Here is a 72,089-nt window from a genome sequence, read left to right on the forward strand (position 1 = left end):
GTTTCAATGAGGCTCCCAAAATCTACTGCAATCCTGCTGGTAGAAGTGCAGAGGCACTGGATCTTACGTTGTGTGATTACACAGGGATGTCACTTGGTGGCATCTAAATAGGACTGCATTACCTGTAAGGTTTTTATGGGGGTATGGTGTTATATGGTGACTCATGTGTTTTCTTGCAATAATCAAACTTCTGCATTTCATGCTCTGATGTTATTATATATTTTATTTTGCTTTGCATTGTCAGGATTATGAGTATTAGCTGCGGATTTGGATAGTGTGCACAGTATTTATGATTTGGACTGTGTTTTATGTACAATAGGTACTATGGGCACGATTCACAGAACTAACTTAACCCCTTCAGTGCCCGCCCCTTTCCCCGCCCTGTGCCGGCAGTTGCATTAGCGGGCGGGGTTTATGACGAGCTGGTCTCGTCATGGGCACAGCGCAACCGCGGCCCATGACGAGACCAGCTCGTCATGGGCATTGAAGAGGTTAAAACAAAATCCTAAACTTACTACCATTTTGGTATTCACAGAAGGCACTTACTCATTTCAGTATTCACAGAAGGCATTTAGGAGTCCTACCTTTACTACTCCTAAACTGAGAAAATCCTAACTTTAAGACTTTCGGTATTCGCAGAAGGCATTTAGGAGTCCTAAAGTTAGGAGTCCTAACTTTACTACTCCTAAACTGAGAAAATCCTAACTTTAAGACTTTCGGTATTCACAGAAGGCATTTAGGAGTCCTAAAGTTAGGAGTCCTAACTTTACTACTCCTAAACTGAGAAAATCCTAACTTTAAGACTTTCGGTATTCACAGAAGGCATTTAGGAGTCCTAAAATTAGGACTCCTAACTTCTGTGAATACCGGATTGAGTAAGTGCCTTCTGTGAATACCAAAATGAGTAAGTGTCTTCTGTGAATACAAAATGGTAGCAAGCATAGGATTTTGTCTTAAGTTAGTTCTGTGAGTAAGTAAGTACATTTTATTGTATCAATTACCAAAAATTGTTACAAAAGTATCTCCAATATAATATACAAGAGCTTATTTGCTACAATAGACACAATTAAATACTGCAAATCTGATCAATAAGTTCTAAAAGAAAAAATAAAATCGTCAATTTATAAAAAGATAGTGTAACTCGTGTATCAAGTTAAAAAGCTCAGGACATCTGTCCACCTGAGCAGGAGCATCACGATACAGAGAAAACCATGTGAATAAAACATTTGAGGACCTATTTAAGAAGTGAGGTATAGATTCAATAAGTATTAAATGCGTCTTATCACAACATGCAAGTCAAGTCTAGACATGCCCAAGATGCAGTCTTAAAGTTCTAGATTGCAAGATGCGTTATTTAAGCAGTCTTTTACTTTGTGCACACATTTAGCAAACCTAGCCAGTTCCATAGGTAACTCCAGACTAAACAAGAGAGTCATAGCATCCTTTCAGTTACGTATCCCATATTTAAAAAACAATGGTCTTAAAAAAGTACGACGTGCATGTGTTAGGCAGTTGCATGTACAGACCAGATGTACTATGGATTCTACATATTGGTTACATAGTCTGCAGTTGGCAATCGTCTCTAGTGTTTTCCATTGCCTGTTGATATCTTTTATCGGCAATACCATGAGCCTTGCTGTTAGAATTTGCCTTAAAATTGACTTATTTAGTGCAGCATCGAGGTATGCTTGCCATTGCCGATCTTCATAGGAGGTGATGAGAAACCCGATGTTGCTTTTAGATCTAGTCAGCTCTTTCATGTCTTCTTCCTTCAAGAGTGCCCTGACCTGCTTCTTTAGGATAGATTTTAATATGCCTGGCAGGTGGGTTAAGTTCTGCAGTTTAGTCATGTCAAGATGAAGTACAGTGCAGGCAATTTTCAGACCATTGCTCCATAAGTTGTTAGGTTGCATGAAGATCACTTTCAGAGTTGACTTCAGAGTATTGGGGGTAGCCGCACAAACTCCTCGATAATACCGCACAAACGTTGCCCAGTGCTCGTAGTTTTGCTTATTCAGCCCGAATTCCAGTCGCACCAGGACGTTACGTGTATGTGCTGGGATCTGGAAGATTTGCTTGTACGCTCGGCAATTGATGTGTTCAAGGCTATTGGCAAAAGCAGTTGGGAATGCTAACTGGCCATATGTAATTGAGGGCAGCAGTTTTTCCCGTATAACTTTTCTGATGGATTTTGTTGTCGGGCTGTTTAGTTTAGCATTAAGCTTACACAAGGCAAACGTCACTGCCTTGGCCTTTGTTTTGGCTGAGGCAAGGTGAATGGTTGGTTTCCCATTGCTCATCATAAGTTAGTTCTGTGAATTGGGCCCTATATTTTCATATAGTCCTTTGTGGATTCTCTTTTGCAGTGTATTCATTGTATTTCTGTGTGAGTGTATAGTGCAAACACTTTACACATTGCCTCTGAAGATGAGCCTGATTGCTCTGCACTAAGCTACCAGAGGGTGAGCACAGGATATCTTTGGAGTGTAACTTAGTTGCCCTGACTAGTGTGGTGGGTTCTGCCTAGCTTAGGTGTATACCCTAGCCAACCAGAAACCCCATTTCTAACAGTTTAATTAACCCATGAATAGCATGGCTTACATGCCGAGACAAGATGGCAGCGGTCCGCTAAGCTCCGTCTATTCACGGAGCTTTGGAAATAATTTTCAGGCACACTGAGACCATGCCCAGTGCTCTCAAAGCTGGTCTCCTGCATCGCATTGCTGTGGCACACAAATGAGTTAACGGGAGACTCTTTAAACCCGTTCTACATTAAATTTTGCCACGGCGACGTTTTTCCTCACTTGCGAGCGGCCGTCATTTTGACAGCGTGTCGCTTGTGGTATTTCTCCTCAGATTCCTCATGCAGCCAACAACACCTGGGTGAGCTTCCTCTCATTTCTCACCATTCTCCATGCACTTTTGGTACAACTGTCATGGTTCAACTTTAAACCAGTGCAAATGGCGCTTTTTTTATTTGGTCTCTTTAAGCCTTTAAACCTAATGGTCCTATATAAATATTTATATATACCGCCATGTCGAAAGGAATACATTTGTTGGATTAAGCACATGCCACTGGATTCTGCGTCTTTGTGGTGCATGCAGAACACCTGATCTGGGACTGGTTTTTGGTATTTCTATACATCTCTACATATCCCTACTGTGCTTATGTGGCATAAATCGTAGTTGGATTAATTATACTTGCCCCTTCTCCTGCCTGAGCCTGAGGGCAAGTGTATCTGATTACACATGCTGTGAAGTGTTTCTTCAAGAATCCTTTTTTTTACTTTTTTCCTTGCACACAATACTGTCAGTGGGACTTTTCATATCTCCTCACAGCATAGCCTCTTATGTGGTGCATGAATCATTGCACACCTACATTGAGCTATCACAAATTTTATGGGCAGACTCTCTACTACTATAAAGCTTCCTCAATGTCAGGCACGCACCATCAAAATGTCTAGTGACTCTCTTAGCCTGGCCAAAGCATCCTCCTCTGGCACTAAACCTAAAAGACCCTCCATCTCCGATCCAGTCATCTTCAAACCCGGTCCTGGATACAAATATGGACGAACTATGTGCACTCAAACCAATATGAACACCACCAATGAAAAACTGCAGTTGATTGAGGACCGATGGATCAATATGGAAGGCAAAATAACTGAAATGCAACAACGTGTGGGCCGTCTTTAGGACACAGCAACTAAAATTCCTCTGCTGGAACAAGAAATTGAAAATCTGTGACTCTATGGTTTACCTGAGAATATTGAAGGCCCTGATCTTCTCTCCTTCTTAAAGAAAATGTAGCCTGACCCTTTAAGTCTTCCATCTTCCGCTCCTCTAAACATCCAGCGAGCATATCATCTTGTTCATCCTCATCTTCATATTACCAGACCACGTGGTATTATAATGCTCTTTGTGGAATCCACGTACCTGATGCGTGTATTAAAAAGTGCCAAAGAGAAGCGTTGTTTTGTTTGGTCCCACATAACATCTTTATCTCTCAGGATCTTTCTAATGCAACCAATGCCAGATGTAAGGAATTTCTAGCGCTTCGCCCTCAACTGAGATCTCTGGACATCCGATATGGCATATTACACCCTTGTCTCTGTAAAATTACTTACAAAGGTGTTTCTCGCTCATTTGAAGATCCGACCAAATTAAAACTGTTCTTGCAAACCATCACCAAAATACCTATGGATACAAATGCACAATGTCCCTAAATTGTTAAATTGTTATTAGCACATGACTTCTTGTTCCTAGTTTTATTCCCTAGTTTTGCTCTTCAAGTACGAGTTACTTAGCCTGAATCTTTCTATTTTATCACTGTCTTTTTTCTCTCCGTTGTTGTTCTTGTCTCTGGGTGTTGGCATGTCTGGTCTTCATCTCAGCCTCTTTTTACTTCAGATCTGGCTTTATGTCCTTGATCTGTCTTTTCATTTTCCTATTTTCCTTATTCCACTCTCATTCCCTCTTTCTCTATCCTCTACTCTCCATTGCCTTTTTCCTCTTCTATTCTCCTTTTCCTCTCTTTATAATTACATGAGGATCTTTTTGTTTCACCTTTACATGTTTTTTGCAATCCTTTCATTTTACCCTATTTTTGAAGAACGGTGTCTTTTTGTTTCCATTGTTGTCTTTGCACTGTGTCTTCAGTGTTCCTGCATCCTTGTTTTTAAGATGCAACATGTTTAATGTTGTGTCGTGGCACGTCAGTGGTCTGGGTCATCCAACTAAGCATCAAAAGGTACTCTCTCATTTATCGAAACTCAATTCTCAAATTGCTTTTCTACAAGAAACTCATTGTAATGACACTGAATCACTCAAGCTCAAATGCCGATGGGTGTGCCAAGTTGTTTTCTCTTCTGCTGTCAAGTGTAAGGGCGATGTTGCCATCCTGCGTCGCAAGTCTCAAAAGATTCAAATTCTATCAACTGAATGTGACACAGGTGAACTATGGGTAATAATTAACACCAAGATCTATAATAAACAGATCACCTTTTTTAATATTCATGGACAGGTTAAGACTGATCTTGATTTTTGGCGTAATATCAAACTAAAATTGCCTTCTATTACTAATCCCAATATCATTGTTATTGGAGATTTTAATAATTGGCTATACCCTTTTTCTGACAGAAATCAAATTCTAAATTCAAACCAGATAAGTCACATAAAAACATTTCAGCCTGCTATTGCCTATCCTCCACTCTATGTTGTATGGAAGACTAGTAATCCTGATAAACATGAGTTTACATTTTTTTCAAATGTTCACCACACCATTTTTTGTATTCCCCTCTATCCAGTCTTCCGAGATTGGGTCAATTTTTATTTCTGACCATACCCCTGTTTTGGCATCATTTGATTTGTCCCTTGCTACCTCCAAAGATGCCTGATGGTTATTCAACAACTCCCTATTATCTGAACAAACTTACATTTCAGAGGCTACCTCCTTTATAAGAGAATTTTTCAGTTTAATAAGCCCAGTGACACCTCTGTCCACAACAACTGGGATACCTTTAAAGCCTCTTTCAGAGCCTTCACCATTGCCTACACTGCCAGAAGGAAAATATTATTGAATTCCCAATACCCCTCTACCCTTAAACATATTAAAACTCTTGAACACTCTTACTTTCAAATGTCCTACTCACCTCCGGGACCTTATCAAAGTGAAATCTAGTAACAAACTAGTTACGAATTATACTTGCAATATCTTACTCAAAATAAAATCCAAATACCATGGGGGTGAAAACAAAGCGGACAGAATGCTGGCCAATTATTTAAAAGTCAAAACGGAAAGGAACACCATTGGTCCTATTCGTAATACCCTCACCAACAACTTACTACACTCTGACTCAGACATTGTTAATGCTTTCCAGTCCTACTATAACTCATTATATATGTATAATACACATTTTTCAGAAAGTGATACCCAGCCATTCTTGCATGATCTTCCTTCTCTTCCCTCCATACCAGATGTTATGGCTCTACTTGAAAAGGATATATCTCCTCAGGAGATTTTGGTTGCCATTAAATCTCTAATAAGAGCCAAAGCACCTGGTGCTGACGGTTTCTCTATTGAACCTATCTCCTCTTTTTCATATATTTTCGCTCCTCATTTACGCAAGCTTTTTACCTCTTTTCTATCGAAGTCTAAACCTAAAGGCTCCTTCTTAGATGCTCTTCTTGTAATCATTCCCAAAGCTGATAAAGACCAAACCCTGTGTCAAAATTATCGCCCAATCTCATTAATTAATTATGATTGTAAAATCTTCGCAAAAATTCTTGCCTCTAGATTAGATGATGTTATACCCCTGCTTATTAAACCGATCAGTCTGGCTTCATTAGAGGTAGTCCCATTTCTGATAACGAATGGATGCTCTCAAACTTTCTTACTTTATGGAAAGATATCCTGATCCTCAAGCTGCACTGTCCCTTGATGCTGAAAAGGCATTTGACCGTATAAATTGGTAATTCATGTTCAAAACTCTTCATTGGGTTTTTTTTTGGGCCTCAAATTCATTTCGTTTATCAAGTTACCATATTCATAACCACGTGCCTGTATTTCTGTTTATGGTTTTTTATCCCCGTATTTTAGTCTACACAGAGGTACCAGACAAGGTTGCCCCCTTTCCCCTCTTTTATTTCTTCTTTCACTTGAACCTTTTCTTGAATGCATTCGCCACAACCCTCTAATAATGGGTTTTCAACACAACTCCCACAAAATTAAATTATCCACCTAGGCAGACAATATTTTGATCTACCTTTCAAAACCTTCTACTTCCCTACCTCTCTTTTTACAGGCGATTGATTTGTGTTCTAAAATATCCGGCTATAAATAAAACTTCTCTAAAACTGAGGTCTTACCTTTAAACTCCTTGTGTTACAAATTCATGTTCTCTGACACCAACTTTAAGTGGTTTCCATCTAAAATCAAATACATAGGTATCTTGTTTTCACCTACAATCCCCCAAACTCTTTCCCATAATTTTAGTGCACTGAAACTTAAGATTCAAAATGTACTCACTTTTTGGTCTCCTCTCTATTTATCTTGGTGGGGTAGATTGGATACTATCAAAATGATGATCGTTCCTCTTATTCTTTTCTTGATTTCCATGCTGCCTTTTAGAATTCCTAATTACTATTTAGCCAAATCAATTCTATCTGTACTAAATTTCTCTGGAACAAAAAACCTGCCCGCATTACCTTATCTAAATTAATTAAGCCAAAAACTGAAGGGGGTGTGCGTTTTCCTAATTTTAAATTATATCATACTGTTCTTTTAATTAGACAATTCTATTCACTAAATAGGCAATATCAAGTCTCACCGATACCTAGCTGGATTACTTTTGAATGCTCTTTATTACATGAATTCTCTTTTTATGACATCTGTACCTTTATTCCCAAGTATCCCATCTTAAAATATTTCCAACACTTGATACATTCACTGTTCACAGATGGCTCTAATTTCCATCAAGCTTTTCTTACCTCCTCTGTCTGGTACAATAAATTCATTAAGCTTCGTCATAAATCATTCTATTTCAAATATTGGAAAGAGAAGGATATTTTATATGTTCACCGACTAGTATCCCATAACTCTGGGTTACCCTTTACCACATTAAAAGAACGTTATAACTTACACTCATCTTGCCTATCCCAGTACTCACAATTATCACAGGAACTTCAATCATTCTTGCTATCTAAAGATTTTCCTGATGACTTTCCTCCATTTACTCCCCTGACTCCTTTTTACAATATCGTTTTTCAATATCTGCTCTGACTCTGACCCCAAAGCCTCTTTTATACATAAACTTTTATCTACTCCTATATCGACAGACCAAAATCCTAAATCGAAAATAGCCTGGGAACAAGACCTCTCAATATCCCTCTCGACTCAAAGATGGAATAAATTATGGCACAAAATCTTTACCACCTCCAGAGCCTCTAACATCACTCAATCCCTATTTTTCTTATATAATAGAGTGGTTCGTACGCCCGTCTTTATCCATAAAATTAATCCCTCTTCTTCTCCCCTTTGCTGGTCTTGTCTTTCCTCTGATGGCACACTACTCTATTTACTATATTATTGCCCTATTGTATTTAAATTCTGGGGATCCATTTGGTCTAAATCCTCTAAGCTATTTAAATTTTGCATTCCATTATCAATTCAAAATGTTTTTCTTGGATCCATGTCTGATGATTTTTATGACACCTCGAAGTTGAAATTGTTTGATCTTTTTATTGATCTTGCATTTAAAGTTATTTTAACTTGCTGGAAAGTTAATCCTAAAGTATGTATGTTATTACGGTGGAATCTTATCCCTGATGAACATAGAATTTCTACTATATCAGCGTCAAAGCTATCTCAGAAAATCAAATCCGATTTATTTTGGCTTTCCTTTACTTCATTCTTGTCTTCACACCCGTCTCTAGACTAATCACTCTTCTACTACCTCTTTGCCCTCCTTCTTCCTCTCCTACCCCTTTCTTTTACCCTCTTCCACTCTCAATCTTAATTCGAAAAATTATAAATATACTATTATGCGATTTGATGTACTCTTTTTAATCATTTTATTGTATAAGGTTGTTTCTTTTTTAAAGATGATTAGGAACCCCTGTAGCAATATTTATGTGTGAGTGAGCGCAATCACCAAACTGCTTCTCCGCTATCAGACTGATGCAATGTATTTTCTTGATATGTGCACATGTATAGCATTCGCTAGCCGAGCTCGCCGGAAAGGTAACTATCATTGTATAAATACGGCCACGGGTTGTTGGATGTTAATTTGTATGTTGACTGTGAATGCATCTATACTGTTTTACATTATATATGTGACTTGAAAGATCAACAATAAAAATGTAATTTAAAAAAAGGTTGTTTCTATTTGATGTCTTTTCTCCACCATGATAGTATCATCTCTATTATTGCAACATCTTTTAATAATATGTCTTTATGTTGCTCTTTCTCCACCTTATTCTAAATGTAATGTTGGTACTTTCTTATTATACCAATAAAAATTATTTAACTAAAAAAAATAATTAACCCTTGTATGTACAGTGTCTATGATCCATACTGCTTCTCCTAATTTAGCAGCTGTTCACTTGATATTTCCCAATTCTCCTAGCCTGTTGGTGTTAACTTTATTAATGCCCCCCTCCAGCCTGGAAATCCCAGTCAAATAGAGACTCCTAAAGGCTTTTTTGACACACTGTTGAAGTCATGTTGGGCAAAATGTTTAGTCATGCTAGCTTGTGATTTTAACTTACACATTTGTATAAATAGGTGCTTTAACCAGCCGGGTGACTCGACTAATCCTTTTGAAGAATCCCTGCACTTTTCACATACTCCTGATCATAAGAAATCTGTCTTGGCTGAGCATAACTTGGGGCCTGATTTAGATTTAGGCAGATGAGTTACTCTGTCACAACGGTGATCAATACACTGTCCACCGAAATATAAATATCATAAGATATTATCAGTCTCTACTCTGGCCCCTGATTTTATCACCTCCCCTGCAGGGTTTCTTCCTACCTTTATTAGTCAAGGTACAAATAGTGTTATTGATTTTATTTTTATTTCCCCTCCGTTGATTGATCTGATAGCCAAGTTCAAGATTACCTGGAGTATATTATGTGACCACAATCCCTTATCATTTTTTTTACTCTGGCCCCCCTGTCACAAATGCTCAGCAAATCAAGCATTGTTCAGTGGGAGCCTTACATCACCAGCCCCACAACTGAGATGGGGCACAGTACTCCCAGACGTTTTTTATAGAGATGTATTTTTTATGTGCCACTGAGGCTGATTTATATTTAAATATAACTACTGCTGCTAACGGTATTGTTAATTCGTGTTATTTTATTACTTGTAATATACATTCAATGTTAATAAGTACTAGTAATGTTAAACATATTAGACCCTTCCAATGGTTTGGTGCTAATGCTCTGGGGCTTCAGGACTCAGGAATCCTCTTGGAGGCAGTAAAAACCATTCCCAGTCAAGGCAAATGGGTTTCTTAATGCCAGACCTCATATAAGAGTATTCTAGAGGAGCGCGAGGAAGCATTAAGAGAGGAAACCTGGGAACAATTGATGACTGCTAGTTGCCTGAGAGATAGTTCTAAGTTTTGGGAAATTGTAAACCATCTGATTTTCTGGCCAGCAGTGGAACCAGCCTTATTGTCCACTTTTTCACCTGTGGATTGGGTCAATCATCTTAAATATATCTATGATGTGCCCAATTCCACATCATTTGGTTTGACTGACTTCTCAAATGTTCCCATTACTTTCAAATTAAATGAGGAATGTAAAGTTATTCAAGTGATACCTTCTATAAAGGTCCTTGGTCCTGATGGCGTTCCGCTTGACATCTTCAAGCCTAACATTGAATTGTGGGCACCATTATTAAACTTATATTTAAATTCAGTTGTGAAACTTTCAATTCCTGAAGCTTGAACTAATTCTGTGATTGTTCCTGATTTTTTAAAAAAGGCAATCGCTCAGTGTTATCCACCTATTTCCTTGATTTGCTCCACAATCAAGATCATTGGTCACACTTTATTGAATATGCTAATGGACTGGGCCACGGGTCAAAATGTGTTTCTTGATATTCAGTCTGGTGTCTGACCCGGCCCCGGATGGTCGACTAGGGACTCAACCTGTATTTGACCACTGAAAAATATACTATCACAAAATAGGGGCCCCAAACTTAGCATTCATGGAGCGAAGCACAGCATATGATGAGGTTAAAAAGGATCAATATGGTCTATAATTTTTTATTGTGAGATCTTCACTCTGATCTGTCAGCCTCAGTTAGATTTGTTGATGGGGAAATGCACTGAGCACTTAATCAGGGGGTCCACAGAGGCTGAATTTTGGCCCCTTTTATATTCACATTATATACTAATGGCTTGGAGAAGCTGCTTATTGAGGGCGTTAGGGACATGTCTAAAATTGCTCCTCGCCAAACGCCTGTGTTGCTTTATGCAGATAATTCTGTTCTTATCTCGCAATCCGCTGTGGGATTAGATCTCTTAATCTTTTTGTGGAATTTATGGCTGGCCTTGATTTAAGCACCAACTTTTGTAAGTTTCATGGGATGTTGATTGGTCCCACGACCATCAAGAATAGACGGTATTGCATCAAAGGCAATCTTCGTGTTTCTGTATTTCCTTACATTGGAGTCTTGTTTGACTCCACTCTGTCCTGATTCCCCTTCATAACAGCTAATGGTCATATGTGCTCCAGGAGCATCGCTTATATGTTTGATTTTGCATCCAAGCTGTGGCGTAAATCCATCAAGCCCATGCTAGAGATCCATAAAACAATAAGTGTATCCATTGCTGCATATGATAGCAACATGTGAGGGTTCACTAATGTGTCTTCCTTCATAGTCCTAGAAAAAAAGTTCCTACAAAGACTACTCTCATGGTTCATCCTCTGTTATTTTTCATGATGAGCTTGGCATTGATTCTAAAGAGGATATTCTGCTGCTATCCCCTCTGCTTCTCTGGATCTCGGTTTGGCTACGATCCTCCAGATGTTTAGATTTAAAAGTTTGCTTGGCTCTCCATCGAGCGACCATCATTACCTGGTTAAGTTATATCAGAAAAAGGTTTTTTAGGACGGGCTAACCTGAGATTTACTATCACCCAGAGACTCTTGTTGTTGAGGATGTTACTTGGACCAAGGTAACCTTAAAGATTTAAAAGGAAGGTGAGAGAGCCTTATTATTCAGGGATACAGCTACTGTAAAATCTTTCCTACCATTTCTAACCACCCCTTCAATCGAACAATAACTTTTATTTGACATTCCTGATCACCACCAATTTCTTTTGAAATATTTGAGGCTAAATTTAATACAAACATACATGGCCAAATGATGCTAATTCTAAAGCTGAAAGGGGTGCGTTTCAACAACTGTGCTTAAACAGAGACTATTGTGTAGCTCATATCTAGAATTAGTTATAGATGGCCAACAATCATCGCTGATCTCATCAATGGCCGATTTAGTGCAGAAAAAGTCTAAATTAATTATAAACAAATAGAAACACTGTACAATGTAACTATTCGAAGATGGCGCTGAGATTTTCGTTTCCAATGTCGTTTTGGACCAACCTGTAGTCACATGACATGTCACGCAACGTAACTATTTAAATGCACCGAATAAATATTATTGTCTGGTGGATTTAACAAATTTTTAGATCAAAATAAACATAGACATTTAGATTACACATATTGTTAAGTTTGACTACTGAATGATGCTGTTTGTAAACATTAAATGGGTGCGTTCTAACAACTGTCTTAAATAGAGAATACTGTGTAGCTCATATTTAGAGCTATTCATAGAGGATCAACGATAAATGCTGATCTCTTGGATGGCCCCTCTAGTGCTTAAAAAGTCCAAACTAACTATAAATAAACAAAAGAGCAGTACGCCGCAACTATTCCAATATGGCGCTGAGATTTTCGCTTCTGAATTCGTATTGGAACAACCTTTGGTCTCATGATACATCACGTGACATGTATACGCACTTTACGCATGGCTTCTCTTCTAAATATGGAAGGACTTTGGCGTGTGCCTCGCTTCTACTATTATCGGGACGTATTGTTAGGAGAGGACGGTATCTCCTTGGGTGAGTGTTTAGGGGACTCGATAGGAGTCATAACATTATGAGTGGTTCCTGTTCTCATATGGTTAATCCTCTTTGATATACTAAGAGCGATAACTTTTTTCTAGGTTTGGAACGTATCAGGGTTCCATATCTCGTCTCTTTAGAAGGCTCATCAAGCTTATACTTCTTGCTCTTTAAGGTGAGATTAGCGAGTACTTACGAATTACAAATATAATTACAGGCCAGCCAGTTCATAGGCCGAGAAATCTCCTTATCATGTGATCGATGGGCTACCGTGAATACTTTTAATTATGTAAATAATGTGCTATCGTAACCACTTTGCTATAAATAGGTGGTACTATATATAAAAAGTAAGTTTTTTCTATTAAGAAATAATGCAAATAAAGACAATCTTAGATTCTTCTTTTTGTTACATTTTTTGACACCCCTTATTTTTAGTATTAGACCGCGCTTTCTTGTTACCTTCAATTAAATTAAAAATTAGATTTAGGACGCCGCCTCTCTCATGTCTACTTCTAGTAGTAGGTGGCGTTCACTATAGCAATTTGGATTTATTCATCTGTCTAGTACTGTTATTTTGACTCGCCAGAGAAGGTGAAAACTTTACAGGTTTTTTCAACTATATATAGTCATGTAGCTATTTTCTATAGTTTATAATCTTAATAATTATTATAATGATATCTTCAGCGAAATTTTGTCGGAATAAGCGATCGACTATCTGGGAAAATACTATAAAAAATCGTGCACTATTATCATTATCTTCTCTATTATTATTTAGACTTGCGTTTATCCTCAGGACAATGATATTAGGATACCTTTCTGCTTGGTGGAATTTATATTTGATCAAGAATCAGTTCGTTATTTGGTGGGTGTTCTATTACTGAATTGCTTAAACTCTTAGGGATCTAAATGGTAATAAACACCATTTGTTAGTAGTTTTAGGTTATTTAGGGTGCTCTTTATAATAATTTTCTTTCACCAAATTTCTGGGTGTTCTTTGCTTTCATTCTACTTGACTATCTCTTTAGAACTATCTGGTAATCTATGAAGACCTTTTCTTTTCTATTAGATATTTTAAACAAATATGAGAAATGTCTCATTAAGCTTCAGGAATCTGACAATATGTTTAACTAATGATTATGAATAAGCTTTTTTAAAATGTCTGATTTAAAGTCTATCAAATTATTGTAACATATTAAGATGTCTTGATTTGTTCCTAGTAAACCATTTTTCAAATGGCTTAAGTCTGATTGTAGATTTGACCTTTTTGCTTGAAACTTCTTCTCTTACTCTGTAACTACAATAGCATTATATATCTTGCATTGCAGCCTTGACAAAGTCTAAGGGAGGATGAAACACGTGTTGGCAGTTTGTGCTTTTGTGGATCTACCATCATAAGAAAATAAAAATCAGATCTTTGAAGAAATACAGTGCGGTGGACTCTGCTTTTTCCATAGATTTGGAAATATGGACTGTCTGACTTCCTGTCCAATAATCACACTATAAATTCTTGTCTAAATTGATCATTTGAGGTGCTATCCCATCCCATTTCTCTGTTAAGAGAACACAGCTACCTGTTTTTTTGTTATTAAATTTAATACATACTTTGTGAGCAGCTCCTTGAGGCAGTTCATTTTTCACTACATTTATCCTCTGTAATTGTGATAATTCCTCAGCTCAGTACACGCTGTACTTTGTTATGTTTTGCACTATTCATAACAGTTTAAAAAAATCTTTTACTGCATCTCTTTTTGCTGATAAGTATTTTTCCCAAGATTGACCTGCTATGTTTTATATAATGCTGCTACCAGATGAATTTACATGTTTAAACTTGGCCTGTTGTTTTATGTGGCTCTGTTCATGTGAAAAAGATTTTATTTGTTTTTTGATGTGGTTTATGCATCTTTTGTTGGGCACCTATTTTGATTACCCTGTTTAAAACTTGCTGCTTTAATGTATTCACTTTCCTGCTCTTTTCTGTTTTTTTGTAAAACCGAATAAACTTGATTGTCACTATCAGTAATTAATTTCTCAGAGGAATCAGCATTTTCATTTCCCTGTTTCCGATTCTTCTTGAGCTTCTCTGTGGTCAATGTAGGGTACATTCTAGCTCCCTCCATGAAAAATGTCCTCCACCTAAGCTGTTCTTCATCCAATTTAGCATCAGCGTATTTACACACTGCTCTTTTTTGCTCTATTACGATAGTTTCCTTTTTCTTCTGCATGTGTTGTATGCTCCCAAGCATTAAGTGATTCATACTGTACAGGTCAAGGAGGTGATTTCATGTCATATAATATTCCTCTCAAATTCACACTAACCCTCATGTCAAATGTGCCATATTGTGGAAATCTTAATGCTCCCTCCTTTTCAGTGATCATGTGGCATTGACAAAGCCACACACATGTATGAAGCCCTAGGCTTGTCACCATGCAATTACCTGGTGTACCTTCTAGTGGCGCATCCTCACCCTCACAAATAGGAACCCACACATCACCCCACATTAGGTCTGTAAGGGCTCTGATACATTTAAGGATTACAACAATTTAGCAGTAATGTGGAAATATGGATTTTCCTGGTCAGTTATGTCCCCTATCTTGGACCCCAACGGTTCCATGTGTATATCACAAGTACATGTATGTTCCCTCCAGTTCCAGTCTTGATGACGCAAACACATGTGCGTCCACCGTCAACAAGTCCTCTGTCAGATCCGCCATAAATGGGCTGGATGTTCCATTCCTAAATATGAAAGGCCACCGGCTTTATATGGTTCACTTATGCCATTTTACAGTCCAGGCAAGTAGGCCCTGATTCTGTCATCAAACTCTTCCTGCCTTCTGCCTCTGAAAGCTCCAGCCCGAGCCTGCATCTGTGACCATGAACTTTGTCTCATTCTCTGCGCAGCTCACGAAGCCTGACATCAGCTTACTCTCTGCCAAGAACTGTATTTCACCTTCGAATTATCTGCTTCCCCCTCAGCCGATGCATTCCTGCCTAGTAGTTTAAGTAAACATTCTTCCAGTTACCAAGCAAAAAGGCCCATCTTCTCTGTCTTCATGCAAGTAATTCATAGCCCTGTTACCATGGAATATTCCTACCCCCTCGCATTTAGTGTAGACACTTAGACGCTTGTACACGCACGCACAGTCAGTATAGAATAGATTCTGTCCAAGAGTCCTTCTTTTATGGATAACATAGTTCTTTAAACATAGGATGTTAGATATGATTTGGGATTAGGTTGACTTGACCCCCCAGACTTCTTGTCTCCACACATAGAGCTAAATGTCAAGTCCCCGTCACCCCCTAGTTACACGTCAATTACACGTCAGACTGCTGCGCGCGCATCCATGCCAAGTATTATCTTATAGATCCACCTATACATGACATCACAACCAATCATGTTTCTTTTTACTCATTATTACACCCATTTTCGGTTACGCAAACCAAACGTCAATGTCCTTATCAATTGTTACGCCTACTGTATTCACTTCATTATAATGTATGTATTATAAAGGTTACTGCTTGTCAATAAAGTATGTACTTCACTTCCTGAACCCCCGTGGTGATGGAACTTGAGGCATCCGATTATAATCGCTTATTGGAATAAAGCCCATTCCGAACCTCTAATATCACGGATTCTGCCTCTCATTTTACTGAGCTATTTTATAATGTTTCTGTATCAAATTCAGTCCCGGTAAAGGAGAAATATTTACCACATGATGGCGCCCGAACAGGGACACTTTCTCATCTCACGCGCCGGCGGTGTGTTGCAGGCCCGGTCTCCTGCCACAGCTGGACGGACAATAACGCGTACCAGCAGGATTTCCTGTATCTCCCTCCGGTCAAGCGGGGGCGACTGAGACTGCGATCAACACCCAGACGAGGCGGTGAGAAGTGCGAAGTATCCCGACCAGAGCCTAGCTGAGAGAGCAAGATCCGAGGTATACAGAGACCCACCAGTCCGAAGTCAAGCCCAGTGTCCGACGAGTCGAGTCGAGTCCGGTCCGGTTCGAGTTCAAGTTACTGAGGCCTTCCGTTTCCGAAGCTACCCGGTGAGTACCATTGCTGGGGAGGCATTTCTGACGTGCACATAGGTTGTGCCGGTCAAGACGGGTTTGGGTACACAAATCCGGTCTGCACTGTTTTAGCAGTGTATCTGTACTGTTTAGCAGTATATCAAGTATTCCGAGGTATTCCGAAGTGTCTAGTTATTGTCTAGTTATTGTCGAAAATTAAGCTTGGTGATTAGTTATGCAGACGATCATCATTGTTGTTTCAGTTAAAGGTTTAATGTTTAATGTTTAAAGTGTTTAAGTATATCGTGGTATGAATGACTGTTCATTATCGTGTTTATTGTATTAAGTCTGTTCAAATTCAAGTATCAGGTCAAAATCAAGTATAAGGTCAGTTCTCAATATGCCGCTCTTTTCGAAATTAAGACAGATCACTACCAGAAAAGGGGTTCTCGAAGAAGCCGTCCCTATTCCTCCTAGGGACACCCCAGGGCACTTTATGTATCACAAACATGGCTTAGACGCTATATTATTTCTTGATTTATGGGTAGACTATACCAAGGGATTACCAGAAAGTCAGAGGTGGCCCACAGCGGGGACCTGGGATGCAGAGTGCATCATGAAAGTCGAGGAAGAGTTATGGAAAAGAAAAGTCAGACAGTCACAGAAAGACGCCGTTGAATTATGGCGTAAAGAATCACATAGACGAACAGAAAAAGCACGTAGACAGGAGGAGAAGAGTAAAGAGAGTTCCAATAAAGTTCGAGAGAATCTATTAATTGAGGAAGGTATCCGAGTGAAATCAGAACAAGTAGACAGACAAAGAAATGCCCTTATGAATGGTATGTATCCCCTTCTGGCCGAAGGATTACCTAAGGCTACTCCAGAGATACCGAAAGACTTGCCAACCCCATTGTTCCCAATAAAGGTACATCCTAAGGGGCATCCTAGAACCGCAGAAGATGTTTTTCTTTCCTCATATTTAGATGACGCAGCTCCCGAGTATGCTAACTCTGCCCTACATAGACCGCATACCAGGGAGGTTCAACGCCAAGATCCAGTACCCGTATCCCTGCAGCAACAAATCGAGTCACAAGTTCCGGCAAGCACATCTGTTTCTGTATCCGCTCCTACAGCTACTTCTATGGCTGTGTCCACACCTGTAGTTGCTGTGTCACGTTCGACGAATCCTTTTACACCCGACGCCCCAGATGGGGCCGCGGGAGGAGCTACCAATGTCTTTTCTACGCCACCCAGAATAAATAAACTTACTTTTCAAGAGCCAGCGCATTCACGTACACCCAAACTCCTTAGTACCCGTACGCTTAAGGAACTTCTTATAGATTGTAGATATGACCCGGTGCCTGGAAAGGAGGACGAAATGACCCTAGCATCATTGCGTATCAGACGAGCCGCAGTGTATTTAGCGAAGTTACCAGGAATGACTGCGCATCTAGATAATATATATCATTTTGTCCAAACAGGGCGAGATCCAGAATGTATTTACAGAGCTATGGAATACCAGAAAGTAGAGATACAGGGGGAACTGTTACGTTTCCTCATAAACTGTGTGATCAGAAATCAAGACCGACCGGGGGTAGACCCGGAAGCCATGAAAATTCTTACAAGATGGAGCCAGAATATATCAGAAGGGAGACATGATAAACAAAATTGTATAATAGCCATGTGCCGAAAGATCCGTAAAGAAATAGAACGCCTACACGAAGAGAGATTAGAGACAGACGAGTTCGAACAAAACGAGGAAGAAGGGTCAGGACTGCCCACAGGACAGTCGGACACCATAGCCTATGTAGGTAGAGGAAGATCTTGTAATAGGAATCAGACTAGATATCATACTGACTCAATACATCCGATATGTCCAGATAATAACAGGAATTTTCAAATACCTATAATTAACATAAGGTCTAACGAGCATTCGTTCCAAACCGCCGACAAACTACTCCGAGAACGAAGGGGTTATCATTTCCTCGATTCTATGGATGAACAAGATTTAGCCAGGGCAGCTGTCCATTGGGTGGACAGTCCCGGAAAATATAGTGATGATACAGTAGTACGCACATTTTTGAATCTTACCCCAGATGAACAAAGGTTAGCTGGGATTTATATGATTCAACAACTCATTATACTATATCGGAGTCAGCATTCGGACCCTGGTCCCTTGCCTGACATACTGACTGACTTACTTATGAATAAATGGAGAGGTCTAGGTACTGAATTAATTAAAGAAATTCTAGAATCAAGAAAGCAGTATATTCTTTTTGTATGTTCCGAACATGTTCCATTGTCCGTCAAGGAAAGAACTACGTATCACATAGATAGACAGAATCCCTTACGAGAAGTGCACCCAATAAAGGGTGAGGACAACGAGTTTAAACGCGTATTTGTATATACGCCTATATCGAAAATAGAATTGTTAGAAATGAAGAAAGTAGTACCCAGTCATGACAAGGACCCAGCGGGGTTTCACCGAGAAATTAAAGACATGTTACTCATGGGAGAGTATACCTACCCCGATATTATGACAATATTAAAGGTGTTGATGCCTGCTGGCATTTATGAGAAACTCAAGGAAAAAGAGTGGGAGGTAGGTGATCAAAAGATAGAATGGTCAGCATTAGAAGCAGAAGAAAGGGCCCGAGGTCCAGGTTCGGGGCTTGGGGACAAAACTAAGGCATTACCAGGACTACTAGTACAGGTACTGCCACGTTTATTAACTACGAAAAAGGAAGATTGGGGTACAATTTCAGCCTGTAAACAGAAGCAAGACGAAGACACTAGTGATTACTATGCCCGTTTTGAAAAATGTTTTGGTATAAATAGTGGCATAAAAGCAAGTAGCGAATCCTACCCACATCTGTTTGTAACAAAATTAGTAGAAAATGCTCTGCCCCCAGTAAAGAATAGAGTATTAAAATTCGAAAGTACCTGGCAAGGTAATACTCCAACACAAATGTTACAAATGTTACAGTACCACCACAATAGAATTAAAGAGAAGCAAGAACATGAACACAGACGCATGAAAGACACAAAAATGAAGATGTTAGTTTCCCAGACAGTTCCAGCTGAAGGACATAAAAGGGGTATGACACAGTCCGATTCAGCAGGACCTGTAAAAGGGACATGCAATTATTGTAAAAAGCCAGGCCATTACGTACACGATTGTCCAGTTTTAAAACATAATATCGCCATAGGTAAAACACAAGAAAGATCACGGCCACTCAGACAAGATCAGAATGAACAAGGAGCTATACAGCATGCCCAGGCCATGCCAGCCGCACAACAGCCAATACAGTTTGTGCCAGCAGCACCCCCATTGCCTGTTGCTGCCACACAGACAACAACACGACAAATGTATCAGACCGCACAGTATGAATATCCCGAGTATCAGCGTTACTCATGAACTAGCCTAGAGAGGGAAGTTGACTTACCCCTTATCGAGATTCCTGTAGATCAAGAAGGACCTTATGTACATAGTAAATTATTAGGTCGAGATAGAAAATTTTTACTCGATACAGGGGCAAGTCGAACAACTATAAAACATAGTGAAGTTCCAGGGGCACCCCTCTCAGGCTCACAGAATATTTCCCTTGGTTTTTCAGGAAAACCTATTGTTAATGAAGTGTCACAGCCTCTGCCACTTACGATAGGACCTCTGACCCGAACTACAGATTTACTGCTTACTAAATCATGTCCAGAAAATCTATTAGGAATAAAAACGTTAAAAGCTCTAGGAGCTATAATATGTTGTTCTCCGGAAGGAGTAAGATTGTTTTTACGTGATTTTAAAGGTCACTATGTATCTAGAGACATGGATCCCCGACTGCAGACCTTACCTACACGTCTATGGGCACAAGGCCCTACTGATGTTGGTTGCATGAATATTACACCATATCGAGTCACACTAAAGGCAGGAGTGGTGCTACCACGAATGCGACAATACAAGTTACCACCAGATGCTGTAGTGGCTTTACTACAAATCATTGACGAGCTCATTGCCCAAGGAGTAGTTGTGGAAACAGACTCCAATATATGTAATTCACCGATAATACCGATTCTTAAACGAACAGATCCTACAGCGCCGCCAGTATATCGATTGGTTATTGATCTGCGCGAGTTAAACAAATGCATTGTGCCACAATTCCCTGTGGTCCCAGATATCTCGTCATTACTGACAGCCATTGATTCCGAAGCGACCTTCTTCACTGTAATTGATCTCAAGAATGCCTTTTTCAGCGTCCCAATAGATCCGGAAAGCCAATATTTGTTCGGATTTAGTTTAAATGGACGTAGCTTTAAATTCACACGCGCACCTCAAGGATTTACAGAAAGCCCCAGCATCTATAGCCAAGCACTGAAACGAGAACTTGACAGTATCCACATGCCAGTTAACACTGCCTTGCTTCAATATGTCGATGATCTGCTGATCACCGCCCGAAGCGAACCTGAATGTGAAAAAGCATCACTGACAGTTTTACAATTTCTAGCCGAAAAAGGGCACAAGGTGTCCCCTTCTAAGCTGCAATTCTGTGTCCAGCAAGTTGTTTATCTTGGACACTCGCTGGACAAGGAGGGAAGGCAGCTTACACCCGACCGTATTCAGTTAATAGCTAACATGCCAATACCCAAGACACAAAAGGAGGTGCGGGCTTTCATAGGCCTCACTTCATATTGTAGACAGTGGATCCCTCAATATGCATTTCTAGCAAAACCACTCATTCAATTAACAACACAGGAGGCAGCCACATCGACTGTTCTCCCTTGGACTCAAGAACATACACAAGCTTTTGAAAACCTAAAGAAAGCTTTATGTCAAGCACCTGTTTTAGCAACACCATGTTACAGAAAACAGTTTACACTCTTTGTTACAGAACGCGAAGGTACTGCTTTGTCAGTACTCACACAGGAACAAGCAGGAGCACACAAACCATGTGCTTATTTTTCTAGTACCTTAGATCCCGTAGCTCAGGCTTTGCCTGCATGTCTGAAATCAGTAGCAGCGACAGCTTTAGCAATCAGACAAAGCGATGCCATAGTGTTAGGACATCCATTGACAGTTCAAGTACCCCACGCAGTAGAGGTTCTTGTAAATAGAACACAAACACAACACTTGACTATAGCGCGACTTACAGGATATGAACTTACATTGTTTCAGCCACATATAGAAATAAGACGCTGTAACACATTGAATCCTGCCACACTTTTGCCAGTAATCGGAATAGACCCACTAGCCCATGACTGTATTGAAGTTATTACTGTAACGACAAAACCCAGACAAGACTTGACCGATGTTCCATTGTCAGATCCAGACTTGACATTTTATGTCGATGGTTCATGCATGAGAACAAGTACAGGAGAGTTAGTAGCCGCTTATGCAGTCACAACAGATACTGAAGTCATTGAAACTAATCGTATAAATACTTTGTCAGCTCAAGCCGCAGAGCTCATCGCTCTGACACAAGCCTGTATTCAAGCCACGAATAAAAAAGTCAACATATACACTGATTCACGTTATGCATTCGGAGTTGTACATGACTTCGGCGTGCTGTGGCGAGAGAGAGGTTATTTAACTTCCCACGGTGCCCACATTCAGCACGGACCCCTCATTCATGCATTATTGGATGCAATACATCTACCCACTGCAATATCGATTATGAAATGTAAAGCTCATACGAAAGTTACTGATATCATTTCCCAAGGCAATGATCTAGCCGACAGAACAGCTAAACTGACTGCTCAAACTCAAACCCCCGACATGACAAAGACAATAGTCCCGACACCGACACATTGTATGACCGTTAAAGATCCTACTCTTGACGTAATTGACATACAGACACATGCTACACCAGACGAAATAAAGAAATGGACCGAGTTAGGAGGGATCCAAACGGACCAAGGATGGATGATGAAGGAAGGGTCTGTATGGTTCCTTCCTGATTCAATGGTCCAAGTCGTAATTAACACTATACATAGTCCGGCACATCTAGGAGAAAAAGCTATGCTAGACAGCATTCAACACATTTGGTTCAATAAACATTTACGAGCAGCAGCAAAACAAAAGGTCCGTACCTGTATGATCTGTTGCCAGTTCAACCCAGGAAAAAGTGTTCCCGTAGAACAGGGTGGATTTCATCCTCCTGATCACCCTTTTGAAGTCCTACAGATGGATTATATCCAGATGGAACGATGTCGAGGATTCAAATATGTTCTCGTAGTTGTCTGCGCTCTGTCCCGTTGGACAGAGGCGTACCCGGTTTCAGATTACACTGCCCCGACTACTGCCAAACAGTTGGTTCGAGAATTCTTCCCACGATACGGTTTACCACGTGTTGTCTACTCAGATAACGGCCAGCCGTTCTCATCCGAACTAATGAAACACGTTTCACTTTTGTTAGGTTATCAGTGGAAATTCCACTGTGTCCGACACCCCGAAGCAGCAGGTCTCGTAGAAAGACATAATCAGACACTGAAAATCAGACTGTCCAAAATATGCAGAGAGAAAGGGGTCGACTGGATAGTAGCATTACCAGTTGCACTTTTTTACATGAGAATGGTAGCACACTCTAGAACAGGGCTATCCCCGTATGAGGTGATCTTCGGTAGACCACCGAATATGTGGGGGACGCCTATACCACGCAAAATAACTGATGTTGACTGTAATATGCTGACAGATTACTTGGCTTCCTTGATGTCTGCACTACAATCTTCTCGTTCACAGGTAGCTGCAGCCTTTCCCGACAACACTGAGGTGAAACCCCATGACGTGGTTCCGGGGGATCTTGTCTTTGTGAGAAATTTTGACCGAAAGACTCAACTGGAGCCCAGGTGGAAAGCACCCAAGTTGGTCCTGTTGACCACAAGAACAGCCGTGAAGATCGAGGGCCGCAAGGGCTGGATTCATTCAAGCCACATCAAGAAATTTCATGGACTATCTTCGGATATAGACATTGTGCCCTGCACTCCCTCACAGACTGATTCAAAACTTCCTTTGGTGGAAAAAACTGAAAGCGAACTTTACAAAGTTAAGTTAAGGCCTAGGACGTCAGACGGTTTGATTGTTTAAGTCCTCCCCTAGGTGAAGCGGTTGAATCTGTCTCTGACATGTATCCTCTAGACCTGAATCATGAACAATGGCGAAAAATGATGAAACGACAGGCGTATTGTAAATCACTGCGTAGCCACTGCATAGTGACATTATTAATTTTGTTTTTATTGAGTCTTTTAATAATTATTACCAGTATGTTGTTGCACATATATTACCCTATTGCCAGAAATATTCACAATGTTATTGCAGAACATTCTTTTAGTGACTTACCTCCGCATGAATTGTCTTATAGACTTGCGCTGCGCAATAACACTTTCATTAGTATGTTACATCATTCCCATCAGACTAGTAACGCCACCAATTGTTGGGTGTGTGGCCGACTCCCTCCCTATCAGAATTATGAAGGAGTCCTGCCTTTCTTTCCACATCCGTTCACACATAATGGCTCCTGTGGAGCATGGTTTAGTTTAATTAATTCCATAGACTCAGACACAGCAGTTTACCAAGACCATTGGATATGGGGAAACCTGAACCTAGTTTTATTCAAAGTCTGTTACCCTGACAAGGAGGGTCGCCCCAAAAAAAAAACAGGAACTGATCTAGAAAATGAAGTATATGGATTAGGTAATTTTACACCTAATCTCATGATTCTAAATGTCGTATCCGAAGTTGAGCTAGTCTTACCCACCATGTCAGTATTCCCAGCAAAAGGTGAATTATGTGTAAGAAAGGTTGGTTCCATACACATGGGCCACAGTCAATGCACTACTACAGTAGAATTCAGTGATCAAGGCAAATCTTCATTCAGAGCTTCTCGCCACTCCTACTTTATATGTGGTCAGACTGCATATATGCGTCTACCTCTAGATTGGGATGGTACCTGCTACATTGCATTCCTTTTGCCACCTGTTTTCCTAGCTCCTCCTGATTATTATAGAAATATTCATTTAGTACACAACAGAGAACGGAGAGATCTCCCCATTGTCGATTACACTGAAACGGCATGGGACAAGTATGTAGATTTCAATAAAGGTTTCTTTCCCTATATAGGTACTGTTACTAACAGTAAACTGATACGTAGATTAACTAGAACCCTTGAAGCAGTAGTGAATGAGACTATTTCCGCCTTAGGCAATTTAACGGAAGAGCAGTCTGCTATGCGGATTGTTGTGCTTCAAAATCGTCTTGTCCTTGACGTCATCCTGGCTGATAGAGGCGGAGCTTGTAGGATCATCGGATCAAGCTGCTGCGTATTCATACCAGAAAATTCGCCATCTGTATATAAAGCCATCACTCGCCTTCATAAGATAGTAAGCCAGATACACCAGAACCCAGGCACTTGGACTTGGTCCAGTTGGTTTTGGAATACGGTATCAGCCTGGGGATGGAGAGTTCTATCCTTCCTAGGTATTGGCCTTCTCATACTATTCAGTTGCTGTCTATGTCTACAATGTGGACCAGCGATTTGTGGTCTATGTGCCACATCGTGTATCCCACATCAAGATTTTCATTCAAGATCCCGGAAGAAGAAAGAAGAACAAATTATGCTATATGAACAGATCAATGGATTGATGAAGATTGATATCTCTTGAAGGGCAAGTAGGGGACAAGGAGGGAATGTGGAAATATGGATTTTCCTGGTCAGTTATGTCCCCTATCTTGGACCCCAACGGTTCCATGTGTATATCACAAGTACATGTATGTTCCCTCCAGTTCCAGTCTTGATGACGCAAACACATGTGCGTCCACCGTCAACAAGTCCTCTGTCAGATCCGCCATAAATGGGCTGGATGTTCCATTCCTAAATATGAAAGGCCACCGGCTTTATATGGTTCACTTATGCCATTTTACAGTCCAGGCAAGTAGGCCCTGATTCTGTCATCAAACTCTTCCTGCCTTCTGCCTCTGAAAGCTCCAGCCCGAGCCTGCATCTGTGACCATGAACTTTGTCTCATTCTCTGCGCAGCTCACGAAGCCTGACATCAGCTTACTCTCTGCCAAGAACTGTATTTCACCTTCGAATTATCTGCTTCCCCCTCAGCCGATGCATTCCTGCCTAGTAGTTTAAGTAAACATTCTTCCAGTTACCAAGCAAAAAGGCCCATCTTCTCTGTCTTCATACAAGTAATTCATAGCCCTGTTACCATGGAATATTCCTACCCCCTCGCATTTAGTGTAGACACTTAGACGCTTGTACACGCACGCACAGTCAGTATAGAATAGATTCTGTCCAAGAGTCCTTCTTTTATGGATAACATAGTTCTTTAAACATAGGATGTTAGATATGATTTGGGATTAGGTTGACTTGACCCCCCAGACTTCTTGTCTCCACACATAGAGCTAAATGTCAAGTCCCCGTCACCCCCTAGTTACACGTCAATTACACGTCAGACTGCTGCGCGCGCATCCATGCCAAGTATTATCTTATAGATCCACCTATACATGACATCACAACCAATCATGTTTCTTTTTACTCATTATTACACCCATTTTCGGTTACGCAAACCAAACGTCAATGTCCTTATCAATTGTTACGCCTACTGTATTCACTTCATTATAATGTATGTATTATAAAGGTTACTGCTTGTCAATAAAGTATGTACTTCACTTCCTGAACCCCCGTGGTGATGGAACTTGAGGCATCCGATTATAATCGCTTATTGGAATAAAGCCCATTCCGAACCTCTAATATCACGGATTCTGCCTCTCATTTTACTGAGCTATTTTATAATGTTTCTGTATCAAATTCAGTCCCGGTAAAGGAGAAATATTTACCACAGTATAATGAGTAGATTTCAATTCAAAATATGCAGTGTTTTAATCCAAATCACAATTAAATACAGATCAGCATTTGTATCCAATCTCAACATGGTTCCTTTCTCGTGAACCTATCACATCCCAAAACTTGATGACACAACAAGGGATTCCAGTATGACACTTCGCACCAGTTGACCTATCACAGTGCAGCACTGTCTGATGCAATTCTCACTCCTTGCAGCAGTTCACCCTCCTTTATGATTTACTCATATGTGACATTCCACAAACTCTAAGCAAACAATGTAAACAAATAATTCTTGTCTGCTCCATTAAGGACTTTAAAGTAATCACGCACACAAGAATCTCCCAAAATAAATCTTTCTAACGTCCTCACACACATGAAATCATGATCAATGGAAATCACCCTGATTGATGCAGCTTTTCCTTTGAGCAATAGGGTCTACTAGCACCAGTCGCTATTATTACAATCACAACAATCAGTTACAGGTCCCTATCTCAATTGTGTAGCCAATTCTACCTCAAAAATCAACATCACAACCTTAGCAGACAAGCAAAACCACAATTTCTTTTATCTATCCCAGAATCCTGGACTGCCATAAGCCTGAAAACAACTTCAGTTGCTAAGCATCAAACCCATATACACATTTACACAACTAAACAATGGACATCACTAGACCGCAAAACACACAACTCCATTCACCACATCATAAGCTCAACGTAAACAATTGCAATGCACAACCCTATGAATACTCACTCCTCCAAGACTGCAAACACCTTTCGAACCACCAAAACTTCTTCGTTCTTCATGGACATTAGGGACATGGGCAATTGTAAACTGGGGCAAGTTTAATCAATCTAGATTTTCAAACTATTATAGCTCCTTTTCTCCTGTGAGATTACCCATCACTCTACTACTGTAGGAGAGTAGGGTCTGCAATCCTATGATCACCCAGATTTTTTGCTTTTGCTTCATTGGTTTACGACTTTCCCTGGCTGTGGGCCTGCCAATCAGACCCACAGCCTAGCTGTTCTCTCTCCAGATTAACACACATGTACATTAGGTGCATCCACTAATTGGAACTGGGCCGCCTTATCAGTCCCTGTATCAGCATACCACAGGTATCCAGGGCATCGGCGTACCCAGGGCCTACCAGGGGCTGCAGCATGTATTATGCCACCCCTGGATGCCCACCCAAATCTGACACAACTGGCTGCACGACAGCTGGGGCAAGGTGGTGTAATCACCCGTTGCTGTAGGTGTAGTATTCCTATACCTAACCCTAAAATGCACGCATGGATTCCTATCAGTCACTCCTATGGCAGGCCTTATCAATCCTGAAGGCAGAGTGCTGGGAGTCATGTGAGATGGTGCTCTGGCGCGAGCTGAGCCCGTCGACCGCTTGCGGAACCAAGTCCTAATAGCTGTTCCATGGTGACGCGTGCCATCTACCTTAAAATGCATTATAATCCTCGCGGTTATTTGCTAACTATGGCATCGCATCACCCACACATGTCGAGTAAGGTGTCATACGAATTGGGATACGAACCCCTCGCCAATTCTAGCGACGGGGTTAGCATTCCACCCTTCTAGAGGGACACGACATGGAAGTAACCTTGAACCCCGGTTAAAGTTGACTCAAGCCTCAGCATCACAAAATGGATGCTGCCACCAGACACAAGTCTGACCTCCTGCTGCTGGGAGACCTTCCAGCGAGGGGAGCTTGGACAAAGGGTTTCCTGTCGAGGGCGGTGTTAGCACCATCCCAGACAGGGTTTGTGTATCCCAGGTAGGCAGGGCTGAAAGGAAGGTGATTGCAAGTGGCACCCCGGTGCTCACTGTGCATAGCCCGGCTCAAACAAGTTTCGGGGGCACCCTAGCCCCTGAGCTGGGGCAAAGCCGGACAAAGGATAGGGGTGTAACTACCCCCCTCCTGGTCCCACCCATAGGTAGGACCTAGCCACGGGCCAGCCCCTTTTCCTAGTATAAAGGTAGGAGCGAGTCCCCTTCCCAAATTGGATAATTCTGAATCTTGAACTACTTTCCATGAAAGGAACTCTTGACTTTTTCTGAAGACTCTCCCTTGTGGCTAAGGAGTAGCCACCCTGCACCAGCAGGCACCACCTAAGCGCTTGCGGTTTGCTGCACGTCTCTCCTACGGATCAAGACTACCCAGCTCGACGAGACCCGGATTCCCCGCCATCTCTGACCTCTACCTACATCGTCAGCCCAGCTGAGATTCGTAGGTGTGACGAGACCTGCGGGACCGGCCATCTTCAGAACCTGCACGACGCTTATCTAGCACAACCACCGAGGGACCCTCGAGTGAGTGCACCTAGGGTTTGAGAAGCCCTAACCCTGAGTAGCTTCAGCACCGAAGTCTGCCTCCCCAGCATCCACGAGATCTGCGTGGGGGCCCTTCTGCTCCTTGCTGCTCACCGCGTTGTCCGGCCACTCGCCATCGGCTAGTGGCCCTCTTCACGACGCACCACGACAGTTTTTCATCGCTGGTCTGGTTGCTCCAGACTGGCCCTTGCTCCCCTTCAACAGAGGAGTACCCCGGACCCTCCTGGTCCACTCCAGACGCCATCTTGACTCCACCGCGTGGGCTTGCCTCTGCCAAGACCTACTGCCCCACTCCTGGGCCCAGCATCATCGACAGCAGACACCTTCGTGGGACAGCTCGCCCTCCATCCTGGTCGCCGCCGCGCCTCCTGGTCCGAGGAACAGCCGAGTCCGACGTCACCCAGTCACCTGGTCGAGGTGACTTCAGCCGGTACCTTCCTGGTGCCCACACGATCGCTGGCTAGCGGTTGAGAACTGAGTCCCCTCTGCTTTCAGGTTTCCTTCATCACCGATCCAGGCATGGATCTCGCTGAACATCGACACTGGTCGCCTGCCAGCAACTTCTTCTTTCAGGCTCCCGAGACTACAACGAGGACTCCCGACATCTTGCTGAACCCCACGCAGCCGCAGCCTCTGGGCTAGGTAACTCGAGCATTTCGGTGCTCCATCGTAGGTTCACTCTACAAGTGTCCAGCTCCTTTTCCGTTAGTCCAACTGATCGGATTCCTCCGGAATCAGTAACTTTAGACTCTCTAACCTCTCCCATTCCACTTGCAGTGTAAATGGTTTCGTGCCCTTCGGGCATTTGTGTAAATTGTGCAACTAGAAGTATTTTCCCAAGAGTTTTGTATTGTGCTTAGCTCCCTGACTCATAAAGAGCCAGGGTAGTCTTGTTATAAATAAATATCCTTTATTTTCATAACAACTTGTATGGTGTCCTTTCACTTGGTGTTCAAGGGGTATATGTGATGGTAAACAGCTGGCTTAACACGCCCTCTAGAGTTTAGCCTGAAGACTGCTCTTGTCCACGCTACTAGGATAGCTGGTCTACAAGGTTGACTTACAACCAATCATCAATAAGGGTCGTTTGGAATGATACACAGTGATCACTAGAATAGTGAGCACTACATATCAGGCCAACTTCTCACAACTACCACTTGCGGTAGCAGGAATTTTTGTATCTCAAACATCTGGTATAATCATCAAACAACCCTTGGTATTTGTCGCATGGACCTTTGTTAGTTGACAAGGAGAGTGGATAGGCATTTACATTATGTTCCATAAACAGTGAAGAGCAATTGGGGCTTCACAGGAAAAGACAAAGGTGCACATGCATCAACATTCGGAAAAGCGATTCCTTATTAGCGAAAAATAAGGATTCGTTATTAAGGAATCGCATTTCGGAATGCATTAACAGATTCGGTAAAAAAAAGCGATTCCTAAAAAATCGCTATTATTTACCGAATCCACAATAGCGAGTAGAGCAAACACCGATTAGCAAATAGCGAGTTCGGTATTACCGAAATCGGTATTAACGAAATCGGTATTAGCGAAATCGCAAATAGCGAAATCGCAAAAAACGGGTCGCTCCGGGAGTGGCCTGATGACATCACTACCAGGAAGTCAAGCTGCCCCACCCTCATTCACTCACCTGAGGAGCTCACAGGAGGAGGCACAGGACACAGGCTGAGGCTACAGAATCCTCACTGACAAACCATCCACCCTACCCTCACCAGGATGGACAAGGATGCACTGCTGAAACTGCCAGGAAGAGGAAGAGAAAGTTCTCTGACAGGGAACTGGAGCACCTGATTGAAGGGGTGAGCAGCAAGCATGATAGGCTGTTCGGAAAGCTGTCTCTCAAGGTGCCAGAGGCGGAGAAAAGAAGAATTTGGCTGCGCATCAGGGAGAGGGTGAATGCCGTGGGAGTGACGCCCCGCAGCATCGATGAACTAAAGAAGAGGTGGTATGACCTCAGGAAGAGGGCCAAGGAGAGGATCGCAGAAAGGGTCAAGGAGGCAGCTGGCACAGGAGGGGGGGGCCATCCACAGTGCCTGCAAACACTGCCCTTGAGGAGCTAGTCGAGGGGACCATCGAGCCAGAGGCGGTCGTGGGAGTCACGCAGATGGACACATCTGGCGCAGCCACCACTGAACAAGGTAAGATGCATGCCTGCGCCCATACTCTGCATATCGTATACCCATTCCCATCCCCCCAGCTCTATCACAGTGTGCAGGCAGAAGTGCACAACACATATTCCCTCATATCAGTATTGCATCATGGAAGTCGTAGTCATGTCAGCCAGGTGTGCAAGTATAGTCATAAATGCAAAACAAAATGAGATCAGCAGTACAGGCAAAACATAGACTCAAATAATGTAATTCATAGTAGGACATGAATGCAAAATTACAAACAGATGTAGTAATAATCCAACTAACCATGCACTGTTTCACACACAGATGCATCTCCTGGCGATTCGAATGATAGCGGCCGCCTCATCATCTCGGAAACACCAGCTGATTCAGATGGCGACACTCCGCAGGAGGGTCAATCCCCACCTCCTCCAGCAACTATACCACCACCACCACCACCTGCGCCAATTGCGACAAAACCACCAAGATGCAGGGCACAAGTCCCCTCCATGCAGGTGATGGATGCATGCCCGAGTCCTGCAACCACAACTGGGCCAAGTCCGACAGGTGTAACACTGCCAGCACCACCAGCATGTGGCCGAGTCACGCAGCAGCGCAGGTCCCTGCGCAGTACTTCGGATGGAGCTGACCAGGCAAGCTCCCCATATGGTGGCATCGAGGCTCAGATGCTGTGTGTTCAGCGCCTGCAGAGGAGACACATGGGGACCATTAACCTACACATGTCGCGTCTTGCTAAGCACATGTGCACCCTGACAGACACAGTGCGGAACATGACCACAGTTGTGGCAGAGGGGAATGAAAAACTCAGTGAGGATCTCCAGGAACTCACCCGTGCCATCAGAGCAGGACAACATAGTGAGCGACGGAGGCATAGACAGAACTTGCTCCGTTCCACTGCATCAACCAGGGCCATCACAAGGCTCTGCAACAGCACTGCTGTGTTGTCCCGCCGCTCCGTGTCACTGCAGGTGGACCTAGGCCATTACTGTGGTGACGTGGCAAAGGCCTTAGGCCAGGTGACCACTGCAGTGGAACACTTGCAGACTGGAACATTCAGTGGCAGCAACTTGGGAGGGGAGGACGGCAGTGAGGCTGCCTCAAGTGTCAGCAACGTCTCCGTGGTGGAGACCAGCACCAGGAGGCGCAGTTTGCGCTGCTCCACAGGGACAGGGCATGGTGAGGTGGAGGAGACAGGTGATAGGAGGCTGGGCGTTCGTGGCAAGTGCCACTAGTCATACAGTACGGCATCCCTGACCATGGTGGGGTAACCATGGTCCAGTTTAATTGTACTATTGCACACCCGTGACTACAACAGGCATGTTTTTGTCCTCATTGTGTGGTGGAACTCATCTTTGCATTTATGTGTTACCTCACATACATCAGTGCTCCTGTGCATTAAACAGTAGCACCACTAATGATATCGTCATGGCTCATTCTTACCTGGGTCAGAAATGATGTTGCGTGATGTATGTCCGCCTCCTTTGGCCCTCAGCTGTGTTAGGAACGTGTGCCTGTCGGTGTTGTGCGGGTGGTTGGTCATCCCGGTAGTTGTCATTCCTGTCCACCTCTATGGGTATCCCCCTTCTGGTTGCGATGTTGTGCAGCATGGCACATACTGCTACAATCCTGCAGCAGGTGTCTGGTTTATATTGCAAGGCACCACCAGTCTTATGTAAGATTCGGAAACGACTCTTCAGAATCCCAAAGGTCCTCTCTATCACATTTCTGGTGCTTATGTGGCCTGCGTTGTAGCGTTGCTCCTGTGGTGTTGCTGGATTGATGTAGGGGGTGAGGATATATTCACGCAGGGCGTATGCACTGTCACCTACAGGATGGAAGCAAAGGCTTAGCGACAGTGATGATTATACATGTGTGATGCTCATGTTATGACGAGGTATGTGTACGTACCAAGCAGGAGTCCCTCTCCGAATTCTCCATTGAGTAGGCGCCTGTGGATGCCACTGTGTCGGAATATGTCGTGTGTGCTCCCTGGAAATTGTGCCACTATGTCCGTGATGATGTGCTTGGCATCGCACACGACCTGCACGTTGATAGAGTGGTTGGACTTCCGGTTACGGAAGATGTACTCAGGGTGGACAGATGGGGACATGCGTGCAGTCAATGCATCCTATGACATGGGGGAATTAGGCCACCTGGTAGAATGCCTGTTTGGTGTGGTCCAACTGCTGTGGGGTTGTGGGGAAGCTGATGTGGGTATGTATCATTGTCAGCATGGCATCAATGAATTTGTGGAAGAAGCGAGATAGTGCGCTTTGTGATACGCCTCCCGCTATCGCGATGACCGCCTGAAAACTTTCAGAGGCCAGTAGGTGCAGGCTGCATAGGACCTGGACGTGCGCAGGAATAGCATTGGTCCGACGTGTCTGGTGCTGCAGTAGTGGTTCAAGGTCTGCAATTAGGCGCATTGTCATGGCACGATTGAGACGATACTTGTCATAGACCTCATCCTCATTTTGACCAAGCAATGTGATGCGCACTCTGAAGACTCTCTCCTGGACCCTTCTCCTGCGCTGTGCTGCTGCATTAATTTGCATCCTCCTTGCAAGCACATAGAGGGCTGCCATTTTGTGCAAAGAAACAGGGTCTCCTGGCCCTATTTGTATGGCTTACTGATTGTTAGCATCTGTGGCACAATTGGGTTTTTTTTAGGTCTTTTTTTTTTTATGCAACTTTACCTCCTGGTTCTGATTCCCCTTAATCTGCTCATGCTAAATAGCGAATTTTGGTATTTTCGGTATTTGCGACTTTTGATGCATTCATTAGCGATTCTTTATTTGCGATTGGCTAATGCCGGGCGCTAATAGTGATTTCGGTATTTGCAATTTTTTGTTTTGCGATTCTTTATTTTGACGGGGCTTCTTTTTGCGATTCTTTATTTTACCGGGGAATTATTTCGCGATTCTTTATTTTTTCCCTATTTGTGTTGATGCATTGGGATTCGTTTTTTGCCACTCGCTAATGGGTGATTTTCGCGATTCGGTATTTTTGCGAGTTGATTTTTGGTTGATGCATGTGCCAGAAAGAGAATTAAAATGATTTTAAAAGGATGTATTTAACAGATTAGTTCAAACCAGAACATTCGTTTATTAAGTAATCAAATTTAGTCATCATTGAAAAGATCCAAATAATCTAGAAATTTATATTTTAATATAAGATAAAATAGCACATTTCCAAGAACTTTCAACAACAGTATTCAAAACATGCAGCAACTGTGTTTCATCAAGGGAAATCTCTAATCTCAAATCAGTTAGGGTTGGTCAAGAATGGCATTTAAATCAAGCAAATCAGGTAATGTGTCAGCTTTAGAAAACTGACTGAAGGTTTCTAATGATAGAAATTGACTGGATATTAGCAGAAGCTAGAAGGGTCTTCTCATCTCGAAGTGAGCAAGCATCTCTAAGATCTTCTGTCTCTAGTCTAAGGAAAACACACTATTATAATTCGACAAAACTCTAGTTGCAGCATTTCTCTTTGTTCTCACTCCTGTGACCCAGTCCATCTTCACCAAACTCCGGGAGCAGGTAAACCCTCTAGTTTCAAGCATCTTTACAATGGTTCATACTTGGTTATGTTCTTGAGTTGTTACTCTGAACAAAATATTGTGGTTCAGACAGCTCTTCCCATGAGTTGCACCTCCTGGAATCTTCCTCTCCTCCCGGTGAAAACCTCACTATCAGTTGTCTAATGCATAACAAATGCTGATTCACTAGCTACCAGTAGGCTTCTAGAAAAATAAAGCATCCACAGTGGGTAGAAAAGAAAACGTCTTGCAGAAAGCAACTGCATAAATGAGTAAACTGGTGTTTTAGCTTTAAACGTGTGAACCCGACATTCAAAGGGCATCAGTATTTAAGCTAACCTAATTAATTGCAATATGTAAACTCAAGTGTTTGCTTATAATGGCTAAGTGTGATACATACAACACATTTTTGCTTAAAGTATGTGTGCGTTATTTGATGTTGCAAATTGCACTTTACAATAAATCAGTGTATTTAGCAAAAATGGGAATTTCACTTGATCATAACTTTTTTCCTTGAAATTTTCCAATCCCAAAAAAACCCTTGACTTCATCATTGTAGGGGAAATAATATTTTTTAGCTCATTTGCTCTACAAACAAAATTCTGGTTTAAACCATAGGCTTATCTTAACCTCATGGACACTTGCAAAGGACCTACCTTAGGGAAGGTCCATCTCGACTGACATCCTTTCCTAGGGCAGATCCGTAGGATGTCCCTTCCTTCTATTCTTGTCACACTCAGCTTGTCCGGAAGCCTTGGAACTCATACAGGATAATGCGTTTGCGTTGTTTGTTCTGAAATGTTTTCAAGTTGGAGATTAGAAATTTGACTGGGATTCGGGACAGAAGCATAAGTGAGTCAGTCTCAGTAGTCCCAGATTTCCAGTAGAAATTCAATGAATGGACATTTAAAAAAAACCTGTTTGTTGATTTTTTATTGACATAATTCATTTTTCTATAATGATTTTTTCATTGCCTTATCAATTATGATATTGATATTGCCCCAAAGGCTTTTTAGCGAAACATTTAAAGAACATTTAAATTAAAAGCAATACAACAGAGGAAGATACTTAATTAAAAATTGGTTAATGTTTTCATAATCGTCTAATAATCCAACATCAGCCTAAAATGCAATTGGATAGAGCTTTATGTTTGGTGTCAGATTTTGGAACCTTGTTATCCTTTTTTGTTGTTGCTCATATTTGTGATACTTTTCTTAATAAAGATTGTTTGTTTAAATAAAAAAGTGCTTGAAACTTATTCTATTTATTTCTTTGTACAACTCCAGGCACAATTGTTCTTTAGGGATTATCTTGCCAGGTATGCCATACTACCAAATGTGAGCAAAGGTTATATTTAGTAACAATGCTTGTGACATAGATCTTTTAATTTAGGTAGTCTGGAAGCTCAATCACAGAGCACTTCATGACTGTGAACTTCTACTCCTATAACCTGACAATTGGATTCTCTGCATCATTCAATGATGCTGAGGGGTCCAATGGCATCATGTCACCGAATCTGTCAAGTCTGGGACCGAATAATTAATTATGTGATACTTTAATTGAGGGTCCATGAGTCCCAAATGTAAATCAGAGGCTTTTATTCTATGGTTTAGTGCTGGCTAGAAATCATTTTATCCACCCAGGCTGGAAAGGTACACTAAGGAGGAATTGCTTGCTAATAATGTCGTTCCCGTTTTTGATATATGAAAGAGACTTCTAGCTGCAGATTCCTTAACTCTAAATTGCCCAGGTGTCAGACTGGATCCAGAAACATTTGCATAAGCAGTACCACTGTGCACCTTCAAGTGGCTCCATGCGGTTCCACGTGGCATCATCGGCATCAGATGTGACTTCGCGGTCAGGTCATCTATATAGGCACAACCCAGGCATGCAGATATCAGTTCTTTTCTTACCTCGCCAGTTAACACTGATGTAGTGAAGAGCTACCCCTCTGTCTCTTTTTGACAGAAGTGTTTCAATGTTTTGTTGAAGGGTTTTCCTTGTATGTCGAGGATGACCTCTAGAAAGCTAGGATTTAAGCCATGTGGTGCCTGTCACCATACCATATTGGTTATCAACCTGCACCTGGTGAGCTTATGGAGTCTCGAGCGCGATCACAACTGTGAGCCGAACTCAGACTGCCGGGTCATGGTGCCGAAGGTTTTGATGGAGCGGTCCCTAAAGTCGCTTGCAACCTGTCTGTTCACACCATAAAGTGTGTCTCCTAGGAGTTCTCAGGTCCGACAAGGGAAGAGAAGGTTGCAGGCCGCTTCAGGATCCCAAGTCTTCTTCATCGGACTCAAGGTCCTCTGGACACTCCGGGAAGAAGCACAAAAAGAAGAAGAAGGACAGACGGTCTTCGACTTCACCTTGTCCATTGAGGATTGACGAGACAAGTGACTAACATCGAAGTTCCAGGCACAGTTCTGTGGAGCTGCTGCCAGGACCAACTCCATGCCTTCCCCCATTCCTGGGAGCTGGATCAAACCAACCTCAAATAAAAGAGTTTTACGAGTATTTGAGTGGGTCGGATCCTCCTGTGCCTCTCGGGGCCCCGTGGGGTCAGAAGAGGGCCCATCAGGATAGGGCGCTGATGGTTCCGGTGTGATCTCATGGATACAATCCAAAATCGGTGCCAGTCATGGCAACGTGACCTTCCCCAGCACTGTTCACAAAGTTGATGCTCCAGGCGTCGTCCAGCAGAATATTCTGTGGGATAACCCCTTTCTTTCCAGTCTCCCCCACTTTACCACCATCTAAAGAATGGCTGGAGGAGGATCCTCTTATCTTGCTTCAAGAGGAAGTTACAGCTCTCCTGGCCAAGGGGGCTATAGAACAAGTTCCAATATCAAAAGTAGGCAGAGGTTTTCATTCCTGCTACGTTCTGATACCCAAAAAGAAAAAAGGTTTTTGTCCTAGTCTAGACCTTCGAACCATCAATCTCTTCCTTAAAAAGGAGAAATTCAAGATGCTTCCATTGGCTCACGTCTTGTCTGCCCTAGACCAAGGAGACTGGCTCGGAGCGCTGGACTTGCAGGATGCATATTTTCACATCCCCATCGTGCGTGCCCACTGGCTCTACCCACGGATCAAGGTAGGCCACGAGCCCTTCAGTTCACTGTGCAACTTTTGGCCTTATCAGTGCCCCTCAGGTGTTCACCAAAGTGATGGCGATGGTTGCAGCTCATCTATGCAGGTTAAAGGTTTCACTCTTCCCCTACAGTGACAACTGTCCCCCCTGGCACTGTTGTTTCCAACCTCGAGATAATGTGGACCTCCTGCATTTGCTGGGGTTCACTATAAATGTGCCAAAGTCACATCTGACTGCTTCTCATATGCTTTCATAGGAGATGTTCTGAACACAGTGCTGTTATGGGCTTATCCTCCCGAGCGGTGAGTCCAGGATATTCAAGTTATCATACCGATGTTTCAGCATCTATCCTGGATTTCAATAAGAATGACACTGAAGCTGCTGGGACTCATGGCCTCCTGTATCCTGTTGGTAAATCATGCCAGATGGCATGTGTGGGCTCATCAGTAGGACTTGAAGTTTTAGTGGGCACAGCATCAGGGGAATCTCTCTGATGTGGTCCAGATCTCAGAAGGAACTGCAAAGAACCTTCAGCAGTGGCTTTACGAACTGCACTTGGTCAGAGGCAGAAACCTCTCCCTTCCCCACCAGATCTCACAGTAGTGAAAGATGCATCACTAATGGGATGGTGTGGTCATTTGAGAGATGTGGAGATCAGAGGACTCTGGTCTCCGGCGGAATCAGGGCTCCACATCAACTTGTTTGAGATCTGGGTGCTTAGACTAGCATTAAAAACATGTCTTCCCTCTGTCAGGGAGAAATCATTGCAGATGTTCAGGAACAACACCACTACCATGTGTTACTGCAACAAGCAGGGCTGGTTTGGGTTGTTGGCTCTTTGTCAAGAGACCCTGCATCTCTGGAAATGGCTGGAACAGCAGGGCATAACCCTGGGAGTTTAAAACCTGGGAAGTTCACTGAATGCCAGGGCAGATTGACTCAGCCGTCGATGACTAGTTGATCATGAATGGCGTCTCTAGCCAAAGGTGATACAAGGTGTCTTTCATCAATTGGGAGAAGTTTGGTTAGATCTGTTCACCTCCGAAGGGAATGCACAATGTTAGCAGAATTATATGTTGGAGTTTCCAAAGTGGCTATCACTATGTGATGCTTTTCATCATGAGTGGATCACAAGCCTCCTGTCGCCATCCTGCCCTTACCACTCCTCAAGAAGATCAGGAATGACCGTTATAGTTAGTTCAGATAACTATAACTCGCGCGACCGCCACTCTATCACAAGGATGATGTCATCAGGGATGTTATGAGTGATGCCACTGACCATGTCATGAGTGATGTAATATGTGACGTCATCAGCAGTGGATTGCAGGTGCGTGAGTTATAGTTATCTGAACTAACTATAACGGGGGAATTTCAATGTTTTTTTACGAGTGAAATGTCCAGCTAACTATAACATGTGTGAAACCTATGGTTTTTATAATGTATAATATATATATATATATATATATATAGAAATAGAAATAGAAATAGTCCAATCCGCTCTTCTCACGGCGGAGATGTAGGCACGGACCTCTCGCCTCCAATCCCAAAATTAGTCAGTCCACAATCAGAAGTGGGTAAAGCAAAGATTTAATACCCAAAGTTAGAAAACAAAGATAAATTCGGACCAGTGTCCTCCATGACGCGTTTCGCTCCACGCAGGGAGCTTGATCACATATATATATTTGGCCTCCTTAACGTCAATCTACTTAATTCTGGGCCCACACATGAGGCGGGCCATTTACTGGACCGTATCTTTTCTAATCTCGTTGAGATTACATGTTCTCCTGCACTTCCAATATGCTGGACTGATCACTATATTAATAGATTCAACCTAACACTCCCTGCATATTGTACATCAACCTCCTCTGTTCCAGTATCGCAAATTAGGAACTGGAAAAAACTAGATATTATTGCCCTAAACACATATATAAATTCTCACCTTCCAAACAAATAGTCAACTCTTTGTCTACCGCAGTGCAGGAATGGCTTCTTACGGCTATAGACACCTGTTTACCACTCTCCAAAAAAAGAGTAAGTAACCACCGGCCCCCAGCACCTTGGTTCACCGAATCACTGAAATTAGAAAAAGCTAACTGAAAGTTATGGAACGTAGGTGGAGAAAGAACTACACACCCAGGTTAAAACAGTATCATAATCTTTGTAGAACCGCCCGAGCGGACTATGTTTCCACCACCATCTCGGATGCTGTTAACTGCTCCAAAATGCTCTATAATATGGTCAAGGAGCTCGCTGGCTCAAATACTCAAGCTATGCCTCCTGCACTAAATAAACAGAAATGTGAGACACTGGCCACCTTTTTTTTCCAAAAAGTTGAAAACATTTACCAAGACATCGTGCTTGCGCAAGATAAGAACCTCCTTCCCCCTTCTGAATTACCCATACCATCCTTCACAGACAATACTCGCCATTACCAAATTGAGTTACCTGGCGCTCTTAATTGCCTTCCTGAATCCTGTCCCCGGCTAAATATAGACACTGTAGTAAAATTCCTTAATAACTTTAAATCAGGATCACCCAAAGATCCTTTGCCTATCTCTGTGCTTAAGAAATTGGATCCTTCTTCGCTACTCGTGATCACAGATCTCCTAAATGCTTCCGTACAGGAAGCTACTGTCCCACCTGGCTGGAAACATGCCATGATACACCCACTGCTGAAAAAGGCAAACGCTGACCCCGACCAACCCGTGCACTATTGACCTATTTCCCTGCTGCATGTCTTCGCAAAAATTCTAGAGAAGCATGTTCATTCACATCTTTCTCAGTTCGTGACCACCCAAAGTCTTTTGCATCCCTCCCAGTCTGGCTTTATAACAGGCTTTTCCCCGAAACCACTTTGTTAGGGGTTACGGAAAACATACGCCACCACCTGGATATTGGAGACACCGTGGCTCTTATCCTATTGTATTTAAGCGCCCCATTTGACACGGTGTCTCATACGGTTTTAATCAAAACCCTCAGTTCTCTGGGCCTCTGTGGCTCAGCTCTCAAATGGCACACCTCATTCCTCACTAACCGTACCTTTCAAGTTCTTTTCCCGTACAGCCTGCTCAGAAATTTATTCTTTCCCCCACAGGGTGCCACAAGGTTCCATACTTAGCCCTCTACCTTTTAATGTGTATGTTAGACTCCTAGCTGATGTGGTAGAGGAATCAGGGCTGTCCTTATATTCATATGCCAACAATTCCCAAATCATTTTTTCTCTCTCCTCAAAGAACACTATTGATTCTTCCCCTCTACAAATGGATCTAATCAAAATAGCGTCATGGATGCAACAAAACTTTCTTAAATTAAATGGAGAGAAAACCGAGGTGCTTGTAATTGGTAAAAACAAAGATCTCTGGGGCCCTCAACATTGGCCGTGTGAAATGGGCGCTCTCCCCAAATTCTCCCCCCAAGCTGGAAATCTGGGCATCATCATTGATGATTCGCTTAGCATGCACTCTCAAGCAGTAAAAGTAACGGCTGCATGTTTCACCATTCTTAAATGGCAAAAAAAAATCTGCTGGATGCTACCAGAGTCCACTCAGAAAACCGTGGTCAATGCCCTGATTACGTCAAGGCTGGACTATGGAAATGTGCTCTATTTGGGCTCAAACAAAGCCATAAACCGGAGGCTACAGATGGTATAGAATTCTGCAGCCAGGCTTTTGTGTGGGATCCCTAGAGCTACATCCATTACTGCTCATTTACGAAAGTTGCACTGGCTCAGGGTGGAGAACCGAGTCAAGTTCAAAGCCCTGAGCTTTATGCATAAAATCAAAACAGGAAACACCCAGCAATATCTTCAATCTATGGTCTGTTGCTACTTCCCCTCTCGAAACCTCCATTCCTCCGCGCAAGGGAAATTCATCATTCCCAAAATCAAACTATCCCGGATGGGCGGAAGGTCGTTTTCCTATCTGGGCCCCTCCCAGTAGAATTCGCTGCCTACAGCATTGCGCAACGAAACTGACTATATTCAATTCCGCAAATCCTTGAAGACATGGCTTTTTGACAACTAACCTGCTGTTATATTTCCATCTACGTCTCGGATCTGCTACTGCGCCGGGAAACCCTTTTTGGGTAGCTGTTGCGCATTATAATTTCAAATAAGAATAAGAATAATAATATAAAGATCTGCTATGCCCTGGCTAAAAAGCAGCCTCCTGAGGGCTGAAGAGTGGATTCCTCCAGAGGCAAGGCTTCGACCAAAGCGTTAACTCGTGGGGTGCCAGTCCTGGACATCTGTCAGGCAGCAACGTGGGATTCCCTGCACACATTTTCTAAACACTACTGCCTGGACAGTCAGGTCCATAGGGATGCAGGACCTTTTAGTTTAGTCATTTGCCTGCGACCCATTGCCACAATGATATGGCTTGGGCATCTCTTCAAAGGTAAGGAGTCTTTAGCAGGTAAACAAGTTACTTACCTTTGGTAATGCATTATCTGGTAGAGACAATATTTAGCTGCAGATTTCTCACAGATCCACCCATGCCTTCCTTCTCCATATTTACAGGGCTAGGCTTGCTCCGTTTTCAGGTCTGTAGCTGGGACACACACTAGTAAGTTTGCTTCATAGCTCTGTGCTTCTAGCATGGAAAGTATAGAAATGGAACTAACATCTGCGTTTCTGGGTGTCACCTATATAGGTAACTGCAACGTCACATCCAGCGCCAACAACACCACGCAGAACCAAAGGGAGCCACGCGACTGCACGCAGGGGTACTGCTCACGCAAACGTTTACGGATCCAATCGAACGCCAGGGAAATTCAAAGGTAAGGTTTATGCAGCTAGATATTGTCTCTGACAGATAATGGGTAACTTATTCATCTGGGACCACTTCTTGCCATACATTTTATTCTGCATTAAAATCGGGGTTTGAATTTGATCCAGTACTGACGGCACAGGTCTTTTTTTTAAATTCAGAACATATGGCTGCCTTGCTGTCGTATGTCTTCACTTCCCATTCTTTGTTGCAGTAAAGGCGCATTGGTCAGCAATCAGTGGCATATAAGTTACTGCATACATCGTTAATTAATGTCTATGCACTTCAACTAGGGTATAAACTAGGCTGCTTCGAATCAAGGATGCTAAAGTCTTCCAAGATGGTCTGAAGCTACGAATTTGCAACCTTTTTCAAAGTTATGGCCCTCTACCTTAGGCCCACAATTGGATAGAGGCTGCCATAACTGATTAGTGCAATATTCGTTTTTCATCAATGGATTCACAGTCTTCTTGATCAGGCTGACTGGAACAACAGCAGAGTTGTTTTGTCCATAAGTACTTCACTTCTTAGCTGCCACATCTAATAAGGAATGCTGCAATGTATATGTTGTGTCGAGAGGGTTAAGCAACTTTAACACATTCCTATACATTTTAAAGTCACAATCTTCTCTCTCTGTTAACAGATCAAAACACGGATCATGCGTATTTATGTTTTATGTTGCTAATTGGTAAAAGATAGAAAGACACTGATTCTAATTTTACCTTGTTGCTCTGTTATGGAATAGCCTTCTGATTTCAGAACGAATGATGAAGTCACTACATATTTAGGAAATTCTTACAAATAATCCCAAGAAGTTAAGTGGAATAGCTGTCAGTCACAAGATTATGGTCGAGGTATCAACTTGGGAAGTATCAGCTCCAAAAGTGTAGATTTAGGTGCGTATTTATGGGCCTTTGTGCCACTTTTGTGCCGCCTGTGCGTCACTTTTTGTGACGCACTAGCAGTGTAAAAAATGCGCCATGTTGCACCATAATTACAAAGTGACGCATCTAGGTAGATGCGTCAGTTTGTAAAGCCCTGCGCCACATTATACCTGCGTCAGGTATAATGTATTCAGGGGGGTGTTCCGGTGCAAGAAAGGGTCGTAGAAGTGCTGCACTGAAATTAGAGTTCACTGCGCCACTTCTAGGACGCAAATGCGTCAATATCTTACGCCCCCGTCATGGCAGGCATAAAACTGATGCAAGCACATTTAACATGGGACTTGTCCATGTGTAAATGACCCATTGCTGGAGTTGCGTACATTTTGTGACACACTCCAGCAATGCGTCATTTTTGCGCCTATGGATACGTCAGAAATATTGACGTATCTGTAACTCCTTGCGACATGATGCGTCATACTGTAAATATGACGCATCATTGGTGTCGAAAGGAGGACGCAATAAAAAGTGACGCATCGCTGTTTTCACGCAATGATGCGTCACTTTTCATCAATGAGGCCCTTAGTATTCTTAACATCCTACCTCCCCATGTACTTACATAGTTATTGATGCAGGTTGGAATTTTGACCTCATAATTGAGGCTACAGTGAGGATCCATCATAAAGTCGGGGACATGTGGCGCCAGTATAATATATTTAGAAAAGCGTCTGACATAAATATCACGTCCTAAATATCGCTTACAAAATTGTGGTCTCATTGCAGTTAATGATATAAAATCTACATCGAATAGGAACATGTTTTTATAAATATTTAAGATGCAACATTTATGTCAGATGATATTTCTGACTGTTAAACTCAAACAATCAGTGCACAACACAACATAAACTTGGTGGGCACATGCATCATCAAATATTCTTTATCATATTCTAAACTGAGGGCCTTATTTAGAGTTTGTCAGACGCCATACTCTGTCAGAAGGTGGGATTCTGATGTATTACAGATGCCATCGGCTGTGATGCTCTTGTAATACAGTGGACGGGACATACGCCACATTTCGTGCAGAGCGTCCCATCTGCCAAGCTCTAAATCTGTCACTAAAATCGCTTTTTTTCAATTAAAAGATGAGAACATTACCCCAATCATAGAAATAAAAGATTTCGAAGCAACGGTTTCCACAGATATATGATGCGCTGCAAAATGAGATGAAATAGAACTGAACATGCAAGTAGATGTGTTAAAAATTAAACCCGAAAATGAACGAATATGAATCCATGGAGGCTTTGATAAATGTTTATGGCAGCAAATACAAAGGAAACTGCCTAATTATAGCCAAATGCTCATTTATTTTCCCAATTAAGATGCATAGTGTGTTGCACGTTCCAAGTATTTCGGATAATTAGATGTTCTTCTCTGAATTAGGTTTGCAAACAGATGTGGTTCTGGATGGAAGTCAGTTCCAAGCCCCATACATTAGACCTACTTTGCCATTTTTGTTCTAATCTTACCTTACAGAACGGATCAAATATTATTGTTGAGCTTTATACAAGATGCCGTGGTCTGATGCAGCTCGTTTGGGTCTCGTTGTCCATGGCAACAATTTAGTGATTGAACCGGTGCTACTGAAACATACCATGAGGTGTTTTAGGCCAAACCTAAACTGAGGTCGTCCCTACATGATTGAATATTTAACCGAATCAGAAGCTACAGCCAGTCCAGGAGTGTTCCTAAAAACTTTACCTGAACACCATAGATCTAAGCTTTTATGTTGCATTTTCATAGGTGAAAGGACCAGTGCTTAATCTGTAAAAGAGGAAGGGTCTGATTAAGAGTTTGGTGGAATGGGTTCATTGTCACTTTTTGGGCAGTCTTCCCGACCGTTGCCATAGCGGCCCGACTGCCCCATTCCCGATCCTAGTGGGAACTCGGCTACAAGAACGCCGCTGGACCGCCGCCACTGCCAAGACCTCATTAACGGCTGGAGAGCCAGAGGCAGGTCTTGGAGGACATCCTGCCAAGCTTCCTGCTGTCCAGATTACGATCAGTCTTTCCTCCAAGTTGTTCGTGGCGGGGACACTACCATGCACGACTCTGTATAAAGGTAGAAAAAGAGGTGAAACTCACCTTTTTGGGGGTCTACTTCGGAATCTGTGTTGGACGCCATTCCTGTGCTGCTGGCACCTGACCATGACGCTCTGCAACCATTTTGTCGCCAGATTCGAAGGTAGGCTTCACCGTCACTTCTACTATGCAGTGCATGGTAACAGTTTATGATATTTAACATGCAACAGATCAATCAGTACACATGACCTAAAAATACATTATGAAACACACAAAATATGCATGAATTTTGTCATATTAACACGTAGTGCTTACCTATCTTTAAAGCAGGGAAACATCACTCCATCGGGACTCAACTGCCTAGAGACTGGCAGTACATCTGTAACATCAAAATCAGCTCAGCGGTAAACCGTCAGCTCAACGGTAGCGGAGTACTCCAGCCAACAAGATTCACCAACACCATGGTCTTCTTGGGACCGCCGAAACTCATAATCGGACCCAAAGTTCTTAGGCCCAAAGTTTTGCTCACACACACATGGTCTGTGCTATCGAAAGTCAAGGTGCTGAATAAGTTGTCTTGATATAGCTGTATAGCCTTCTGCTGAGGGTTCCACCAGTTGAACCTGGGTTATAGGCCTTAGACGAAAGCGAGGGCCTATAATGAGGGAAAGGGATTTTAACAATTGGTATAGCCCGTAGCACAAGGGCTATAAAACTATTAGATTATTCCACCCAATAAGTGTGGAGTGTTTTAAATTAAAAAGGAAGAAACATAAATACAAACCTTGCAGATCCAGGATTATACCAGCATTAGAAGCCCAGAGGGACTTCATTGTCTTCAATGAAGCTTTCAACATTCCAATGTTCTAATATAGCCTGCCGTAGCGGCTATACCAGCCATTAGAGGGGGAGCTCTGGCGTTAAAGGCCCGAGCCGAAAGCAAAGACCTTTAACAAAGGAATAGGCCTTTAATGGCCGGTATATCCCACTACGGAGGGCTATAAGGCTATTAGAATATTCCACCCCTAGAGGGCAGAATGTTCTAAATAGTAAAACAAAAGCCTCACAATGCCTGAGGGGGTTGAAATCCCCGTTGCTCCGTGAGGCCTTTTTTCACAGCAACAGCTGTAAATAAAGACAAACATTGGAATGTTGATGTTCCGGGCTTCTACCAGCCAGTAGAAGCATGGAGCACTCCATTGTCTTCAATGGAGCTTTCAACAGTCTAATGTTCTAATTCAACATCAAGCCTGCTTAACCAGAAACTGCCTGCCTTCTATCTCATTCTTGAAGATTCTTGTAAATTCCTGTTTTCCTCTTTTGTCACTGTTTTTCCATCTTTCGCTTCTATCTTTTTTCACCCTTTTGTGTTTCTTGCTTTAGCTAGCTCTAACATATTTTTTTTTTGAGTAAAGCAAATTGTTGGTTCACAAATAATTATGGCTGATGGGACAACTTGCAACCCCAGGTTTAAATTAAGCGCACGTGAAAGCTGCTGACTAAAGATTAAAACACTTGGCGTGTCGGCGCTGCATCCTGAAAAAGTCTCACTAATCAGGGCCTCTTAATGGAGGTTCTTTCTATCTCCTCTTCTCATTTATTTTCTCTAACAGAATGAATGTCACCAAATTATGTACATTTTGCGTATATGAAACATTTTGAGTGACCTTGATTCTCAAGGCAAGGTATTCTAAGCAGAAACTTCGATCTATTTAATATCAATAGGTCCCTGGCATACTGTATAATCCTGTGACTTTGTTTCCATTTTTCGAGATGCTGATGACTGGCAGTCAACATTATAGATGGACTAACACTTCAGATGTAATTTTAATATCTTATCAGCCGAAGCAGGTCAGCTTATCAGAATACTCCCTTTTTGGGCTATAGCTACCATAATGAGACCACTGGTTAAGCATTATTTTCCCTTTTTGTGTGTCCTGTCTTGGTCTCCTTTCTCCACCTTTCAATTTCATCTCCATCAATTTATGCTAGGCTCAAAAGAGAACTGGGTGAGGCACACTTCCTCATCGAAAGGTAAAATGACTCCCCTGTGCAACGGAGGCACAGGCGCACCTCTCTCTGATCAGTAGTTGATTTTGATACTATGCCTTCTCTAATCCTCTCCTTTGCTTTGCTATGTAGCCTAAAATTTAGGATTGTGTTATCACCAGGTATTCCCACCAGGAATGTGCAGTGGGGGCAACAAGTCCAGATCTGGAGGCCTAGCCTTTGGAAATGTGCATTATTCTAAAGTTCACATTTGTGGGTATCTGACCTACCAGTGAAGAATGTGAAAAGCAAAGGAAGCGACAAGGAGATCAGTTGATGAAGACCGTCTGTTCAAAACATGTTCATAGAACCTACAGCAATTTCATGAAAAGAGATACAAAGACATTACTGGTCAATTTAGCCTGACCACTTCCTTGCCTGCTGCAAACAAATTGTACTACTAAGAAGAGATGGAGGAGTGGCCAAGAACAGCAATGCTAACATTGAAAAACATTGTCCACTTTTGCCATGAGCAAGCACGCATAGCAAAACTAGTTTTCTAAGGGGAATCTTGGAGAGAAGATCTAAAATAATAGCAAAAGATGGTGTAATGCAGGCTGGGTCCTTCGGAGTGGGTAATTACATGGGCCAATGACTCTCTTAAAGAGATAAACTGTGGGCCACTAGTTGTCAAGGTATTCACTACACAAGAGAAATCTCTTTGAATCTGTTGTTTAAAGTTGACATGCAGCCAAAGCTAAACTGTGGGGTGTGGTCTGAATATAAGTACAGTGTAGCACAACTCTCACAATCTAAATAAAGTATAAATGTTCAGCCAAGGTTGTGTGTTGCTCAACACTTTAATAATGTCTCCTATATATAAATAAAAGTATTTAAATATCATGAAAACTAAATTACTGGAAAGCCGAGATCGCAATGCATCAATGTAATGTTAACTGATGCACTGAACCAGGGATCTGACTCATGTGAGTACCTGGCAACAACTCAAACAGATGTTAGAGAGTACACACGAATGAGCCAGGGTCCTTATCACAAGGTTAATAAATTTCAATGGTTTGAAAAGCTGTAATGTTTTTAAGTTATTTCTTGGTGAAGCTCGGAACACACCTGGAAAAGCATCATAGCAATGTAGGAGAGATATGGAAATAAAGCTTCTCTTTTCAAAACCTTAAATCGACCCTTAAGCTAATAAGGAGGAGCATAATTTTCTTAGCAAAATGGGTTACATTCAATCTGTGATATCGATTAGGCTTGTGGACCTAAACATTTTGCAAACATCTAACGCAAAACAAAACAATACAGAAGCTCTACGTGAAGGGGACAATGCCATGGAGTTTGTTTGAGTGTGTGTTAGTATAAAGGTAGAACACCACTTTGAGGTGTCATGAGAGTAGCAGTGCCACCTCTGCTGTTTTTTTTACCAGCCTGGCAAGTGTTTTTCTATTGGGGCCATCAAGTAAGGTAGCCATCCTACACGAAACAGAAAGGGTAGCAGCCCGGAGCACACAGGCTTGACAATAGGCTCACTGTCTCTAAATTTAGCTGGTTGGCTAGCTAATCAGGTGCTGGACTGTCACATGCATCAGATCAAAAATGCAATACAGATATGCAGTAAAAATAATAAATATCAAAGAGGGGTATTTTTGCAGAGACCACTGTCTTGCCTGTGCATGCAGCAGTTGATCTCCAGGCAAACTCTCTGCAGTCGTATTGAATGGTTAAAGGTCAAAATGGAAGTTTGTGAACACCTGATGTTGTCAAGATTAATTCTTCTGCAGCTCCCTTCTGTCATGGTGAAAAATGCAATGGGGTTAGGCTCTCCCCTGTGGTGCAATACTTTATGTGCTGCAGGGGGCATCCAAACAGGGTAATGTCAGGAGAAGCAGGGCAGACAAGCAAAGCATCAGGAAGGTCACAGGGTTGTGCCAAAACCAGGAGGAAGTAAGCACCATGGTGGCTCTACACTCTCAGTCTGGAATGTACTGGGAAGGCTAGTTAGCAGTTCCCCAGGGTGCACCTAGCCCCGCCAAAAAAACGATACCTTATGCTACAGCCAGCCGGAGGGTTATCATCAATAGGAAACATGGAGGGACACTACTGGTTATCTCTATTCCCTGGGCAAATCAGACGAAAAATATTTGCAGAATTATGGTTACCTTGGGATTATGGACAGCACCAACTATTGCTAAAACAACAAAAAAAGAAAGAGGGACCATTTGGGCTCAAATCAGTCAATAGTGAGGCTGCACAGCTACAGAGTGTGTAGGGGACATTTCTTCTTTCGATATATTATACAAAATACAAAATCTCCAAATGTATTACCTAAAAAACATTTATTTTAAGAGTAGCCCATGACATCAATGTTTGAAAATGTACCACAGAATTGAACAGTGTATTCGGACACAAACAGATCCGTGTATGTGTCCATCATGTAATATTTTGCATTCTGAAAACCGACTACAGAAAAATGTTTCAGACGTAGAACAAAAGGTATCTACTGCATATTGATCTACTACAACAAGTAAAAAGTCATGTCAAAAGGTAAAGCGACACACTTTTATGTAATATTCAGGACATTGACCAACTTAAGCTTTTGAGCAACTCACGTACATCAGTTGTGTATGGCACTTAAGCCGCTTTGGTCAAGAAAACAATGCAAAGGTTTGACCTGCAAAACTGAACTTGTTGCCCCCAATAAGGTCTCCAGATCAGGACTCAAACTACAGATGTGAACTCCTATTGTGGACTCAATACTAAGATATAGGCTACGTAATTGAACACAATACTCCAAAAGAAGTCCTCTGAGCCTCATACCATATTCCAGATGGTAACTCCAGAACTGCATGCAATGAAGCCTCTAGCATGAAACACAGGACTCTAAAGAAAGGTCCAACAAGTTAGACAAATGTTGGGGATGACCCCCCCCCCCCAAAAGACCAAAATACTATAAGTGCCTCAGAAAGTCAATTTCTGCAGGTTGGTCTGTGCTCTTGCATTCCTAGTTTATCACAGATGAACTGGAGACATCCTGATTATTATTGGTGAAAGAGAAATGTGAGTTTAGGAATATCAGTATCAGACCCTTTCCTTGGACTAAAATATTGTGGAAGAGCAATCATGTTTTGGCCCTATAGCAATTGAGCCTCCGTCAGGCTAGTAGCTGTATCGTTCCACCTCCTGGCATCTGGAAGAGTCGTGACTGGTCCCATCTCATGCCCAACCACCACACTCATTACCCCGGTTGTGTATGTAGTAGAACTCGTCCACAGAGACAGACAGATTTATTAAATACACCAGTCTGCAGATTCCCTGCTGCAAGGTCTAGTAGCTCCAGGCACAGGTTGAGGAAGGGGATACTGGTATTACCCTCAAAATCCATAACTTGTTGTGATGATTTTGGGTTGCATGTTCATATTTCATTTAAATTCTTGCATATCTAGTATATATACAAAAATGAGAGAAGAAACACATCAGTCAATGAACCTTTTGGATTAACTTCTCTTCCAAGATGGAAAAGTACACAGAACAACCTCAGACATACTGGGGGTTTGGACAAAGGTTATTTTTCTCCAATATGAAAAATGTCTTTCCCAAGGAAAAATAAAATCTGAATTTGCAAAGGGGCTCTATTCCCCCTGTGCAGAGTTATCTACTGCCTGGAAATCTGTACCTAACACAGCATTCCTGTCATACTTCTCTCAATGTCTATGAATTAGAAAATATTGTTAAAGGTGTTCCCAGACAGAATATAAATAGCCACACCCACTTTCTTCATGATGAGGACCTGACTTGAGCCTCTGCAACACTTGAGTTTGCTGGGGACTCCCATGTATGCAATAGCAGAACCTACAGGCTAGGCCAGTAGAGACAATGGAGTGGCCCTTGTGCTTGCTCCTAACCTTGTTTGTGAATGGTCTTAAATAACTGTTGTCTAAAGGTTTTGTAAAAATATATCCTCATATTGTTTGCTGATATAACAATAATAAAAATGGAGGTGTCCTTCTCTGTCCTAATCTAATGGACGTAATTTATATGAGGGGGCAATATGCATGCCGGTTGTGTGAAAGTACTGCACCCCAAAACTTATATAATTCAAAAATGTATTGTTTGATTAATAAAAACCTTACAATATACACGCACAAATTCATAACAATAAAATAATTATATAATCAAGGATAAAAACATTTAAATTTCAAGTTTGTTACATTATTGAGATATTGTGTACTTCCATTCTTCCATTCTTTCAATTTTTGATATTCTAGCTTGTTTCTCAATCTCATTAAAATTTTTTACAAAAGCCGAGTTTAAAATTATATCATCTGTATGGAGGCATCTTATTAATGCTTGTCTGCAACTCCTTATTCCACGGACATTAAAATGTCTTTTAAGAATAGTTATTCTTTTCAACTTTTAGTTCTGGACAAACACAGAGTAGATGCATGATGTTTTCATCTTCAAATTTACATAAACTGCAAGTCGTAGGACCCATGTTACTCAACCATGGTATTAAATGACATGTGCTTGGAAAGGCTCCAAAACGGGCTTTTATAAAGATTTGTTAAAATTTCTCAGACCAAGGAGTTTCAAGGTACGGTTGCACTTTAACCTTAGTATACCCATTCAGGAGCGGCTACGCATGTTTTCTTTTTGAGAAGATATCTTTACCCAAAAGTAATGATAAGTGCTTTGTTGAACTATTAACTTTTTAAAAGAGTTCAATGTAATTGGCATTTCCCAGACCGAGTTTGCTGAGTATTCCTCTAATGATGTAAATAGGTATTTCCATGCCTCAGATTTCCGATTTAAATTTATTTCCTGCCACAATAGTTTGGACAATTGATTATCAGTATTCATTCTTATCCTTTTCCACACTTTAGTGAATTGGCCTTTACGCGCAAGGACCTGATTGGTCATCCCAAATTCCATTTGTATCTGTGCTGGTGAAGCATTATGTGGGATTGGAAAAAGGGCTTTATAAATCTTTGTGGCTGCGTTGTTAATTATGACCGAATCTTTTCCACACAATGCTTCGCTACCATATGTCAAAGTTGGTAAGAGTTTTGCTGCTAATACTTTCAACAAAGGGCCGTAACTCTGCATTCCTATGGATTTCTGTATAGTTCTAAATGCCACTAACAATATTTTTGCTTTCCGTTGAATGTCCATCTTGTGTGGTTGATATGATCCTCTTTTGTCAAATAATACTCCTAAGTATCTATATGTATTTACTTGCTCTAATTGTGAGTTATCAAGAAACCATTTATAATTATGTTTTGATCTTGAGTATTTATTAATTTCCATAATTTGTGTCTTTGATTCGTTTATCACCATTCGATTTTCTTTGGAGTAGGTAGATATCCAATTTATCAGGCGTTGTAGTCCAACCTTTGTTTGGCTAAGTAGAATAACATCGTCTGCATATAACAGGTTTGATATCCTGGTGTTGGCAAGTTTGGGTGGACAAGCATTCACCCCATCCAAGGCTTGCGTTAGGTCCGCTAAAAATAGATTAAAAAGCAATGGAGCCAGGACACATCCTTGTTTCAAACCTGATGCTGTTGGAATTTTTTCTGTTACTGTTAGGCCATCTCCCATCCGAACACTAACCCATGTGTCAGAGTACAATAGTTGAATTAATTTTAAAAGAGAGAGAGGTATACCTAGATCTATTAACTTCTGCCACAAAAGGTCTCTCTGCACACAATCGAAAGCTGCCTTAAAATCTACAAAACACAAGAATTATGATTGTTTCTTACTAATATATTTATCCATTAGAACAGATAACACGAGGATATTTGTTGTAGTACCTAAACCTTGTATAAATCCAGTTTGATTCGGAAGGATTATCTGATTTTCTCTTACCCAATCAGTTAGATTAGATAGTAATACACCAGCAAATAATTTAGCATCCGTATCCTGGAGTGTAATAAGTCGATAATTTTCTGGCAAAGACCAATCTCCTTTTTTATGAATTGAAGCTATCAGTGATCCCTTCCAAGTTTCAGGTATTAATGATGACGGACAATTTCATTGAAAACCTTTAGCAAGTATCCTGACCATATTCTGGGGTAATTCTTATAAAGTGCAAACGGTATACCATTTGGGCCAGGGGCACCATTTTTATATTTCTGGATCAATTTACAAATTTGATTTTCTGTTATATAAATGTCTTGTATCTTATCCTTTGTCATTGGCTCAGACATATTAACCATAGGATTCAACTGTGTTGTGTCCCCGGCAGGATTTAAATGTATAGACAGAAACCTGATCCACTCATTCTCGGTTAAAGATGATGTTACAACTGTTCTATTTGTTCGAGCTAAGCCGTTTATCAACATCCAGAATTTTCTTGAGTTTATTTGTTTGCTACAGAAGAATACTTTGGCCCAAAAATCATGTTTCTTTTTTATTCTTTTCATCCCACAATAACGTCTGTAGGTTACAATTGACCCTTTTTAATTTTATACTCAAATCCATATAATTAGGATTCATCTTTTTCTGTCTCCTCAATTGATAACAAGATCTTTTCAACATCCTAGTTGTTATAGTTAGAGTAATTTTGTTCTCTTTTTCTGTTTGCACTTTTTCTTTTTTTTTAATTTTTTGCTTATAGGTATTAACAAGTTTTTGGATAAAATTAACTCATTGTTCAATTGAGGTTGAGGTGTTATCTTCAAAACATGTTTCTACAAATTTTAGGGCCGTCTTGTTAGTGTCTTCTTTACTATGCTCCTTCCATATTAATTTCTTATAATTTACTGAGCCTGTCTGGCCTGGCAATGTTCTATATTCAGAATGTTTATTAACTGACAAATTAGTAATAAGAATTTGTTGGCTGTGATCACTCTCAGATGCTTTTTCAATTGAAAAAGAGATCACATTAATAAATATATTCAAAGACACCATAGTGTAATCAATTCCTGATTTATAGTCCTGTGAATAAAATGTCCAAGCCGGTGGGGAGTCTTGGGGTAACCTTCCATTTAGGATTTTTAAGCCCAGAGCTTCTAAGTCATTAACAAAAGTTGCGCCAAATTGGGGTTTGAAAGCATTAGGAACAGTTGGTAATGTTTGCTGCGGTATTGCCCAGAGATTATCTTGTTCCTGTATTAACTCATCTCTAATATTGGGTACGAACTAGGGGTGGGCGGAATTCGCGTAATCGCGTTACGCAAATCTCCGCGAAACGGTAAAAAATCTCCGCGAACACGCAGAAATTTCGCGAACATGCGGAATTGCTTGTTCGCGATACTTTTTTCCTGTTCGCGATCGCTGTTTGCGTGCTCGGGGTAAAATATCTCGCGAACACGCATATTGAGAACGCGAACAAGCAAAAAATTTCGCAAAGTCGCGGAATGCAGATTTTTGGCCAATTTCGCGTTCTACGCGGAACGCGAAATTCCCCAAATTCCGCAAATTCCGCGAGCGGAACGGAATTTACCGCCCAGGCCTAGTACGAACAAATTAAAATTTAAATCCCCTGATATAATATACTGTGTAAAAGGATCTTCAATCATTAGCTGAGTTAAAGTTCCAATCAGGAAAGATGTCATAAACATTCTTGCGCTTACCGTAGGATGTATATATATATTTATTATAAACAGGTTTTTTAAGAAATTATTTTCCCTATACCGCAACTTTACTATTAATAAATTTGGATTGTTTGTGTCAATCTGCTCATGTTCCATTTTTAACTCTAGAGCAACAAATGTGGCTAAACCCCCACTAGGGCGCCCCCTTTTACTTTGTTTAATTGCAGGGATGAAATATGCTTTGTAACCCTCCAACATGACAGGATTAGTAGACCAAGTTTCTTGTAAAAGAATAACATGATAATAACTGGACATTGTTGATAAGTGTGCATTACTAATTATTCTTTTTAGGCCATTAATATTCCATGAGCATAATTTAAGGAATTCATTTTCTTCATTTATTTTAACTCTTGACTTTATTCGTTTTTTATTCTGTCATTGTATTTTACTGCCGTGGAGCGCCATACCTATCCACTGTTCATTGACTCCAAATTGTTTTTTTCATTTCAAATATATCCGACGATTGATTAAACAATGATTCTGTATTTCCAATTGCATTTCTTAACACAGAGGGTACCTGTAAGCTTATTTTATTTTCTTGTGGAAGGTTCAGAGATAAAGGGATAGCAAAAGGTTTCGGATAGATTGTAGGCTTTGGCCTAATCATTTTTATTCCCCAGCTGAGAAAAACTTCCTGTACATTTACAATCAATTCAAGCACACGAGTAGTGTCAAATGTTATCAATGTCATTTCATTGCCACTATCAGGATTTGTAAGAAATTCAATGGATTCAATGTTTTCACTGGTGATTTTTTCTAATGAGGGAATAGATTTGAATATGTGAAGAATATTTCCTCTATTTAAGATATCATGGCTGCCTCTTGAACAATATTCAGGGACAAAAATCAATTGTGGTTTATTGTGTACTGAGATCATTAGTCTTCCAAGATATATAGTAGGAAGAAGGGCGTCATTTGAAATCTGCCAAGGTTCTTTATCTTGATCCCTTATACCATCACTGGTTGAGGTTTTTTGCCTCTGGATAACCTGGGAACTATTGTAATTTGTACCCTGAGTTGGATCTAGGGTTTTGTTTATTTGTTGACCGTCCATGTCCTCTTTCCTCATTACATCGATGTTTTCCGTTGCAACTAGCTTCTTATGGATTTCCTTCTTATCACAAGTGATGTATGGTAAATTATGTTGAGAAAGAGTTGATCTTTGAAATATGGATTGTATTTGATTTTCACTCTGATCCTCTCTTCCCTTCATGATCCGCCCATTTATAGTTGGAATTTTTATATTATCCATCTTATCCATCTGTACCTGAATTGTTCTTTGAATTGTTTGTAAATGTTGTCTTTCTACTTTCACACTCTGCTCCACCTTCAATTTTGTATTACTAACGCTGATCATTGGTTTTGTTATTTTTTCTTTTCCGTTTTGATCCAGTGGAATCATTTCAACTAGACCGTAAGATCCTAACATTCCACTCTCTTTCCCACCTTTTTCTGGTTCATAAGAGTTTGTTCCATTAATTGATAATGAACTGTCTCTGCCTTTTATATTTTGGGTATCATTTATGTCTTCTTTAGGATGATTTTCCCTCGTGCCTTTGTTAAATAGGGCAAAGTACTTCTTACTACTTCCATTGGTTAGAAAGCTCCTGTCCGCATGAAATTCTTTAGCTTGTTTTCCCTTAGGGCTTTCAATTTGATTAAAATATTTATCTTTCAACACGTTACACTTTCTTTCTGAATCTTTTGATATTATTATCGAACTAGGTTTGGCTTTATTCCTTGCTTTACAAAGTTTTTCTTATGCTTTTTCGATAAGTAATACTCTGGCATTTTATCTACCATGTCCCCCCCCTTACTAAGGGTTTCATCATTTAGGTTTACTGGTTTTATAGTATCATGTAGTAGACTCGGATCTGCTTCCTTACTACTATTATCCATATTTGCCATTATTAGTTTCTTCCTGGATGATTTCATCTCACTAGAGGGCAATGGTTCAGATTCATTTATTACTGGTTCCTTCATAATTTCTCCCTTACATACATTGACCAGATTCTTTGGCTCATCAATGATCCTACTTTCTTGTTGCAAGTAATTTTCCGTTAGCGTAGTTGAACTACCTTTATAGGACGCTTTTCTAAGAGGGATACACTGTTCAGACTCATAGTGTTGGTTTACCTCATATTTTAAATTGATATCATTGGTTTTACAATTCTCTCCTTCTTCCTTATATTTCACGTTTTGCAGACTTATTTTTACATCCTCCAGAATTGTAGTCATTGCCTCAGGTAATGTTATTAATTTACTTATTATTGGGGCACATTTGCAATCGATGATTGTAGTATAGGCCTGCGTTTGTGCTCTTTTGATTAGGCTATTTAATTCTGCTAATTTCTGATCAATGCTCACCACCGAGCTTGCCATCACATTAAGTAGATCCACTTGAATCTCCATTTTGTTTGATTGGAAGGTCAAGGCTTCTAATGTCATTGTGGATGTACGATAAAAGATATCCCAAATTGGCCGTAATTTCTGATTAGTTGAGGTTGTGGGATGAGGGGATTGTTGGCTATTCAAATTTTTCATTTTAATATTGCAATTCGAGTGAGTGTCATTCGCAATCTCCCCTTCATTATGTAATTGATTTCCCTGGATTTTTTTTTACATTACAATGAGATGCTGAGTTATTAAAAGTACATCTATTACTCGGTGTGCTGAATAACTGTATGTCCTCTTTACTTTTTCTATATTCTCCATTGTTTACTTTATATCCATACTGATCATCCATGTTGAGATAGTACATTAAACTATTACCATTGTCTGATTCTTTAATAGGAACGTTATCACCCTCAACTCTTACACAGACATCACTGCTAACTATACATGGTGATGTTTCATCTTTATTTAATTCTTGAAGATCTTGGTTTACTATTGGTAATATTACATTGGTCTCTGTACCAGGTTCCCATTTGATTTTCTCAATTTTAACATTTACCTCCAAAGGTGGCTGTTTGCAGACAGTCGATATATCCAGCAATCTTTCAGGTACATCTAAATCACTCTGTTCCTTTTGGATCGCTTGGACTACACATAGCGTTTCAAGATCCATAACTTGACCCTTTGTTGTATTTAATTTTATCATTTTTTCTCTTTGTAGAGGGGATATATATGTACTCAATGTTTGCACATCTAAAACTTGACCTCGAGTTTGTGCATTATTATCCGGCTTAATCGGTGTTTGAAGATTACTTGCTTCTACTACTGTTTGCGTCGACATCATAGCCTCTAATGGGTCTTTCATAAAGTCAAATTTATATGGAATTTGTGAAGATTTTTCGAACATTCGTGCAATAGGGGAGATTAAAGATTGATCCCTTCCTAGTGTGTTTGTTTTTATTTTAGGTGCTTTTAATACTTGAGCTTTTCTTGTTCTTCTTGTGCCAGTTACAGAGGCTCTTTCTCTGCCCGAGCGCTTAGTGGAACCGCTCCCATCATGCTTTTTCAGGTGTATTTCTTGTGTCTTCTTGTGATTCAATAAACCAGATACTATGATGACTATGATGACCTCAGGTAGGAAACAGCTGTGCCTAGATCAACAATGCCACTATGCCACCCCTATATCCTCTTGGGTCCTGGCTCCTGGCTCACTCTTTATCACCCAATACTGCTGCCTGTTACTGGTTGCTGGTTGCTGGTTGCTGGTTGCTGGTGCTATAACTGCCGCAACTACTGTAAGACCCGGCAGCACTAAAAATAGGGTGCAAAGTAATGCTCCAATAACGTTGTATTTAAGAGTAGCCTTAATTGCTCCTTAAGTGCTCTCTCTCTCGGATTTCTGGTTCCTATTAGGGTTGCAGGTTACAGGTTTGACACATCAAATGATCACCAAGGGTGGTTGATATTTTGCCACTTTTTCTGTGTTTGGGGTAAATTATGCCCTGTAAACTTGTCCAGGTTACAGGAGGGGAAGAATAAATATGAACTGGACCAGCACCTGGATTCTCTCCAAAACACGAACTCAGTAGGTGCACCTCTCCCCACTGTAACAGCATTAATCAGCAGACTGACAGGATCTCACCTTGTTGAAATGTTTCTGTGGTGATAGGCACAGTTCCGGCGTCTGTTGATAGTTACTTTGATTATTAAAGATTCTCCCGGCAGCAATGATCAGATGTTTAGATATACTAAACAAGCAACAGCAAAAGCAAGCAATAAATTCTACAACTCCACCGCTCCACAGCTCTTACCCCCTCGCCTTGCTTTGCTGCCTCCTTGCTGCTCCGTCGAACTGCTTGACCAGGCACACTCCGTACTTTATCCGCTATGCTGGGCCAGCTCCAGCCCGGGTACGGGTGTCAAGCTCTCAGTGCCTGGGTCCACCGCTATTGCTTCATCGTTCTCTATTTTCTACTGCTTTCTACTCCGCTCCGCTCCGGTGGTCAACAATGCACAACCTCTGATTTTACGCGCACTCCACTCAGGCACGCACACACCCGGTTAGGCTCACCAGCTCAACATAGCCCAGCTCAACCTGGCACCCAATGCAGTACAGTTCAGGGAGCAAGCAAGCAAGCGAGCAAGAGAGTCACGAAATCCGGGACCTTAGCGAAAAAAACTGCGGGAACCGCCGGAGCAAGGAGCGAGAGGACAGAAATTTCGATGGAACAGGAGCAAGGAGCGTGTGGGAGCGTGTGGGAGCGGGAATGCAGAAACTAAACTAAACGACTGCCACTCCAGCCCGCTCAACCCGGCTTGACTTGTCTCCGTTCACCCCCCTGCGCCTCTAGCCTCTAGCCGGATCAGACCTGGCCACGACTCCACTCCGCTCAAACAGCAGCTCTGTGAACCGCGGGAAACTGGGAAGCTCCTCCTCCTTCACTCCACCTACCAGAACTGATAATCATTGTTCCACAAGCCACAACTTTTGTCGAGGTGGTCAAGTATCATGACTTGTTCACCACTTGATCAGAAGTGGTCAAGTGATGATGGGGATAGCAAAGGACGCTGTCCCCTCAGGACACATAAAAGGGGTGTCCAGGAGAAGCACCAGTTGGAAGTATTAACAAGGGGCTAGGATATGTTCCTACCCCAAGACATGATGCTTTTAAGTGGAGGACTGAATTTTTGGAGACCATGAGAAAAATCAAACTTAAAAATGTTTTTGCGAATAAAGAATTAGAACCACAGTCGCTTTTTTCTACTAATTTACGACGTCCTTCCCAGTTCTGTCCTCTGGGCTCTACTATGGGTCCAGAAGTTACGGTGTTTGAACAAAAGATGTTGGAGGAGATCTCCAAATTGGAACAATCTGATCAGCAGGGGCGCCCTTTCAATAACATGAGCCGTAAAGATTGGGAGGCTTTGAAGACCCTCCAGAACAATGCTGCTATCACTATAAAGAGAGCAGATAAGGGTGGAGCCATAGTGGTGATGAATACCTCAGATTACAATCATGAGGTATTAAGACTGCTAGGTGAGCGGAAGAATTATCATCCCCTCCCTAGAGATCCTGTCCATGAACTACAGGAGAAGCCCGTTGGATTTACACTGAGAAGGCGGATCTAATAGGCCTGAATGATCATATTGAGTGGAATAAAGTTAGCAGATAGTAATACCACTCCATTTGATCTCGTGGGGCTTATGTATGACCTGATGGGGGATGTTTTAAGAAATGAATACGAGAAGGGCAGTAGTTTCAGAGGAAAATTGCTAATCTCCCACTGTAAAAATTTTGAAAAATTTGTGTTTGAAAAAATGAGTGAGGTTGTTCATGTGTCTGTAGAAACTCGTTGTCTATTGTATAGGGAGATCCCCTTGTAATAAAGACACATATTGATCCAGTTCCACATTAGCAGTTCACATGGTTTGAGGAATATATAAGCTAATCCTGTGTCTTTCCTTTAATGTGTGAAATTGCTTTGTTATGGTTGATTAATAAACAACTGAACATCTACATTTGAGCATCTTATGAACGACAGGGGCCGCTCCAAGTTGGCCCCGCGTCGTCGGTGTAGATCGAAGTCTGTTAAGGAATTGCAGGAATTTGTTCCCTTGTAATGACACAAACTGATCTAGTTCCAAAATAGTTGTTTACATGGTTTGAGGACCGTGTATGAGAAACTTGTGTATTACATTTAAATTGTGCTGTTGTGCTGGATAATTAAACAATTGAAGATCTGATTTAGAGCTGCCCGTGAGCGATAATGACTGCTCTAAGATGGCCGCCGTGGTCGTTGTAGATTCGAGCCGTCGCTACTATTGGCCGCGTAATACATGAAGCGGAAGGAGGGGCGTGGCATAGAGAGACTACATCAGAGGCTGTGAAGCGAATTTGACTTGAGGCGGTGACGAGATACGGATCGCTCCGACACTGGTTACGTGAGAGTTCCTAGAACCCTGGTACAAAGATGGCGAAATGCTGCGGATGCGGCATGGTGTGCCGGGCGTTGGTAAATGTGATTGCGGTGAATCTTTGTGCTGCTGTAATGAGTCCAAGGCGGGTCCATGTTGAGCAATGATGTGTTGATGAAAACGGATTTGTGACTAAAACACTGCCGGTGTTTGAACATAACTGGTTTTTAAAAACATGTAAAATGAGATTGTAGGTGATGCAGTGAGTACATACTTGTGGAAATCACCGATTTTAATATGCATTGCTACTTGATGAGAAGTTGCAAACCTCTTTTCCACAGGTGGAACACGCGCTAGTTTCAGCGCACTTCCGAGAATCGGGAAAAAGAATATTTAATACAACCCCGATTGACATTGTGAAGGCTGGTATGAATGCCCTCGGCCTTTACATGGTAAATACACCTATGGGAACGAACATTTGGTGTAAAGGATGAATGGTTGGTCCATGTTTTATTGAAGATTAAATAGAAAATTGCCATTCTATTTCTCTTCTTTCCTGTTTTTTATACAGCCCTTCTGTAACACAAAAGTGGATGTCCAGTGAGGCGAGTGATTAAAACCCTATGCCCTGATGAAATTGCCACAATAGAGATCAATGGCAATGAAACATGTTGGCCTTCCTTATAAAGGTTAGCGACATATAGTGCTTTTATTTTTGAGTGAACTCACTGGTTGTGAATAAAGAGGGTGACCTAAAGTGAGTTTTCAACTCAATTTTAACATTGCTTGGAACACTTTTTCTTGGCAATACACTGGGTTTTTCATTCTCTTTCTCTGTTTATGGGGAAGCAAAGTTTCCATTTGAATTTCTTTTCCACCTTTCCTTTACTGGACACTGGTTTTCTTATCTCTATGAGTTGGCAACCAATGATGATAAAACGTGGGCATACCAGCGAGAACCAGCTGGCAGCCTTCCTGGTGTTGTGTACGTGAGGTGCCTTCTCATCATTCACTTTTCACTTCTCACATCTACTTCCCTGACTATTTTTGTGAGTTGTGGTGTCATACTTTGTGTGAGGTAATGAAGGGCTGTATCGCAGGTTGTTTTAATTGAAATTTAAGAGGCCCAGGACCTGGCTAAATTTGGACGTGTTGTCGGAGGTTGGGAAATAGTTATTCCCAATAGTAGTGGAGGTCCTTGAATTGAAAAGTGAGTCCTCTTGATGCCAATCCATTATTGGTGTTGATTGAAGTATTAAGGGTCCCTCAATGATCTCACAAATTGTTGCAAAAAGCAGAAATAGTGGAACCTTCATGGATAAAGGAAAAATGGTGAGGTTAGCACAGCTGCAAAGTGTGTCAGGGACTTTTGCCTAAACGAAGCACTAACAAAGAAGACCTTTACATAAATGGAAATATTTTAATAATGCAAATTGACACATCACATAAGTAGTCATAAAAATAATTTGCAATTATGGCAAATGTTTTATTCTGTAAATGTTATAATATTCCATTTGACCTATTTAAAAAGAGATGTGCAGTAAAGTAGCTTCGATCTTCAGTTTTGATGTACTGCTACTATACTTTACTTGGTGACCTAGCTTAGTTCATTAATGTTCTGAATAAATATCTCCTCTTTCTCTGCTTACAGTTTCATTCAAAATGTTTAATGTTGTGAAATGGTTGCAACCTATCCTGAACTGCCCCATTTAAAAATTATTGATGGTCATTTAGGAATACCTTTGAAAGGCTTCTACAAATATAAGCAGTGCAAAGTACAATGCGTGCTGTCTTTCGAAGAGAGCACAGCAGACTTGTTTTTATCGAGCATGCGTCTTGTTTGCTAGATTGAGTGGGCAGGAAAAACAAAGTTGTGTTAATTGTTTCAACTAATCAATTGTATGGACAGTCCTTAATTAATCAATTGCACAGCAATGGCTTGGTGCAGCATTCCCCTTCATGTTACTGACATGCAATATATCTTCTCCTGGTGCACCTTGTCCTTACACAAGGTCATGCCTCGTCTTGCAACAAGTTATCATTCCTGAGTGGACTGTGAAACTAGAGCATCCTGCTTTTTATGTGCCTGACACTGAGCGTTTGCAATATTTTCTCCCAACAAGAATATTTCAAAATGGGTGCAGTGTTGAATAAATTATAAATGTTCTCTTGGTTGTAATCTAAGCATAGCCTAGAGTTATAATGTCTGGCAGATGTTTTGAACGAATGGCCGTAAACAAGGTATACAGCAATATTTAAAAAATGGCTGATTGTTGACTTTTATATACTTTGTAAAGTTTGCGTGATGAAATAAGCCAGCCGCCTAAATGAGCCCCGTACCATAAATAATTTAAATCACAAGTGCTCACTGTGCCATACATTATTTACTGGTTTATCCCATCTACACTGCCAACAACTTGAAATGTCTCATTTGGGTGTTTACACGACAGTAGCATGACATTTCACAGCCAATAACGAGTGTTAGTAGTATCAAAACGTATCTTTAACTAAAAGGTTAAAGAGCTTTAACGACAGCATCCGAATTTGCATACTGAATGCAAAGGCTGAGAAGCAGTTTGAAAAATATCACACATTTCAAGTGTGTGTACAGGGTGAAACCGTTCTAACTTCACCTAAAAGTTTCATTAGGTTGTCAAGCTTTACATTGAGCTCTTATTTTTATAAATCCATTTTGGTGTGCCAGGTAACATTAACCTGAATATCAATTTAGAAATAAGCTAAAGTTATCACAATGTGGAAAAATAATGCAGATTGAGAAAATTAGGCAATCTTCTAATTGAATAATGCCGTCTAATTAAAAAACATAATTTCATGGTGAACAGTGAAATATGGCAACTATCCCGCACTTCCCTCTGATATATGGGTTTTTATCATCATAATGATGGCCCCCGATATATTCTGCAGAGGTTTACCATTGTCTGGACCAATATTTTTATGTTCCAATTGTGGCATAAATTAAGGAGCTGGATTATCTGAATTATGTGGCAAGAAACAGCAAATTATACACCATTATGCAACATATTCTTATTTTTAAAAGTATGCGGACACGTAATCGGATAATTTCAACGAACCTCACGACTGTCTATTGTTTTATAAAATTAGCTCTTCATAAAAGCAAACCGACGAATCAATTTGAGGTTCTTTTTGACCATCAGTCATGAAAATGTAAGCATTAGACCAATATATCATATTTTAAGTAAATAATATAATATATAAACACAGATCAGAGAAAAATGCAGTACAAAGCTCTTTTCAAGGGTAGCCTATCATCCTAGCTACCAGGCCCATTTTAAAATGTGTTTGTGAATGTCTTTCTCAAGAGCCCAACATCCGCTCAAAATAGCGCTCCTGTCCAGCACACGGCTTTGTCATAATATACACCCTTCATCGAAATGTTGGAAACTCGACTTTTCCCTGTTTCTGTTGTATTAAAATCCCAATAAATCTCAGATGCTCAGGGGCATATTTGCCAATATTTCATGGAGCACAGCAAGCCACCCTGTTACACTGTGGTGCCAGGGACATCTTAAGGATGTTTGGGGCCACGGTCCAAACAGATTTTGGAGCCCTCTCTACAGGACAGCTTTGAATTTATGATCCCATTTTAGCTCGTTCATGCCCAGTTGGCCAGATCACTGACAGTGCACAGGCACACTCATCCAAGTACAAAGGGCATCATTAGGACGTAGAAAGGGACCGCCCGCCATAAGTGCAGCAGTCCCGTGGGGGTCAATGTTGACATTGCGGCGGGCGGTGCATTCAGCACCGCCCGCCACAATTCCAAAAAGGCATGTCGTGCATTTTCATGCACAACGTGGCGGGCACCACGCAGTGCCTGTCATGTTGTGCATGAAACTGCAGGGGGTACCATAGATACCCCCCATGTGCACCACCCACCCACAACTTCCTCGGGGCCCGCTACGGGCCCCCAATAGTTTAGACTGCATGTCTTTGCATGGCAGCGTTGCTGCCACGGAAAGGCAAATCCCCACATGCATCATAATATGGATGGTGGTGTCTAATAGACACCGCCACCATATTAAAACCTTTTCCGCCCAGTCAACTCATCGACCGGGCGGAAAACCGGCAGGCGGTTTTTCCGTCCGCTGGGGTCCCCCCCGCCATAGTAATATGGCGGGTGGAGAATGGCATGCGGGCGGGCAAGAATGTTGGGCGGATCGCCACCGCCATGCGGGTGGTGGCGATCCTCCTGACATTCTAATGTGCCTCTAAGTGTGTTTACATCTAATATTCAGGAATAGTAGTGTGAGTTTTCAATATTGTAACACAACAACAGCTCACTAATATTAATGCAAATTATCTCTATGACGCCCTCCCATGTCTCATTTGTGAGGCCCTGTTTTGATTTAAAAAAGCCTTTTTTTGAAGAATGATGCATGAAACACAACCACAACATTTCTCAGCAAAATGTCTGTAATAGACTCCACACCCACATGAAAAATAATGGAAAACATTATTTAAAACTATTTACCGTAATCAGGGAAATACTCTGCAGAATAGAGCTGGCTCTATCAGGGGGCCCCCTGAAAGGATGGGGCCCTGGGACAGAGCCCACTTTGCCTTAAAACGTCTCTGTGTGGTATGTGAAAGGGAAAGGGCAGGAATGCACCATATTTTACCAGAAACATCGCATTGCTCTCCTTTCTTTGCGCTGGCGCCCTTTTGTCTGCGCAACACTAACGCAGGCAGTCTTGTGTTGTAAGCAAGATTGCTTTTGTGCAGGATGTACAAAAACAATTTTCAGAGACGTTTTCCTTTTTCTTTGTCTGCTGTAGAATGCTGCACACTTAGTAAGAGGAAAAAACAAAGAGAAATAAACATGTTTCTCCTCGTTATACCTCATCTGGGGAGGCGCAGCATCTTGATGCATTCCCAGGTCCAACAGTAACGGTAAATCCAGGAATGCATCTATATCCATGGATGAATGCGTAGGAACACCCATGCACCACTCATGAAACACCTCCCTGGGGCAGAGTAACACAATACAGCAATTTGAGCTGCGTTTCATAACTCCATTTTTAATAAGCATGCAAGGCCAGACAAGGTGCCTTGCATGCATGGCTTGATAAATCTTACTTAGTAGTTGCCTCACTGTTAGACCTGACAGCCACAGTGGAATTCCCTCCACCTTTTTGCCCACCTCCTACACTTTTCTGAAATCGATTTTTGCTGGCTAATGGGCTCTGCGAACTTCACCAGTGCTAACGTGCTTGTGCTCTCTCCTCTTAACATGATAACATAGATTCATCCACAAAAGGCATATTTAATTTACGTATAAGACCCCAGCAAAGTGGTACCCAATGTACCCAGGACCTGTATAATAAAATCTGCTGCTAGTGGGCCTGCAGCGCTGATACAATCAATCAATCAATCAATCAATCAATCAATCAATCAATCAATCAACCAATCAATCAGTCAATCAAACGTTGTTTGCAGAGCACGTCTTATTACCCATGAGGGTATCCAAGCACTGTGTTGCTGGGCTTAGTCGAATAGCAAGGTGCTGAGTTTCTTCCTGAAGTCTATCAGTGAGGGTGATGTTCGGAGGTAGAGGGGAAGTGCGTTCCAGTACTTGCTGGTGAGGTGGGAGGAGTGTCCTCCGCTGTGGTAATTGCGGTTGCACAGTGTCTGTGCCAGGGCGGCGGAGGGAATGTTTTGGGTTGGTTGGCAGAACTTCAGGTGGTGGTTAATGTATGCTGGTCCTTGGCAATGGAGGGCTATGTAGGAGTGTTTCAGTAGTATGAATTGGCATTTTTTCTGGACAGGGAGCCAGTGGAGGTTTCTCCGGTGCTGGGTGATGTGGGTCCATTCGGGCAGGATGAGGATCAGTCTGGCCACTGCATTCTGTATCATCTGGAGCCTTTGTATGAGTTTGATGATGGTTCCTGTGTACAGTGCATTGCCATAGTCCAGACAACTAGTGATTAGGACTTGAGTGACAGTTTTACTATAGTGCTTGTGGTGAGCCATTTGAAGAGAGTGTGGAAGCAGGCTGAGGAAACTGTGTTGATCTGTCTTCCATGGTGAGTTTGCTGTCCAGGATGATACCAATATGCGGGTGTGGTCTTTTGGTGTAGGGATGTGTCTGAGTTAGGCGAGCCACCCGGTGTCATTCCAGAGGGAGGTATAGTTGCCAAAGATCAAAACATCGGTCTTGTACATGTTGAGCTTCAGACAGTTATTCTTCATCCAGGCTTCAATGCTCTTCATGCATTTGTGGAAGCTGATCTTTGCTGTGAGGTCTGCTAAGAGCGAGAAGATGAGCTGGGTCTCATTGGAGTAGGAAATTATGTTGATATGGTGGGTTCTGAAGATGTCGGCTAGAGGTGTCATGTAGATGTTAATGAGGGTGGACCTGAGGGATAAACCTAGGGGGACTCTGCAGGTGGTGCCCTTGGGTTGCGATGTGAAGGGCAAGATGGATTATGTGTGTGCGTCCAATGAGTCAGTATTGGAGTCGTCTCCTGTGATTCTGATCTGGTGCAGTCTTTTTATTAGTGTGTGGTGGAACACAGTGATTGTGCCACCCACTGAAGAAGAGTGGTGATTGTGCCACCCACTCCTGACTCTGCCTGAACTTCTTACCCTCTTCAGAGTAAACAAGTAACATCTGGCTCACATACAAATCCTCTGAAACCTGATTTGTTTCTCAAATTGTATAACCTTCTCCTTCCACCATGTCTGGAAGTGATCAATCTCTCCTTCTCATCATGTGCCCAGCCCTTAGAAGCATCCCAAGGTTATCCCCCTACTGAAGAAACTTTCCCTGGATGCCTCCAAGCCGGAAAATGTTCAACCTATTTCTCTCCTTCCTTTTCTCACAAAGGTTACAGAGAGACATGTTAATGCTATCCTGACCAAGTTCCTGGATGATAACCATATCTTGTATATTTTCCAAAATGGCTTCAGCCCATGGCACAGTACGGAATCTGCACTTCTTGCAACACTGAATGACTCAGTTGGGACCTAGATGAAGGCTGGTCCTCGGCTCTGATCCTGTTGGATTTAAGAATTGCATTTGATACGGTGTCTCATAAAACTTACTACAGCTTTTGCAAAACATTTGTATAGGCAGGCACAGTTGTCCTGGTTTGTGTCTTTTCTAACTTAATATTCTTTCCAGGTAATTTCACCCAACCACAGCTCTCAATCAATCAATCAATCATTTGTAAAGCGCACTACATACCTGCGGGGGTCTCAAGGTGCTGGGGGGCACGCTACTGATCGAACAGCCAGGTCTTTAGTATCCTCCTGAAGGTCAGAAGGTCTTGGGTCTGTCGTAGGCTCAGTGGGAGGGTGTTCCATGTCTTGGCGGCGAGGTGGACGAAGGATCTCCCGCCGGTGGTTGTTCTTCGGATGCGCGGGACGGTGGCGAGTGAGAGGTCAGCGGAGCATAGCTGGCGGTTGGGGATGTAGAAGGAGAGCCGTCTGTTGAGTTAGGCTGGGCCGGTCTTGTGGAGTGCTTTGTGTGCATGGATGAGGAGCTTGAAGGATATCCTCTTGTTGACGGGGAGCCAGTGCAGGTTTCTCAAGTGGGGGGTGATGTGGCCGTGTCGTGGTATGTCGAGGATCAGTCGTGCCGAGGCATTTTGGATGCGTTGTAGTCATTTGATGAGCTTGGTCGGGGCTCCTGCGTAGAGGGCGTTTCCATAGTCGAGTCTGCTGCTGATGAGGGCCTGGGTGACTGTCTTTCTTGTATCTGTCAGGATCCATCTGTAGATCTTGCGGAGCATGAGGAGGGTGTTGAACCAGGAGGAGGAGACAGCGTTGACTTGCTTGGTCATTGAGACCGTTGAGTCGAGGATGATTCCCAGGTTGCGTGCATGGTCGGTGGGTGTCAGGGCTGCCCCCAGTGCCGTCGGCCCCCAGGAGTCGTCCCAGGCTGAAGGGTTGGAGCTGAGGATGAGGACCTCTGTCTTGTTCGAGTTCAGCTTCAGACGTCTGATCTTCATCCAGTCGGCGATGGCCTTCATCCCTTCGTGGAGGTTGGCTTTGGCGGTGATGGAGCCCTTGGTGAGGGAGAGGATCAGTTGAGTGTCATCGGTGTAGGAGATTATATTGAGGTTGTGCTGTCGGGTGACGTGTGCGAGCGGGGCCATGTAAATGTAGAACAGTGTCGGGCTGAGGGAGGATCCCTGGGGTACGCCGCAGATGATCTCGGAGGCTTTGGAACGGAATGTGGGGAGGCGGACGCTCTGGGTTCTGCAGGAGAGGAAGGGGGTGGTCCATTCCAGAGCCTTGTCTCGGATCCCTACGGCGTGGAGGCATGCGCGTAGTGTGCGGTGGCAGATGGTGTTGAAGGCGGCAGAGAGGTCTAGGAGGATGAGTGCTGCGGTCTCACCGTTGTCCAGCAGGGTCCTGAAGTCGTCGGTGGCAGCGATGAGGGCAGTCTCGGTGCTGTGGTTACTGCGGAACCCTGACTTGGAAGGGTCCAGGATTCTGTTTTCTTCGAGGTATCGGGTTAGCTGTCTGTTGACGATTTTCTCAATGACCTTGGCCGGGAAGGGGAGTAGAGAGATGGGCCGGAAGTTCTTGAGGTCTCTTGGGTCTGCCTTAGGTTTTTTGAGTAGGGCGTTTATCTCTGCATGTTTCCAGCTCTCTGGGAAGGTCACGGTCTCGAGGGAGAGGTTGATGATGTTGCGCAGGTGGGGTGCGATGGAGCTGCTTGCTTTGTTGAAGACGTGGTGCGGGAATGGGTCTGACGGAGAGCCGGAGTGGATTGTACTCATGGTCTTGATGGTGTCATCGATGCTCATGCTGGCCCAGGCTAGCCGGGGGTCATGGTCGATGGTGTGTGCGGAGGGTCTGTTGTGTTGCTGTCTGTTGGAGCTGTCTGGGTGTTGAAGCTGTCGTGGATTCTGCTATCTTGCAGTGGAAGAAGGTGACGAGGGAGTCGCACAGGGCTTGCGACGGCGGAATGTGTTGGAGCTGAGGTTGGAGAGTTTCTTCACGATGTTGAAGAGCTCCTTGCTATTGTGTGCATTGTTGTCGAGGCGGTCTTTGAAGGAGGTCCTCTTGGCCGCACACTGTACCCCATGTGTTTCCCCAGGACTCTTCATAGAGCCCTACCCTGCTCAATGTCTACATCCAACCACTGGTACAAGTCATCAAACCCACATGGATTGCTCTAATTTCTTATGCTGAGCACACTCTGCTGGTGCTCTCCTTTACAGACAACCTTATACTTGATAGGTCCAACTTTCAAAGAGGACAAAAGGTCATTGAATGGATGAATGCCAACTGCCTCTGCCTGCATGCAAATTAAACTGAAGTCCTCTTACTGGGAAAAGACACCCACTCTTGGGGTTACCATTGGGGGACCCTTTCGCTTGCGTATCCCCCACCCCCAAGTCCTTCTTACAAAATCTAGGAGTTATCATGGACTGCACCTTGGCCTTTGGGGCTCAAGCTAAATCAGCAGCAGGCACCTGCTTTGGGCTTTTGAGAAGTCTCAAACCCATTCATGGCCTCTTCGAGTATAGAACTCGACACACATCATCTAGGCAGTAATTCTGTCACGGCAGGACAATTGCATCATCTTGTACTTAGGTACCAATAAGTTGTCATCAGAAGACTACAGCTTGGTCAAAATGCGACAGCCAGGCTGTTCTTTGCACTGTCTCTGGTCTCCTCCTCAAATTGCAGTGGCTCCCCAAGGAAAAGAGCGTTCACTTTAAAGACTTGTGAGTTGCTCATTAGATTCTGTACTCCCAGAGGGCCCTCATCTTGTCCAAACTTTTATCGTGATACCAACCATCCCGCTTCCTTTGCTCAGCTGTTCGTAATCTGGTCTCTGTCCCTCATTCTAGGAGAGCCAGAGCTGAAGGCCACTCCTTTTGCGCCTAGGTCCTGGTTCTGTGGAATTCACTACCTCTCCCTATTAGAAACATTAAGAACCATATGAGGAAATCCCTGAAGAAATTGCTCTTTTCCTTCTAATATCTGACCTTTTCTGATAGGCTGCTGGTTACAGTTATCCATCTGTAAGGTCTAGCGCTGGAAAGCACAATTTTTTGGGGCAGCTACGCGTTTTGCAAACCCCTTTAACATAACATAACTTTTTTTTAAGTTTGATTTTATTAAGGAAATGACAAGAAAGAGGAACGCAAAAATTGATGAACAGAACGCAGAACAATGTCATACATTCACCCCAGTACAGAGATCTGGGCCTAAATTCATTGTTTTTGCTCACCATGCCATTCCAGTTTGGACCCAGCCATATGCAAATCAGTCTTGACCCTGCGCCCAATGTGAACAGTCCAGCCCGAACTGCCAGGTCAGGTCCTCGCTGGACTGGAAACAAGTATCCTAGAACCGGTTTCGGGCTTTCAGCCCTCATCAGCCAGGATAGCTTGACTTCAGTGGGATGGAGAGCATGGGACCCACGTATGGGCATACCCATCCCACTCAGGGTGACGAATGCAAAAAGAACAATTGATGGACAGAATGCAGACCAATGTCATACATTCACCCTGATAAAGAGATCTGGGACTAAATCCATTGTTTTTTTGCTCACCATGCCATTCCAGTTTGGACCCAGCCATATGCAAGTCAATTTTGACCCTGCGCCCAATGGGAACAGTCCAGCCCGAACTGCCAGGCCAAGTCCTCCATGGACTGGAAACAAGCGTCATTGGACTGGTTTCGGGCTTTCAGCCCTCATCAGCCAGTATAGCTTGACTGCAGTGGCATGGAGAGCCCAGTACCCACGTCTGGCATACCCATCCCACTCGGGGTGCCGAACGCAAAAAGAACAATTGATGGACAGAATGCAGGACAATGTCATACATTCTTCAC

The sequence above is a fragment of the Triturus cristatus genome, chromosome 8, assembly GCF_964204655.1.
Source record: "Triturus cristatus chromosome 8, aTriCri1.1, whole genome shotgun sequence".
Taxonomy (NCBI): domain Eukaryota; kingdom Metazoa; phylum Chordata; class Amphibia; order Caudata; family Salamandridae; genus Triturus; species Triturus cristatus.